The 72,089-nt window shown below is 39.9% G+C and overlaps 4 protein-coding genes across 4 annotated transcripts in view; all 4 read left to right on the plus strand.

Annotated features, from left to right (window-relative positions):
• The first annotated feature begins 8,455 nt into the window (after positions 1 to 8,455).
• On the plus strand, positions 8,456 to 13,328 carry LOC129727218 (uncharacterized). The gene is made up of 2 exons (XM_055684803.1): positions 8,456 to 10,487; positions 13,096 to 13,328. The coding sequence occupies exon 1, from the start codon at positions 8,466 to 8,468 to the stop codon at positions 9,666 to 9,668; it is 1,203 nt and encodes a 400-aa protein (XP_055540778.1). The 5' UTR covers positions 8,456 to 8,465; the 3' UTR covers positions 9,669 to 10,487; positions 13,096 to 13,328.
• A 448-nt stretch (positions 13,329 to 13,776) lies between these two features.
• LOC129728966 (uncharacterized) lies at positions 13,777 to 33,367 on the plus strand. The gene is made up of 15 exons (XM_055687441.1): positions 13,777 to 14,257; positions 14,312 to 14,564; positions 14,702 to 14,831; positions 14,904 to 15,092; positions 15,157 to 15,580; positions 15,641 to 15,812; positions 24,372 to 24,533; positions 27,667 to 27,965; positions 28,025 to 28,277; positions 28,330 to 28,456; positions 28,510 to 28,701; positions 28,756 to 29,176; positions 29,241 to 29,398; positions 33,063 to 33,163; positions 33,238 to 33,367. Exons 1-15 carry the CDS (start codon positions 13,906 to 13,908, stop codon positions 33,365 to 33,367), a joined length of 3,363 nt encoding a protein of 1,120 aa, XP_055543416.1. The 5' UTR covers positions 13,777 to 13,905.
• A 4,164-nt stretch (positions 33,368 to 37,531) lies between these two features.
• On the plus strand, positions 37,532 to 40,891 carry LOC129728967 (cytochrome P450 4c21-like). The gene is made up of 7 exons (XM_055687442.1): positions 37,532 to 37,774; positions 38,147 to 38,674; positions 38,731 to 38,983; positions 39,045 to 39,171; positions 39,992 to 40,189; positions 40,244 to 40,664; positions 40,728 to 40,891. The coding sequence occupies exons 2-7, from the start codon at positions 38,323 to 38,325 to the stop codon at positions 40,889 to 40,891; spliced, it is 1,515 nt and encodes a 504-aa protein (XP_055543417.1). The 5' UTR covers positions 37,532 to 37,774; positions 38,147 to 38,322.
• A 21,007-nt stretch (positions 40,892 to 61,898) lies between these two features.
• The window catches only part of LOC129727217 (probable cytochrome P450 313a4), a 16,716-nt gene continuing 6,525 nt past the window's right edge, over positions 61,899 to 72,089 (plus strand). Inside the window, exons 1-7 of the mRNA XM_055684800.1 lie at positions 61,899 to 62,279; positions 62,336 to 62,588; positions 62,650 to 62,776; positions 63,237 to 63,431; positions 63,486 to 63,906; positions 63,970 to 64,132; positions 64,255 to 64,280. Coding sequence (XP_055540775.1) covers positions 61,928 to 62,279; positions 62,336 to 62,588; positions 62,650 to 62,776; positions 63,237 to 63,431; positions 63,486 to 63,906; positions 63,970 to 64,132; positions 64,255 to 64,258 — 1,515 coding nt within the window. The 5' untranslated portion in view covers positions 61,899 to 61,927 and the 3' untranslated portion in view covers positions 64,259 to 64,280. The remainder of the gene's footprint in view (positions 62,280 to 62,335; positions 62,589 to 62,649; positions 62,777 to 63,236; positions 63,432 to 63,485; positions 63,907 to 63,969; positions 64,133 to 64,254; positions 64,281 to 72,089) is intronic.

Here is a 72,089-nt window from a genome sequence, read left to right on the forward strand (position 1 = left end):
ATTGACTTAAATAAATTAAAACGCAGTTCATGTTTGCAAGGTATAATGAAAAATAAGCTAGAGACATTAAAACTGAATAAAACTTATGTGTATTTCCGAAGAAAATCGAAAGTTAAAGTGAAGTTTTTTCCGGAAATGTTTCTTAGCTTCTGGGATGGGTAGAAAAAAGTGTTCAGGAGTGTGGCCTTACGGTCTGTATCAACTTCTTGTGGACTCTTAACAAATTTCTTTGTAGACTCTATCTCGAACGAGTTTTCGTCTATCAGCTGTTAGTAGTTGCTCTTTGGTAAATAACATGCACCGGTTCATTAAAACCGAATAGCTATATTAAATTCTATGTTAGATTAAAACAAACTGTTCACATGGCCGACTCACCAAGAAATAATTATAAATGCCTTGGCCGTCTTAGAATGCGTGGAGACAGATATGCTTTTATTTTTCGTACACAGAGAAAAAATTAAGGCAAACGAGTCCCATCATTTATTTCCAGGCCTGGAATTAACGCGAAAGTTCTTAGAACTCAAATCATAGTTATTTGCTATAAATTCAAGATTAGAACTTCATTTGCAATTTTCTCAACTGTGAGCATTTCCATATGGGACTCTTATGCTTTTATGGGCAGTGTAGTCCAGGACAGAAAAAGGGTGGTACAGTGCGGCGAGTGAAAACAAAAACAGCTACAGGGTAGAATTGTAATTCTGGTGTAACTACACCGCAAAAACGAATTCTATATAAGGAGAAGAGTTGTATTGTATCAAAGGAGATAAATCTACCAAACTACCCTGATATTCGCCCTATCTAAAATCTCTGTGCTTTGACTAAGGCGAAGCTAAGCAAACATATGAAACCAGCGGACAATGTTGAAAAATTCAGGAAAGTTTGGCTGAAAGTGGTAAAAATAGTCGGAAAAAGCATTATATAGGAGCTTACGGGTGGTGCTATGAAAAAAATTAGAGAACTCGCGTATCCTACAAAAAAAAAATGTTCCATTATTCTTCTCAGCCTATATATTCATCTCATACAACATGGAAACTCAATTGAAAAAACGCTTATTTTCTAACTAAATCAATCTACTAACCCATGGAATGGATTCTTCTTAGTCTAATTACAATTTCTGATTAAGTCAAATTCTCAAAAACTTACCTAAAAGCTCCAAATTTGTTATAATAGTCGTGATCTACAGTCAAAAACTTATTTATTTCAATCACCTACCTCAAAATACAAATTCAACGTATAGCTAGCCAACCGAAGTGTTTTTTTATTGTTAGTGGAACCATCTTTCATATTAATCACTTAACATTATCACTCATACACTAAAAACAATTTTATCTCTAAAATGTTCACCTCAAATTTTCAAAAACAAGCTTCAAATAGTAGAAATATATGAGATGATTTTTTCACAAATCTTGAATTTTGACTGTATGTATCTTTCATTTTTTAACTGCGTTGAAGATAATCAAAAGTTGCCAAATCAGTTTTTGTTAATATAAAAAAATCATACTGGAAATGTTGAACTATTCCGACATAAATGACGATTTATCGACAGCACTGCAGTTATCACCTCGGTTACCGAATTCGCGCGTAAATGACTACAGCAGATTCCTAGGTATCGTACTACGACGGTATGCAGCTATGTTCATTCATGGAAGTGATTAACAGTGTCATGAATGTGGGGGCGTCATGAGATGAATAATTAAGCAGTCTATATTTAAGTTTTGAGATGAAAATGGAAGCGTTGTGAAAATGGTTTGTTTTACAAAATTCAGGATAAATCTAGCTAAGTTTACTAAATATTATTTACTGGGCGATTCAATAAGAGCATATAAGTGTATTTTGTTTATTTATTCAATTATTGCGTGAAAATTGATGTTTAATCCGTGCATTCTTCGTGAACATCGGCTTAACGAGATAAATAGTGGAACAAATCCTAAATTAAAGTTCAAATTAAAAAGAAAACATCATTATTAAGCATACTTGAGAATAAATTGATAAGAAACTCCTATATATTATGCTTAATTTGAAAATGTATATGGGTCATTCCATACGAAGTGACCACGAAAAAGCACAAATCTGGACATGACCATCACAGATTTTGTTCAAAGTTGGGAGAATTATTCATCTACTGTCACTTTGCAAAAATCCAAAAGTTGGTGTCGATTGGAATACCCCCCGCTCTGTGAAAAATTGTTTTGAATTTCGTAATTAATTTTTCGTAAAAATGTTATATCTCAAATTCGCTCATATTACCACGAGGTGGTAAATGCTTCTTACGTGAAATTTCCCGAGAAAAACGATGGAACCATCAAATTTAAAATAAAATTAGCCGCATTGGCCGAAAAATGCAAATTTAATTTTAAAATACAAAAATAATCTAACTGGCAACACTTCCGGTCAAAAATAATATTTTTTTCTGGATTCCTTGGTTTATTTTCTGCAGAATTCACCTATCACTTTCTTTCGGGTGTCTTACGTTTATAAATTATAAAATAAAATAATTACAAAATTCACAACTATTTTCGTAAAAATGTTATATCTCGAGATTGGCTCATATTACCTCGGGATGATAGGTTTTTCTTACGTAAAATTTTCCAAGGAACACGACGAAATTATCAAATTTAAAATAAAAATGGCTGCATTTACCGAAAAATGTGAATTAATTTTCAAACACAAAAATAATTTATCTGGCAACATTTCCGGTCAAAACTTATATTTTTTCTAGATTCCTTGGTTTATTTTTTTCAAAAATCATCTATCAGTACTTTTCGGACATCTAACGTCTATGAATTGTCCTACATCTAACGTCTATGAGGGGGGTCCTACAAAACAGGGGGTATTCCAATCGACACCAAAATTGGATTTTTTCCAAAGAGACAGTAGATGAATAATTCCCCCAACTTTGAGCAAAATCTATGGTGGTCATGTCCAAGTGGCATGTACACTTCGTATAGAATGACCCATTTATAATTTTCGGAACAGTCTATATTGATTTCACTAAGCAGCTTGCTCTTCACAAGTAAAGTGAATTTATGCCATGCTTGCACAAAGAATAACCTCTTCGGAGCTGAGAGGATCATCTATAACAGTAAGAGCTACGAAAGGATGTCCTCAAGGTAGAGTACGTTTACCACTGCTGTGATCTTCAGTTGTGAATGACTCTGACGCTTAGAAGATGAAGGTTTTGAAGTTGTTGGCTTCGCAGACGACATTGTCATTATGATAAGTGGAAAGTTTGACAATGTAGTTTCGAAAATAATGCAATTTATTTCAAACGTATCACATCTCTGGTGTAAAAAAGAGGTTCTCAACATTAACCCGGCAAAAGTTACAGTAGTACCTTTCACTAAAAGGAGAAAACTTAACCTAATGCCTCTTAAGCTTGAGGAAAGTTCTAACCAGTTTAGTTAAAGGGACTAAATTTCTAGGATTAACTCTAGATGCGAAACTTAACTGAAACAACTATTTTCGTGACGATTTGGAGCGTCATTTTAGATTTTCGTTTTACACACCAGAATGTTGGCGTTAGACGTAATTCTACATTAAAAAGCAGCTCACATCCTAATATGCGATTCGTTTTTCATGCGAAAATGTAATTAAACTCCACTTCAATTGGATTTTTGATAATTTCGAAGCAAACCTCTTAGAACTACATTTCAAACCCTTGAGATAGGTATTTGATTTTGGGAAAAAAACATTTTTTTTTTCAACAAAAAATTATCAAAATAAATACATTTATGATTTGAATGAAACTTTAAACACGAATTTGACAGAGCACACTGAGTATTTTTTTGCGGATGAAGTAATTTGCTATACGCATTATTAACAAGCTAATAGGGCATAGAAAGCTCTAAATTTTAAATTAAAAAATTACGGTTGTCCACAATAAAATGAAAATAGTTCCAATACTTTTTTAAGAGAATAATAACATTTGCAGAAAAATATCACCTTAGGTGAATCGATCCGCACTCCCTTTGAAAATTATCACACACTTTATATCGCTCTAACATGTTCAGTCAAGTCCAAAATGCCATTGCTTATTCGGCAGCCGAACAGATAAGTCGAGATTTCTGTTTGCTCTGCTTTTTACTGTAATAAATTCCCGCTTTATTTTAGCGTTCGCGACGCAGTGCAGTGTTGTGGTGGTGATACGCTGTAGGTGCTAACGAGTGCGCTACGATCAGCGTTTGTGGTAATTTCCCCCCTCTAGCAGCTGAGGAGTGCTGTAGTGGTGTTGCGCGTGTGCTGATACGTGTCGTGCCGGTCCGAGTGTGGATATTCCGTCTCGCAGCAGTGAAGGTCAACTCGATTGGTGGTGGATCCCCACAGGGGAAAAAGCAAGCGGTTTCGCTGCTTTGCTGTTGGAGCGACAGCGTAACCGGTGCTGGTTCACATCTACATATAAAAGATAAGTGTCAACCATTCTTTTCTCTGTTCCTTTCCTATATATATATACATACATATTTCGGTTTTGGATTCGCTTAGTCATTTTTTCTTCTTATATATAGTCGCTTTCTTTACATTTAAGAATATAAGTATTCAACTGCATATATCTAATAGCTCTTAACGACAGATAGTTCACAGCCGCTCCATGGCGGCGGGTGGATTGTCTATCCCTCCGGACCTTTTATCCGGTTCAGGGGGTGAAGAATCCGAAATGGATTTCTCTGACATCCCGAAAAACGATGTAGATGGCTTCTTTGACGTTATAAAAAAACGAAAAAGAGCGCGCAAAACTGTCTCGCCTGTGCCACCCACTAATGATGTAACAGTTCGGGTGAAGAAATATAAGGAAGACCAACCTGGACTTCGTTGGGTAGTTTTCTTCCGGCCCAGAAACAAACCCCTAAAGGTCGTTCAGATCTGTAAACTTCTGCGAAAAAGATATACCAGCTTGGTAGAGGTTTGTAAAGTTAAAGCCGATAAACTGAAGGCCACATTTTCTGATCTTCAACACGCAAATACAGTTGTTGAAGATCAAAATTTTACGATCGAGTACCGGGTGTATATTCCGGCTCGAGCAACTGAGATCGAGGGCGTCATAACGGAACCCGATCTCACAGAGAAAGAAGTTATGGAAGGAGCGGGTCGTTTCAAAAACCCAAACCTCCCAGAAATTAAAGTCTTAGAGTGCCGGAGAATGTACTCTAAGGACAACACGGGTAGCTACTCTCCGAACGATTCGTTTCGAGTCACCTTCGAAGGGAAAGTGCTCCCAGATTTCTTCGAGCTGTACAAGCTCAGACTACCGGTACGACTTTTTATCCCAAAAGTCATGTCGTGTACAAATTGTCTGCAGCTAGGGCACACGAAAACCTACTGCAGCAATAAAACCAAATGCTGCAAGTGTGGGGAAATCATGGAGAGTAACCATGCTTGTAGTGAACAGGAAGCAAAATGCTCCCTATGTGGTGGTAGCCCACACAAAGTCGAGACGTGCGAAAAATATAAGCTACGGTTTGACGCACTGAAAAAATCGACAAAACAACGTAGTAAGCAGTCTTTCGCACAGATGCTAAAGACTGCTCTACAGCAGGAAGAAAATCGTTACTCCAGTTTGGAGAACGATGATTCGAATGATGACGAGGAGGATTATCAACCACTCCCGTCAACCGGAGCTGTGCGAAAACGGCCAAGTGCATCTTCTCCTAAACTCCCCAGAAAGGAGCAGAAGAAGACGCCAACTGATACTCCACAAGGTTCCGCTCCAAAGCAAAATGCTAAAGCGACTCCTCCTGGTTTCAGAGTTAACTATGATCAGGAGTTTCCTAAACTTCCAGGGAAACAATCTGCTACCACCCCTAAACTGTCAACGGAGTCTGAAATACCGTCTACTGATGGGCGTATTTCATTCAAAATGATCGTTGAATGGATATTCACCACTTTTGGTTTATCCGATGCTCTTAAAAGTATGATTTCGGCTTGGCTTCCAACAATTTGCATGTTGGGTAAGCAATTAAGCACCAAATGGCCCCTCCTCGCGTTCGTATCCTTCGATGTCTAAATCAGACAGCCGAAGTGACGAATCGACAACAAGGATCATACAATGGAACTGTAGAAGCTTAATCCCCAAATTAGATAAATTTAAACTCCTGCTTCACGATAGCAAATGCGATATTTTCGCGCTATCTGAAACATGGTTATCAACTGATACGACACTAGCCGTTCAAGACTTCAATATCATCCGTTTAGACCGAGGAAACTCTTATGGCGGAGTGCTCCTTGGTATAAAAAAATGCTACCCATTCTTCCGAATTCCTCTCCCAGCAATTGATGGCATAGAAATTGTTGCTTGCCATATAACAGTTGCTGGTGAGAGCCTTACGGTCGCATCAGTCTACATTCCACCTAGAGCTATTATAAACCGGTTGCAGCTAACACAAATAACGGAACTGCTGCCGACTCCACGCCTTATCCTGGGAGATTTCAATTCTCACGGTATAGCGTGGGGAGCACCTGGAGATGATAACCGGGCTATTCTTATTGAAAGCTTACTAGACGAGTTCGATATGACCCTATTGAACATACCTGGGTTAGCTACAAGAATAGCAAGGCCTCCAGTACGAGAGAGCACTTTAGATTTATCTATGTGTTCCTCCTCAATAGCTTTGGATTGTAAATGGGAGATTATTCAAGATCCCCATGGTAGTGATCATTTGCCAATAAGTATTTCGATTATGAGCAGACTCCAGTCTGTTACCACAGTCGAAGTAGAGTATGATCTCACCCGGAATATTGATTGGGAAAAATTCTCGAACATGATATACCAGGAGCTCGAAACAACCGACGAGCTTTCTCCATCAGACGAATACAACTTCCTTGCGACATTAGTTTTAGATAGCGCGTTGCAATCTCAGACGAGGCCCGCCCCTGAGAACAAGTTGAAAATTCGTCCTAACAAACAATGGTGGGACAAAGAATGCACCGAGATGAAAAAAACTCTGAAAAGAGCATACCTAGCATTCAGGAATGATCATTCCATTCAACTTTTTGATCAGTTTAGAGAGCTGGAACTAGAACAGGCTAAACTGCACAAACTGAAAAAAAGATCATACTGGCAAAGTTTCATAAGCACGTTACCCAGAGATGCTTCTATGAGCTATCTCTGGAATACGGCTCGAAAAATGCGCAATAGGTCCGACAGTAATGAGGCAAATGAATACTCTGAACGTTGGATCTATGATTTCGCAAAAAAGGTATGCCCAGACGCTGTCCCATCACAGCAAAAATTCAGCGATACAACGGCTTTTGAAGAACCAGAATTTACCATGTTGGAGTTTTCAATTGCCCTCGCGTCTTGCAAGAACAAGGCTCCAGGACCGGACAGGATCAAATTTAATTTGATGAAAAACCTGCCGGACTCGGCCAAGATACGATTTCTTAAACTGTTTAATAAGCTTATCAGGAACAATATGATCCCGAAAGCTTGGAGACAGGTTAAGATTATCGCAATCAAAAAGCCAGATAAACCTGCCGCAGATCACCGCTCGTATAGGCCGATTGCGATGCTCTCATGCATACGCAAATTGCTTGAAAAAATGATCCTTCGTAGACTTGACAACTGGGCAGAGTCAACTAACCAACTATCAGAGACCCAGTTCGGCTTTCGTAGGGGCAAGGGCCCTAACGATTGCCTGGCATTGCTAGCCACAGAAGCGGAAATGGCTCTTGGTAGCAAACAACAAATGACCTCGGTTTTCCTGGATATCACAGGCGCATTTGATTCAGTTTCAATCGAAATTCTCTCCGAGAAACTGCATCAAAGAGGATTCTCCCCTATATTGACAAATTTTTTGGTCAACCTGCTGTCTGAAAAGCATTTACTTTTCAACCACGGTTCTTCAACAATAACACGAACAAGCTACATGGGTCTCCCCCAAGGCTCTTGTCTGAGTCCGCTGTTGTACAACTTCTACATCAGTGACATCGACACATGCTTGACGGACGGCTGCACGATGCGCCAGTTAGCTGACGACTGTGTAGTTTCAGCCACGGCGTCTCTAGCCGCAGACATGAAGAACAGCCTGCAAAACACGCTCGACAATCTGACCGGTTGGGCCAGTTGTCTTGGAATCGAGTTCTCGCTTGAAAAAACGGAGATGGTAGTCTTTTCAAAAAAGCGACCACCACCTCGTTTTGAGCTAGTTCTGTCCGGAAGACCCATCACTCAGTCACCTAGCTTCAAATATCTCGGAGTATGGTATGACTCTAAGTGCACATGGGAAAAACATGTCAATTACCTGAAGCAAAGATGCCAACCAAGGATCAATTTCCTTCGAATGGTAACAGGAACATCATGGGGAGCCCATCCAGAGGATTTGATACGACTCTATCAAACCACGATTCTGCCCGTAATAGAATACGGCAGCATATGCTTCAGAGGTGTCGCAGCTTCACACATGCTGAAACTCGAGAGGATACAATACCGTTGTTTGCGTATCGCTCTAGGCTACATGCAGTCGACACATACCATGTCCCTAGAGGTCATAGCTGGAATACTACCACTCAAAGAGAGGCTGTTTGAGTTGGCTTTTCGTTTCCTCATTAGATCGGAAATAGCAAATCCAATGCTTATTGCGAACTATGAGAAATGTTTGGAAGTTGTTCAGAAACCCTGTATGTCAGTATACCAGCGGTTCATGACCATGGAGATAAACCCTTCGGTTGTTGCTCCATCCCGTGAGATTTCAACATCGCTCAACAATTCTTCTGTTGTATTTGATTTGACGATGAAACAAGAAATCCATGGAATTCCCGATCACCTCAAACCAACAGTTGTGCCATCAATATTTTCGGCAAAATTTGGCCACCTCCCAAAACAGAATTCCTTTTTCACGGACGGATCTGTGATGGATGGACAATCCGGATATGGCGTTTTCAACACAGATCATCGCATATCTCGCAAACTGGCACAGCCCTGCTCCATATACGTAGCTGAATTAGCTGCCATACACAATTCACTGCGAATTATCGAGCTCAAGACACCAGACAATTACTTCATCTTCTCGGACAGCCTCAGTTCTATCGAAGCTCTCCGATCGATTAAACCGGTCAAGCACCCGTCCTATTTCCTTCCGGAAATTAGACGGATATTAGAAGTGCTGGTTGATCGGTCTTTCATTATCTGCTTTGTGTGGGTCCCCTCTCATTGGTCAATCCCAGGCAATGAAGAAGCTGATTTATTAGCAAAAAGGGGTGCCATAGAAGGAGATATATTTGATAGACCGATCACCTATACCGAGTATTTTCATCTGCCCCGACAACTGGCTCTGGAAAACTGGCAGGAAAAGTGGGATAAAGACGACCTTGGGCGATGGATGCACTCGATCTCGCCCAAAGTGTCTACAAAAGCTTGGTTCAAAGGGTTAGATTTAACTCGTGATTTCATTCGAGTTATTTCGCGCCTAATGTCCAATCACTATGTTGCAAACGCACACCTCTATCGAATAAACTTAGTCGATAGTAATCTGTGCGAATGTGGAGGGTACGAAGATATTGACCACATAGTCTTCGTATGCCCTAAGTACCACAGAGCAAGGGCCAAGCTTATAGATTCTCTCCGGAAACAGAAAGAGACGTTTACAATGCAAGTACGGGATGTGCTTGCTAGCCGCAACCCCGCGCTTGTAATACCCATTTACGACTTTTTAAGAGATATCGAGTATCGAATTTGATTATCTCTATGCTTTCTCTCCTAATTTCTCCCAACACAACAATCATAAAAAGTTTCACACTAATTCTGTTTTTTTTTTTTTTTTTTTTTTTTTTTTTTTCTTCTTTCTTTCGTTCATTTTTTTTTTATAGAAACATGAATCATCGCTTCTTTTTGAGAGACAGGATCCACCGATCTTAGATATAAGTTTTGATTTCAAAGAGATAAGGAACCATCACCCTCAACGAATAGTAGTAAGGATTAGTATTTAGTTATAAAGAGAAAAACTTTGATGTTAATGTTAGTCGTAGGCTTAAATGACATGTATTTTTAAATTGTATTTGTTAAAGAGAAAAGATGAGAGGGTTTTTATGCCTGTTTGAGGAGGAGCAGTCGGGATACAGGCTCTACTCAAGCTGGCTTTTCCCTACTCCAAAAGATATTCGGCCCCGTTATGCTTCGCGGTTGGGCCTAAATAAATATTAGAGTTTAAAAAAAAAAGTCCAAAATGCCGTCGAAACAACAGGAACTGCGTACCCGCATTGTACAATCCACTGCATTACGTATCCTGGAGTCCATGCAGTATTTCGGAAAAGAGGTAGCGGTTGTCTAATGGAAATAATGAATAAGAAACGATCCGCTTCCTACACAACATGTTCGACAAGAAGGAGTCGGTAAGTTAGCGGTAAGCAGCCAGAAAGTTTCACTGTTGTTCGAAGTCATACATCTACAAGGCTTCAATGAAGGAGGAAATAGTGTATAGAAAAAAAAACAGATCCCCAAAGTACACTGATGATCAAATTCAAACCGTGAGATCCTAATGCCGTTGGACGACTCGCAGGTACGACGAAAATTCTTTTATTCTGAATGATTTAAATTTAAGTTTAATTGCCCGGAAACGTCCGATTATATATTTACTAAAGACAAATCAACTGCTCCTTCCAAAATTGATGATTATGTTGTACATCGCAATATCCGATAAGGGAGTTCCGAAAGCGTGGCGTGGTTTGGTTATGAGGGCAGTGTAACAGAAAGAGTGTTGCAGAAAATACTGATTCCATTCATTCGAAAACATTACTCGAACAGGTAATACGTGTTTTGGTCGGACAAAGTATCATCACACTATGTCAAAAAACGGCAATGTTCCTGACGAGCCAGATTATACCATATGTGCCAAAGACTGAAACCCGTCATTCTTGCCGCAGTGTCGTCCTATCATTTTTTTTTTTGGTTTATTGAGCTCCATGGTGTACATTGGAGGCCAAGAACACAGAGCAACTCATCAATAAAATCAAAAGCTGCATCTGGAAAATCAATGTGGCTTCCGTCCAACTTCATGACTAAGCTGCGGGTTTGTCACAAAATATCAAAATATCGGTTGTAGTGACGAAAATACCCAACACGGGAAAAAAAAGCGGCGGGTTACGGACCGTAAGTCAGTGTTTCTCTGACCGCCTTGGGGAGATTGAAAATAATCCTGCTTCGTAAATGAATCTGTTTGAAACTGTTCTTCTCTTGCCCCTTTTTTCTCTTTCTCATTTTCGTTAGAGTTGAATTTTTTAGTTATTTTTTGATTCAAGTTTTGTAAAATCAATTTTGATGTAACTCGATAGCGGATGCGTTTGGAAAGGGTTTTTCAAGAGCTGCAGGATTAAAAAATTTTGCTTGAAACAAATTATCAATGATAATTCTGGAAAATATTGAAATCGAAAAATGCTTTACAAAAATAATTTCAATTAACGTCTTGCGTGTTTCTGTCTCAAACTCTTTACAAATTTTTTGAAGTAGAATACTTCTCTCAGGAAGTTCGGCTACATAGGGATGTGATGATAATCTAAAACTGAAAAAAGTGAGAAATATGTCCAATTTCAAATGCTAATAAATCGGTTAGTTTTCGATGGATTTCCTTCGTTTTTGCAGCAATCGATTAGAAAATTTTCTTAGATTCCTACCAAATGCATGAAATTGCAATTTTATTATTCGAACTATTGTACTATTGAAAATTCTTAAGCCTTGTCGAAACACAAAATTCGACCTTTGATTGGTCATTATACGATTGCTTTCCCAAGCACGGTCGGCAGAGTGATGGACCTAGTAAATTGGGAATGCATCATTTGACCTATATAAGAGCTTCATCAGATAATAAACAGACATTTAATCGGATATTAAATTGAACAACTGAAATTTGAAGAACACAAATGAATATTTGAAGAGTTAATATTTTCTCGTTTTGCGCTATAATCCAAAGATAATAATCTTCATCTACTTACATACTCTGACTATTATTACGTGTTTGCGTCGCTTAGTGTTTGGCTACGGTTATGCAGAACGCAAATAACGGCGCGATGCGGTTCGGCAAGACGAAATGTGTTGAAATGTATAGCTCTACTTCGCCCTTAAAAGAGCTGTACATTTCACCACGGTAAGGCGAATCGCATCGCGCCGTCATTCGCGTTCTGCATAACCGTAGCCTTTGTTCCGTTCCCGTTTAATGATGTCGTATTGAATGTGCATATTACAATTCGGCAGCACTTCAACTTCTCATTTGCACAAAATTTAAAAATATTCAATGAACTTCATTCAAAATATCAAACAAAAAGAAATTAAAATACTACCAATGAACGGTCAACGTTTATTTACTAGAAAAAATTACTGACACGCAAGCAGCCGGGTTATCTTTTTTGTAAAAGTATTCTATTTCAACCTTGCGGTCGTGGCTTTGCATACAACCTTCCGGTGATTTTTTTATTAACTTCAAGTTTATACCACCGTATGTTGTAGTACACATGCCCTTTTAAAAATTACTTCCGAGTCTAAAAAAAAATAAAAAAGTGGTCAGTTAAATTTTTGTGTATTTTTTAGATCACAAATTGTTCCGAAAAAAATTGTTATAAAGCGAGTTATTAGAAAAATATTGTATTATTTTATTCTCGCTTATTTTCCGTCGGTCTAGTTCCGCCACTGTTATTGTGCCAATCACCGACGCCCGAGAAGGCGACTCAACCCAGGACCCCAACTAACGAGCCGTTGATTAACGGACCGGCGCCAACGGCTTTACTTCCTCATGCGATGGAAGCCGTGATCCCGGAGATTTTTCGCCTCAGAAAACCTTCCGGTGTCGGCTGAGATTAATTCTAGACCAGTTGGGTTGATTGTGACACCTGTGTCACACCTATGTCGGCGGAGGGATTCGAACCCAGGCCACCAGCGTTGTTGATGAGTATGTTACCAACTACGCTAGGTTCCCGCCTTTAAAAAAATATGGTAGAAAGTGATCAATTTCTCCCCACTCCATCGTACTACGTATTGTTTTTTTGATTAAATTAGTTACTGCATTTGATTTGTTTTTTTTTTTAAATTAGTTACTGCAAATCCCCAACTTACAACTACTTCAATATGTTTAACAGCTATTGATAATTTACCACGTGTTTCATTTGATTTTCCAACAGATTAAATCAGCTAGAATTCCATTTCCCTCGCGTGATCGCTATACACGACTTTTCTGAACACGAACGTGATTCATTCGCACTTTCCACTGAACAGTCATCGATTAGTCTGTGAATTGAGCTTGGAGCAATTACAGTCAGAGTCATTTATTTGCATCGATCAATCCATCACAGAGCAATGAAATGTGTTACGTGACGATACGAAGAATATGCGTGAGCCGTTATTATCGACAGAATAATTACAAATACCGATGATAATACAAGAGGAAATATGCAGCCAAGCCAGCTAAACCCGCTTGGCTTACCACGGCGGCTTCTGTTTAGCATTAGAAACATATAATTATCTATGGTAATTTTTTCTTGCGAATTTTAATTAACAACTATTTGAAGCTGAAGGCTATTGCAATCTTCTTTGATGATGTTAATTTCGTTAAAACAGTAACACGAAATACAACAATCACATGACAAAGTGTATGTACACTTAGTCTTGGGCACAGGGAAATATATAGTGCGAAGAGCTTTTCCGTCCATTCAGTTGCAAGAATGTAGTAATTTGTTGCAAATATGTAGTTGTAAACAGAATGTTTCCTTTCTACACGTGTAGCAGTCATTTTCAAGCCGATGAATATTGCGTACTAGTGTTGTCTAGATCAAAGGTTGGCCTAACTGCCAATCACATCCATCCGGGATTTACATTAATCCCTTCTTTGCAGTGTGCGCTGGGGGTTCATTTATCTGCGCAGCTAGATTCTAAATCATACATTTCCCGGGTGACTTTCGAAGGTGTTGCAAGTGTTGTAGCCAGCGTCGATAATGGTGGTTCTCGTGCTCATCGCATTGGTGCTGGCCTTGGCCATTGTGCAGTTCATCAAGTATAAGAAAAGTATGCTGTTTACCAAAAACATACCGTCGGTTGAACCCTGCCTTCCGGTCGTCGGCAATGGAATGCTGTTTCTCGGCAAAAGTGAAGAAGAACAATTCACCAATCTGGCTAACGCTTTAAGTCATCCAGCGAAACTGTTTATTCTGTGGTTCGGGACAGTTCCAATGGTATCCACCAACGACCCGCATGTGATTCAAAAGATTTGCACTCAACCGGAGTTTTTGGAAAGATCCTATTTCTACGAGTTCTTCAAACTAGACTATGGAATTTTTTCGGCTAAATGTAAGCGTTGTGTTAAAAGTTTTTAGTAAGAAATAAAATATCGTAGCTTTTCAGATCATATCTGGAAAAATCAACGGAAGGCGCTGAATCCGACGTTCAACAAAAAAATTTTGGACAGTTACATCCCACAGTTCGACAGGTGCGCTCAAAATTTGGTCCGAAAGCTGTCGGTCCATGCGGACAAAGAACCAGTACAGCTGACGTCATTCATGCTTCGATGTACACTGGAAATGGTTTGTGCTACCACCCTCGGGGTGGATATCAACCAGAATCCGGGCGTGGACAAACTTGTTAGTTTGATTATGACGTAAGTTTGAATCAAGTGGCTTGTTGCAGAAGTGTTTGCTACAAAGTGAATACTCTCTTCACAATGTTTGTTAGCAATGATTTAATTAAAAAATCATTCAATATGATATTGATTTTTTTTTCTTTCAATGCAAACAGACTAGTACATTTGTGCTCGAAGAGAATTGTTCGAATTCATCACCATTCGGAAACGATTTACCGATTATCATCAAAAGAATACAAAGAGGATACCAAGCTCAGGAAAGAAGCTTACCGAATAGGAAATGAAGTAATTTCAAGGAAAACTTAAAACATAAACTTACTAACTAACCACCTTTTACATTACTTTCAATGAATCCAGCTTTTACAAGCCGCAATCGATCGAAAAACTGCCGAGGAAGCTCAACGATCTACGGCTGAAGACAGTGCCAAAGATGATGATGGCTTCCGCAAATCACAGAATTTTGTTGACCAACTATTAGATGAGCGTGAAGGTAGTAAATTGGAAGTTATCGAAATTCTTCATAACGTGTATACGATAATAGTGGCGGTAGGATTTAAAGTTGATAATGAATTGCTATCAATGTTTTTGACGTGATATTCGATTTCACCAGGGAAGCGATACGTCTGGAACCGAATTGGGCATAATATCGTTGATGCTAGCGACACATCCCGAAATGCAGGAGAAAGTTTACGAAGAAATCATGACGGTTTACCCGGCAGATGTTGATTTGGATCTCAATCCGGAAACGTTGCGCCAGTTGGTGTACACTGAAATGTTTCTAAAAGAGTGTCTGCGGCACTTTCCAGTGGCCCCACATATCTTCCGAACACCAATGAAGGACGTTGAGCTCGAAGGTGTACGTATACCGAAAGGTACCATGTTGTGCATTAGTATTTACAACACCCACCGGCGTCAGGATCTTTGGGGTCCAAATGCTGAAAAGTTTGATCCGGAAATGTTTTCCCCAGAACAAAGTGAAGGACGGCATCCGTTCGCATTCATGCCCTTCAGTGCAGGTGCTCGCAATTGTCTTGGTAAATTTCCGGTGATTCATATTTGCAACTTGCATTTTTACTTTTTTTACTTTTTCTCAGGTTACCGCTACGCTATGATTAGTCTGAAAGTCGTTCTAGTCCATTTAGTGAGGAATTTTAGACTGAAAACACACTTGAAATACGAAGATGTGTGCTTTAAATTTGATTGCCTTCTAAAACTTTCGAACGAACCGGCAATCAATTTGGAGCGAAGATTCAACGTTAAAAACAAGTCAGGATAAAGTACAATATAAACCAAATAATAATATACTATAGGAAAGTTGTGATTGTACGGCAGAAGTTAATTATTCAAACTTAATTCGTGGATGAAGTCATACATTTTTGTACTACCTTTCACTGTACTAGCAACCATAATAATTATTTGATCGCGCATGATAATTTTTTACAGTCCTTACATTGTTTACACCAATATGATTGCCGGAAAGTCAAAGCAATTATTCCGAAAGTAGTTAATAAATCAAAATTTTCAGTGATGCCATTTTGGGCCAGTCGTGCCGTTTGTCACCCAAATTGCTTAAAATGCAAAGTGTTGACAAACTTTTTGATCACTCGGAAGCTTTATTGAATGTTCAATATTAAACCTAGTAAACACCGAAATCCAGCCTACAGTGCGCATGGAACCGAAAATGGTAGCCCAACAATATTCTCGCGTTACGAGCAAGCACACTGAAAATATTTTTTCGTTATTCTCTGCACGCACATTTCGTAAACATGAAATTCGTAGATTGTACAGCACTTTTGCTGGATCTATAGAACATTCGTACTGCAAGTTATCGAATAGAATTGCAACTTTACGCATAATTTGTACAATTCACGAATGTACTTTCATACGAACGTAGATAACAACGAGCAAAAAAGAACAGAAGCACGAGTATTTACTTGAACGAAATTTTTGTGTTCTGTTATTTTTGATTTCGTATAATGTACATGTTATTTCGTAAGCTTACTAATTTTTCGTACTATTTACATTATGCAGTGTTTGTTTGTACGATTGATTGCGTTCATTTCTTGAACCTTTCGTTACGTATACAAATAGAGATCTGCAACCATTTTGACAGTTCTGACGAAAGTACCTTCATATATAATACTCATTGTTATTCCACTCACGCACATTTCGTAAAGGTGTTCTGTTATTTTTGATTTCGTATAAACAGAGCTGGTAGCCACATGGTTACAGAGTCCGCTTTGATAAGCAGATGGTCGTGAGTTCCACTCCTTCACTTGGCCCGAATCCGTTGCTTTCCCACGATGAGGTAGAGAACATTTATACGCTTCTGGAACAAACATCACTCTCGCATCGATAGAACCGCCGCGACACATATACCCTTCGCTCAGGTTTCGTATTGAAATAACTTTCATGAACATTTGTACGTCTCTGGGGTTAAGTTGGGAAGGCGCGCGACGTCGCTCTCTCGCAATCGATAGAACTAGAATCGCGTTGTGGCAAACCGGTGATGATCAATCAAACTCTCTCTTTCTCTTTTATTTTTGATTTCGTATAATGTATACATTATTGCGTGAGCTTACTAATTTTTCGTACTATTTACATTAGGCAGCGTTCTGTGTACGAATTATTTGCGTGAGCTTACTAATTTTTCGTACTATTTACATAATGCGGCGTTCTTTGTACGAATTACTTGCGTGAGCTTACTAAATTTTCGTACTATTTACATTATGCAGCGTTCTTTGTACGACTTATTTGCGTGAGCTTACTAATTTTTCGTACTATTTACATTACGCAGCCTTTGTTTGTATACGAATATAAATCTGTAACAGTTTTGACAGTTCTGACGAAAGTATCTTCATATTTATTACGCATTGGTTTCGTTGCAGAAAACAACAAAAGGATTTGTTTATAAAACATACGTTTTCGCGGAATAAACTAAAATATATTTTCAGTGCAAGTAAAAATAAAATTACAAGAGTTGTGTGCGAAGCCACGACCGCAAAGTTGACGCAGAACTGCATACAGCTGTTTATAACATTACTTGCATTTCCGGTCATTTATAGCTGTTTTACAGATAGGAAGTTGCCACCTTGAATTTCAAAAAGACAGCTCCAGACGATTTTCGGCTTCTGGGCATCCACCAATTTCCGAAAATAGCCATATTTAGCAGTATTGGGCTTTTTTTGGCAATTTTTCTTGGAGCTGGAAGTCAACATCTTGAATTTTTAAATGGCCATAAATCAACCTCAGATGCCATTTTGAGTCTGTTCAGTGTTTCCACATTATTTTCAGAATTATTTTATTAGTGTTGGGTAAAAGGTATTGTTATTGATCAAACGCAAGTAATGTAACAAACAGCCTTATGCAGTTTTACGTCAACTTGCGGTCGTGGCTTTGCACACAACCCCTCTGTTATTTACCAAAGGCAGTGTGCGCCACTGACCTAGTAGCTACCACAACTACCGCTACTGGTATCCGCTGTAGCTGCCGATGCTGGATTCCGATAATATTAACTTTTCAATTTAGTATTTGATTTGTCTTCAAAAGGACAATTTATTGTTCAACTCAACTAATATCGGATTTTCACATTGCTTATTCGGCAGCCGAAGAGAAAAGTTCATTTTCTTGTGTGCTCCGCAGTTCGCTTAAATTAATTTACCGTTTTTTCTAGCGCTCGCTGGTGAAGAACAGTGTGTGGTAGTGGTGAAGTGCTTGCTTTTGGCGCGTGTGCTGGAAGGTGCGGCGCTTGTTTTTTGGTTTGCTTCTTCTCCCAGAAGAACAGGGCGATTCGATCGAAGCTCCGGCGAGGTGTAGGAGGCGGTGACACCGTTTCTCAGACGGTGCAACATCGCAACTGTGCTGGAAGGTGCCGTGCTAGTTTTTGGCGCGTACGCTGACAGAGGAAAAAATCGGCGGCGCCGTTTTGCAGTCGATGCAACTCGAACCGCTAGTGCTGATTACAACTACATACAAAGATAAGTGACACTTTTTATTTATTCTCTCTCCCACTTGTGTATATACATAACTGATCCATCTTTCATTCTTTTTATACATACATATATTCACTTTTTTTTTGTACCTTGTTAGCATTAGTATATTATATATCCTTATATTTGATACATTGCGCAGCCGTTGAATGGCGGTTGGGGGTCTGGCTACCCCACCGGACCTTTCATCCTCCTCAGAGGGTGAAGAGTCCGGCATGGACTTTGCCGAGATTCCCATAAATGACAACAACGCTTTCTTGACGTAGTAAAGAAGCGTAAAAGGCCCCGTAAAACTGCCCCGATTGTCCCATCCACTGATGATGTGCCAATACGGGTCAAAAAGTACCAGGTGAACCAACCCGGTCTTCGTTGGGTCGTGTTTTTCCGACCCAAAAATAAACCTCTCAGAGTTATGCAGATATGCAAAACTCTGAAGAAAGATTACACCAGCTTGACTGAGATTTTTAAAGTCAAAACGGACAAGCTGAAGGCAACTTTTTCCGATCCTCGACAAGCAAATGCTGTCGTCCAGGATCCAAATTTCAACATCGAGTACCGCGTTTATATACCGGCACGCGTTGTTGAAATAGAAGGGGTTATTACCGAGGCTGACCTCACTGAAGAAGATGTCATGAAAGGTGTTGGATGTTTTAAAAATCCATCCTTTCCTGAAATAAAGATCCTTGAATGCAGGAGAATGTATTCCAAGGATAATACGGGCAAATATTCCCCAAATGACTCGTTTAGAGTCACTTTTGAGGGAAAAGTACTCCCGGATTTTGTCGAGCTCCACAAGCTTCGACTACCCGTAAGACTTTTTTTTCCGAAAGTCATGACGTGTACGAACTGTTTGCAGCTAGGGCACACGAAAACCCACTGCAAAAAGAAATCTAAGTGCTCCAAGTGTGGTGAAATCTCCGAGATTAACCACACTTGTAGCGAACGGGACGTAAAATGCTGTCTATGTGGAGGTGAACCATATAAAACAGAAGCGTGCCCAACATATAAATCACGCTCACAAGCGTTGAAAAAAGCGACCAAGCAACGCTGTAAGCAGTCATTTGCACATACTCCAGCTTGGAAAATGACGAATCCAATGATGATGAAGAGACATATCAACCGCTTCCGTCAAGCGGAGCAGTGCGAAAACGGCCCAACGCGTCCTCTCCTAAACTTCCTAGAAAGGAGCAGAAAAAGACGCTTACAGACACTCCAAGAGGAACCCACCCTAAGCAAAACAACGCAAAATCGTCACCTCCAGGATTCAAACTTAATGCTGAGGCTAACAATTTCGATAAAGAGTTTCCCAAATTACCAGGAAAACAATCCGTTCCGCCAAAACACAGTCATCGGAATCTGAAATACCGACCACTGATGGACGTATCTCATTCAAAATGATCGTTGAATGGATATTTACCACTTTTGGTCTATCTGATTCCCTCAAGAGTATGATTTCGGCTTGGCTTCCAACAATTTGCATGTTGGGTAAGCAACTAAGCACCAAATGGCCCCTCCTCACGTTCGTATCCTTCGATGTCTAATTCAGACAGCCGAAGTGACGAATCGACAACAAGGATCATACAATGGAACTGTAGAAGTTTGATCCCCAAATTAGATAAATTTAAACTCCTACTTCACGATAGCAAATGCGATATTTTCGCGCTATCTGGAACATGGTTGTCAACTGATACGACACTAGCCGTTCAAGACTTCAATATAATCCGTTTAGACCGAGGAAACTCTTATGGCGGAGTGCTCCTTGGTATCAAAAAATGCTACCCATTCTTCCGTATTCCTCTCCCAGCAATTGATGCAATAGAAATTGTTGCTTGCCATATAACAATTGCTGGGGAGGGCCTCACTGTCGCATCAGTCTACATTCCGCCTAGAGCGGTTATTAACCGGTTGCAGCTGTCGCAAATAACGGAACTTCTTCCGACTCCACGCCTCATCCTGGGAGATTTCAATTCTCACGGTACGGCGTGGGGCGCATCCAGGGATGATAGCCGTGCTGTTCTTATTGAAAGCTTTCTCGATGACTTCGATATGACCTTATTGAACATACCTGGGTTAGCTACGAGAATTGCAAGGCCTCCAGTACGAGAGAGCACATTAGACTTGTCGATGTGTTCCTCCTCAATGGCTTTGGACTGCAAATGGGAGATTATTCATGATCCCCACGGTAGCGACCATTTGCCAATCAGTATTTCGATTATGAGCAGGCTCCATTCTGCTACCACAGTCGCAGTAGAGTATGATCTCACCCGGAATATTGATTGGGAAAAATTCTCGTACACAATATCCCAGGGTCTCGAAACAACGGATGAGCTTTCTCCATCCGACGAATACAACTTCCTTGCAACATTAGTGCTAGATAGCGCGTTGCAATCTCAGAAGAGACCTGCCCCTGAGAACAAGTTGAAAATTCGTCCCAACAAGCAATGGTGGGACAAAGAATGCACCGAGATGAAAAAAGCTCTAAAAGCATCATACATAGCATTCAGGGATGGTGGTTCATTTGAGCTTTATGATCAGTTTAGGGAGCTGGAAATAAAACAGTCTAAGCTGCACAAACTGAAAAAAAGATCATACTGGCAAAGTTTCATAAGCACGTTACCCAGAGATGCTTCTATGAGCTATCTCTGGAATACAGCTCGAAAAATGCGCAATAGGTCCGACAGTAATGAGGCAAATGAATACTCTGAACGTTGGATCTATGATTTCGCAAAAAAGGTATGCCCAGACGCTGTCCCATCACAGCAAAAATTCAGCGATACAACGGCTTTTGAAGAACCAGAATTTACCATGTTGGAGTTTTCAATTGCCCTCGCGTCTTGCAAGAACAAGGCTCCAGGACCGGACAGGATCAAATTTAATTTGATGAAAAACCTGCCGGACTCGGCCAAGATACGATTTCTTAAACTGTTTAATAAGCTTATCAGGAACAATATGATCCCGAAAGCTTGGAGACAGGTTAAGATTATCGCAATCAAAAAGCCAGATAAAGCTGCCGCAGATCACCGCTCGTATAGGCCGATTGCGATGCTCTCATGCATACGCAAATTGCTTGAAAAAATCATCCTGCGTAGACTTGACAACTGGGCAGAGTCAACTAACCAACTATCAGAGACCCAGTTCGGCTTTCGTAGGGGCAAGGGCCCTAACGATTGCCTGGCATTGCTAGCCACAGAAGCGGAAATGGCTCTTGGTAGCAAACAACAAATGACCTCGGTTTTCCTGGATATCACAGGCGCATTTGATTCAGTTTCAATCGAAATTCTCTCCGAGAAACTGCATCAAAGAGGATTCTCCCTATATTGACAAATTTTTTGATCAACCTGCTGTCTGAAAAGCATTTACTTTTCAACCACGGTTCTTCAACAATAACACGAACAAGCTACATGGGTCTCCCCCAAGGCTCTTGTCTGAGTCCGCTGTTGTACAACTTCTACATCAGTGACATCGACACATGCTTGACGGACGGCTGCACGATGCGCCAGTTAGCTGACGACTGTGTAGTTTCAGTCACGGCGTCTCTAGCCGCAGACATGAAGAACAGCCTGCAAAACACGCTCGACAATCTGACCGTTTGGGCCAGTTGTCTTGGAATCGAGCTCTCGCTTGAAAAAACGGAGATGGTAGTCTTTTCAAAAAAGCGACCACCACCTCGTTTTGAGCTAGTTCTGTTCGGAAGACCCATCACTCAGTCACCTAGCTTCAAATATCTCGGAGTATGGTATGACTCTAAGTGCACATGGGAAAAACATGTCAATTACCTGAAGCAAAGATGCCAACCAAGGATCAATTTCCTTCGAATGGTAACATGAACATCATGGGGAGCCCATCCAGAGGATTTGATACGACTCTATCAAACCACGATTCTGCCCGTAATAGAATACGGCAGCATATGCTTCAGAGGTGTCGCAGCTTCACACATGCTGAAACTCGAGAGGATACAATACCGTTGTTTGCGTATCGCTCTAGGCTGCATGCAGTCGACACATACCATGTCCCTAGAGGTCATAGCTGGAATACTACCACTCAAAGAGAGGCTGTTTGAGTTGGCTTTTCGTTTCCTCATTAGATCGGAAATAGCAAATCCAATGCTTATTGCGAACTATGAGAAATGTTTGGAAGTTGTTCAGAAACCCTGTATGTCAGTATACCAGCGGTTCATGTCCATGGAGATAAACCCTTCGGTTGTTGCTCCATCCCATGAGATTTCAACATCGCTCAACAATTCTTCTGTTGTATTTGATTTGACGATGAAACAAGAAATCCATGGAATTCCCGATCACCTCAAACCAACAGTTGTGCCATCAATATTTTCGGCAAAATTTGGCCACCTCCCAAAACAGAATTCCTTTTTCACGGACGGATCTGTGATGGATGGACAATCCGGATATGGCGTTTTCAACACAGATCTTCGCATATCTCGCAAACTGGCACAGCCCTGCTTCATATACGTAGCTGAATTAGCTGCCATACACAATTCGCTGCGAACTATCGAGCTCAAGACACCAGACAATTACTTCATCTTCTCGGACAGCCTCAGTTCTATCGAAGCTCTCCGATCGATTAAACCGGTCAAGCACCCGTCCTATTTCCTTCCGGAAATTAGACGGATATTAGAAGTGCTGGTTGATCGGTCTTTCGTTATCTGCTTTGTGTGGGTCCCCTCTCATTGCTCAATCCCAGGCAATGAAGAAACTTAATTTTTAGCAAAAAGGGGTGCCATAGAAGGAGAGATATTTGATAGACCGATCACCTATACCGAGTATTTTCATCTGCCCCGACAACTGGCTCTGGAAAACTGGCAGGAAAAGTGGGATAAAGACGACCTTGGGCGATGGATGCACTCGATCTCGCCCAAAGTGTCTACAAAAGCTTGGTTCAAAGGGTTAGATTTAACTCGTGATTTCATTCGAGTTATTTCGCGCCTAATGTCCAATCACTATGTTGCAAACGCACACCTCTATCGAATAAACTTAGTCGATAGTAATCTGTGCGAATGTGGAGGGTACGAAGATATTGACCACATAGTCTTCGTATGCCCTAAGTACCACAGAGCAAGGGCCAAGCTTATAGATTCTCTCCGGAAACAGAAAGTGACGTTTACAATGCAAGTACGGGATGTGCTTGCTAGCCGCAACCCCGCGCTTGTAATACCCATTTACGACTTTTTAAGAGATATCAAGTATCGAATTTGATTATCTCTATGCTTTCTCCTCTAATTTCTCCCAACACAACAATCTTAAAAAGTTTCACACTAATTCTGTTTTTTTTCTTCTTTCTTTCGTTCATCTTTTTTATAGAAACATGAATCATCGCTTCTTTTTGAGAGACATGATCCACCGAACTTAGATATAAGTTTTGTTTTCAAAGAGATAAGGAACCATCACCCTCAAAGAATAGTAGTAAGGATTAGTATTTAGTTATAAAGAGAAAAACTTTGATGTTAATGTTAGTCGTAGGCTTAAATGACATGTATTTTTAAATTGTATTTTTGAAAGAGAAAAGATGAGAGGGTTTTTATGCCTGTTTGAGGAGGAGCAGTCGGGATACAGGCTCTACTCAAGCTGGCTTTTCCCTACTCCAAAAGATATTCGGCCCCGTTATGCTTCGCGGTTGGGCCTAAATAAATATTAGTTTAAAAAATAAAAAAAAAAAATATCGGATTTGATGCTGATCGCATCTCTGTACTATCCTAGACAGTGGGAAAAAAGCACTCTTCTGATAACACAGTGCAAAGCTGTTCCCACGCAGAAACTTTTATGGCTGACAGGCTTTGATGCCAGCATCCCAAAAACGATTGCCTATTGTTAAAACACGGCAGAGCTTTTGGCTGGAGAAAGTTACTGGTGCACCTATCGTCGAAGGTTTCGCTACCGTACAGTGGCAACTTTTTACTAGAGAAAGAAGTAGTGCCGCTGCACCTGCCATTGACACTGCTACCACTACCGCTGCTGCTATCCGCTGCCACTGCGGCTGCTGCTAAGTAAGGACTGTCCTTGTCGCTATCCAGAACTAATAAAACTGGTTTAGGCAGAAGTATGCTCCTATGTAGGCCAAATAGTATCTTCCCGGTTTAATAGATATATAATTCTGTCGACCGTGTTAGGGAAAACAAGCATTAAGTGATCAATCAGAGTTCGAAATCTGCGTTTCAACAAGGTTTAACAATTTTCAATACCTAGTACAACAGTTCGAATAATCATCTGAAGTAGGTGATATGATTAACGCAATCGATAAAATTAATTTAAGAACATTGAAATTCTCCCCATAAATTGTTTAAGAAAATTTGCTGGTAAATTCTCAACTGGTACACAAAGCCACGACCTGAAAGTTGACGTAGAACTACTTAAGGGCGTTTTTCTGTATAATTTGCATTGTTGCATTTACAATTACACCAGTTCTATGCCTCTATAGCCAAGTAGGATCAATGCCATACAGTTGTCTAAGCTCAAAAAATCATGCTCGTTTTAGATTTGACTGTGAAATATTGATTTTCTGTACCCAGTGTCTTCAGCAAGTTTATTCCATATAACAAGGCCTTTCTTCTGGCGTTTTCGGTTTTTTGATCAATTGCCCTAGTAGTTAGATATAAAAACTATTTATTTCTAATTTTCAAAATAGCAGATAGCTTTCTTCAGCAAAGTTGTAGGAAAATCTAAAAGAAAAAGAATTGCTGAATACTGTAATCTTCTATCTGTACGTCTGATATGACGAAAAAGAGTTTTACGAGAACACTCCCCAAAATCAGTTTTTCGTCCATAACTTTTTCTGTAATCGTCCAAACAATTCAAGATGTTTTAAAATTTTTTTTCATTCTGCTAAACGTCGGAATTTTGTAGAATATACTGGTTTGATATTTCTATTTGTTGTAAAGATGTTTCTAGTTTTTTGCTGAAAATAGCCATATTTTGAGTCCATATTCCTCCGAAGATTGCAGATTAATTGCCTACATATATAATCCGGTATTTTTTCCACAGGACTTGATATAAATGTACTGAAGCGTTGTGGAGCCATCTTTCAAGCTGTTGCTTCTGGTAGAAAGTTGAACACAAAAAAATTTGATAGATATTGCATCGACACGGCGCGAAAATTAGCAGACGATTTTCGACGATTACAGAAAAAGTTATGGACAAAAACTAATTTTGAGGGGTGTTTCGCTTTCATTCAGTACTCGATTGGATACAACTAAAAACAGTTGAACTATTTTGAGTAATGCAGTTCTTTTAACAAACTTTTAAACGCATACAGTCTGGTTTGCTACTATCTGCAACCTTCGGAGAAATATCGACTCAAAATATGGTTATTTTCAGCAAAAAAATTTAAATATCTTTACAACAAATTAAAATATCAAACCAATATATTCTACAAAAATGCGATGAACAAGCAGAATGAACACAATCTTAAAACATCTTGAATTGTTTCGACGATTACAGAAAAAGTTATGGACGAAAAACTAATTTTGAGGAGTGTTCCTCGTAAAACTCTTTTTCGTCATATCAGACGTACACGTGAAAATGGCTGGTGCGAAACCAGTACAAAATTGTGCGTTTTTAGCGCAATTGTTGATGTAGTTTGGAACCAGTACAATGATTGCGTGTTGGGCATAACGCAATTAATGCTCTAGCGTTTTTTCAATTTATTTGGCAGCTCCAAACTACACTTGAACAATTTGAACTGGTATCAAGCAGAATTGCAAAGCGAGCGAGAAGAAAAACTTTCTCCTTCTTTCAGCTTGAGAACGAGAGATATGCTACGCTTCTCAAGTCTTTTGCACACACGCTTTCGTGATACTCTTTCTTCCCCTGAGTAGCACATACCGATAGTATGAGTGAGACTAACAACACTAGTATCAAGTATGTACAGCACGGTTGTCTCGCTCATTTCGTAAAGTGACGAGACTTCGCTATGTGCGTCGCAATATATCCGAACCGAAAGAGAAGCGAAAGAGCAACCTACAGATTGTATGTGACGTGTCTAGTCTCGTTACACGTACATGGAAATTCTACGAGCGAGAGAGAAATTTCTCTTGTCGCTTGAGAAAAAAGCGCGTGCATAGGATGACAAATGATGATTATTCACATTCTACAAGTGTTGCCATAAAAATCAGCAACACTTTTGTGGCTTTGTGGAATGGAGCGTTTTCAGTGAAGCTGGCGTTGATTACAAAATGTTGTGAACAGAGTTTTGTTTCGTTATTTTTTGCAAATCATTCAATGGTACTTCTAAATAACCAAATCCATCGAGATATATCGATCGAGTATTATAGCCAAAAAAAACCAAGTGAGTTCACAGGTTGTTGATCGCTGTCCCTTGATCATTAGGAGCTTTATGTATTATCAGTTGAGCAGTTTTTATCTGAAACTAGGCCTATAGGTGCACAAGGTCTTTAAAATTTAATGAAAATCCACATAAAGCAAAGTAAAGCCTTAGTGCTACACAGAAATAAAAAATAGAGAAAAAAAATATAATGCCATTTTTGTTTGATAAAATTTGTAGACTCCTTGGTCACCAAGAGATGTAATAGTTTTCAGAAAAGTTGAAATTTTAGCTATTCATGATTAACGGTATCGACTTCAATTGATGCAATTAAGCTATACTCTTCGCGAGAAACAGCGAGGCACGAAAAAGTGTGTTTTCTGCATGACAATACTTGGTCTTATACTGCCAAAATCGTTTAAACCTAAATAGAAACGTTCAAATGAAAAGTCTTATCTAACACTTTATCACAACGGTGTTCGAGCTCTGCCAGTAAGATGGAACAAAGTTTTTACTTTGGCAACTATGTTTTCAAAATAGAGTTTGAAAATATAACGAGAGTTTGATTGCGCACGTAATGATAAAACCCAGGAACTCAGATTTTGAATTTTCAATAAGATAAGATCTTAACTATTTATTACTTATTCATTTCGAAAAGATCGTTTTGAAGGACAAAATAGCAACTCTGTAAACAGCGAGATAGTATCGATTTTGTCACGTCAAATTTAAAGTTATAGACCACAGTGCACGAGATGATAAATTTCAATTATAGCATCAATTAGCAGCAACTGTGGACCAGTCCAAGAGATTAGGCAACGTCTCAGTTGCGACCTAGGACAAACTTAGTCATTCGGTGACAGTGAGCGAGCAATGTGGCTTCTCCTGGTTTCGGTGGTCTTTTTCCTCGGCGTTGTGATTACCATTATCGGTAGTAAATATTTCTTGTTGTATGGTAAAAATGAAGTTCAACGTTTCGGCCTGATGGTTGGACTGTTCCGCAATTGCAAACGGTTGTTCCGGGTGCGCTTTGGACCTTTAACCATTTTATGTACGAACCATCCGGAGGTGATTCAACAGATTCTACCGGATTTGGACTGTGTGGAGAAGCCGTTATTTTATCGATTTACTGGTTTGGAAAATGGATTACTGAGTGCTAAGCGTGGGTGTAACTAAAACTAAGTAAAAATTCCTTGATGAAAATAACCATCATTTTTCTAGATCACATATGGAAAAGTCAAAGAAAAGTTTTGAACTCTACGTTCAACTTGAAGATACTCAATAATTTTATTCCCATATTTGAGTCGTGTTGCTATAAAATGGTGCAGGAAATAAACAAACTAGAAGACGGCTCAACGATAAACATTTTAAATTACGCTTCGAAATGTACTCTAGAGATGGTTTTTGGCACTACAATCGGAATGGATGAGCTAGAAAAAAGCAACCAAGAAGTTTTCTTGGGTTATATTGAACGGTAAGTTTTTAACCTTTCTTTCAATAAGTTTTAAACCTTGAATGCGTTTCAGCCTATTCAACTTAGTTTCTGAAAGAATGTTAACTTTGCATTTACATTTTAATTGGATCTATCGTTTCACCAACAATTACCGGGAAGATCGAAAGCTCAGATCAATTTGCATGGAGAGTGCTAACCAGGTACAAATTTGTGTTAACTCATAATTTCAATTATTCTATCTTATTTGTTTTAGTTGATAACCGACAAGAAGCTGCATATCGCTAGCAAGCCAAAAAATCACAAAAACATTACCGACAATCCCTGTCTAGAGGATAAACTCAAAATACCAAAAATATTCATCGAACAGCTGTTGGAAAATTCTATCGATGGCAGAGTTTTTACCAGCGAAGAAATCTATCATAACGCGTACACAGTTATTTTGGCGGTAAATAGCATTAGTTTTCTGGTTGCAAAACATGATAAAAGTTTACATCTCTAGGGTAATGACACGTCAGCGCTATCACTAGCATACACTTGCCTTTTCTTGGCCATGTATCCACACATTCAGAATAAGGTTTATGCCGAAATTCAGCACAACCTGCCGGACAAGGGCTGGCCCATAACTCTCGAAAGTCTAAAACAGTTGGAATTCATGGACATGTGCATCAAGGAAACATTGCGTCTGTGTCCGGTAGTTCCAAACATTGCCAGACAAACCATAAAGAATATTTCAATCGATGGCCAAGCTGTTCCGAAAGACAGTATTATTATTTTGTCCCTGTACACGCTGCATCGACGTGTGGATTTTTGGGGCCCAAATGCGAGTCAATTCAATCCGGAAAATTTTCATCCTGACCGAGCGAAACAACGTCATCCGTATGCTTATCTACCGTTCAGTGGAGGTCCTCGAAATTGTATAGGTATACAAATTTTGACAGATGCTGAGTATTTTGGGAATACAAATGAAAGTTCTTCTAATTTAAGGTTGGCGATACGCAATGTTAAGCATAAAAGTGATGCTTGTTCATTTGTTGCGAAATTTCAAACTTCACACTAGCATAAAGCAATCGGACTTGCGCTTCAAGTTTGATCTAACCCTTAAGTTGGCATTTGACCACCAAATACAACTTGAAAAACGTCGAGTTAGTGGCGAAAATTATTAAAATGTAAAAATAAGTGTACTCTATTATTTGGCAAAACCACTTCCTTTCGTATTAAAAACACTTATAAAAATATCAATTACTACTGCATTTTGTAATGTGAAAATACGCCTAAAATAAATTCGAATCTGCAATTGATATTAACTAATCAGTTTGGATTCTATAGTTAAGAGGCGCTATTTACCTATAATTGGAAGCATCGTTTGTACAAGTTAAGGTAAACTCCATGAATGCCTTCATATTCAGTATAATCGCTGACATTTCTACACCTTCAGACTCATTGATACAATGCCTCGACGGTAAAAAATTGAACAGATTTTCGAATACATATAAACATGGAGGATTTTGACAGCGCTGAATAATGACGAATACAAACTGCACACCAATTTAAGTTTTTGGGTTTTCACGAGAAGTTACTACCCTTTTTGTTTAATTAAACGCAGCATAATATAACTGAAAGAAATCACCTATCCACTTCTTACTTACTTCACTTACTACTACGGCGACAGACCGATTATCGACGGTAAAATAAAAATAAAATGTAAAATAAGTGCTACAGATAACCAGCAGCGCAACGACAAGCCTCAGGCTGTCGTTTGTAGTAGAGTGAAGGCTTTCCCTACCAATCATGGGGCGGAAAAAAGTACCCCTGCCCGACCTGCGCATTTGCATCCCCGATGACGATCTTGATGTCGTGTCCTGGGCACTCATTATACGTCTTTTCCAGGATCTCATAGAATTCCTTCTTCCTTCCATCGGGTTTATCGTTGGTCGGTACACATTTATACACATTACACAGTACACATTTGCCCTTAATTCTCAACACACATGTACGGTCACTGATCGGCCTCCATCTGATGACACGCTTCACCTGTTTCCCTTTGACCGCATTTACGATGTTTACTTACTTACTTTACTTTTATGGCTACAGATCGTTTATCCAGTCTTTCCTCACACTCCCCTTACAACCAGCGCGTGCGAGATCTGCCTCGAAGACGTCGGCCTCTATCCGGTTCTCTGCTAAATATTATCTTTGCCGGTCGCTCATCCGCCATCCGTGCTACATGATTCGTGATTCATGCGCCTGCGCCACACCCCATTATCTAGTTTGCCTCCAGGTATTGATCGCAAGTTTTTACGCTTGAAGACCCTAAGCGCTCGTCGATCGGCCTCCTTCTATGTCCACGATTCATGTCCGTAGAGCGCCACCGGGAATATTAGAGCCCTATAGAGTGCAAATTTTGTACGGATCTGTAGGCTACAGAACCTAAGCTGGCTACGCAATCCGTAATAAGCCCTATTCGCCACCGCAATCCGCCTCTTCACCTCGCGGCTCACCTCGTTGCCACATGTCACATGAGTGCCAAGATAAACAAACAAATTGCACTACACAGCTGTTCGCTCCCAACTTTGAAAAGTTCGGCCGGTAAGCCGTCCTTTTCAGCGGCTTTGTGGTTCTTTAGCTCTTTGCAAGCATTCTTCACCTCGTTCAATGTTGGTGGGTCCGCAGCTTGTCCATTAGACTGGGACACGGTTATATGGGAAAAAAGCGATGGTGTTAGTTTTTCGCTCCCATGCACTTTTCGTGTTCCTTAGGGCAACTTCAGCGGTGGTCTAAATCGTTGTTTTGTTCTATTTTTTTGGAACAAACCCAAACTCACTGCTGCATAGGTGTTGTAAATTTTGTTTTATACCAGATCTAAACTTAAAAATTTTGAAGCTGGTATACGTTTTGATCTATTTTTTCACTTTTTGGAACAAGAAATAGATCGTTCTAAAACACGTTGCACGCTACCAATTGGTAGGTAAAATGTCATATTTTAATTGAATACCTCATTTTTAGGTATTTCCATATAAGCTTTGCGGGCGCTGTGGGATAAACAAAACAAAGATTTTTCACATCGATTTCACAATTCATTTTTGTGGCTTTTCCGAAGAAAAAAATGAACAGTTTTGTCGTTCTTGGCTGAAAATAACTAAAGATTCCATCAAGGAAACCAACTAGCAAAAGGGAGAATTCTGAAAAGCCGTAAAGGATCACGCCCAGGTTCAACTATTTTGTTTGCAATCATCAACCATCAGGAAGGCAAATAGGTTGGCTATCTAGCCTTCGTTAACTACCTTAATTATAGTGGTACTAACAACATCGATCAGTTTCAACTTGCAGCAGTAATTTTTCGATCATAGGTACCAATCCTTCCTGAAAAATGTCACTGACGTTAAACTCAAACCGTAAAATCCATAGTCTTGTGGATATAAAGTGTCTTGCCAAAGTAATCGTTTAATGTGCGTAAAAATTATCGAATTCCCGTTTGTTGAATATTGAGCGCTCCGCGGAGCGCTCTATATTATAACGAGTCTCATGGAAAACTGATAGCATGGGGTGTTAATTGTTGACGGGTGACAGATGTCAGTGGTTTAAAACATCAAGATATACATCACCGGTGCGAGAAACGCGAAGTTGGTCTAAATTAGCTAGTTCTATTCAGGTTTTACTGGTGTAAATCTAGTATTAAATTATTCCAAAAATAGACCACCGCTGAAGATGCCCTTATGGGTCCTATAACAACTGTGTAGCCTTTCAGATCGATCGGGGATACGCCCGATTTGCGCCCGATTTTTAAAGCTTCCAAACGATTTTATTTGGGAAAAAACACTTTCTCAAAACTTTTTCTATAGAGATGTCCTGTTGGCTCCTAAAAAAATATCAATACATGATATTTATAGAAAATTTTCCTGGGAAAAACAGCAATAACAACTTGAAAATAACCTGTTTTGAACGTTTTCTCACCGTATTGGTACTCGAGATGTATTTTGCAGCTTCAGTCTAACAAGTTGGCTTGCTTTCATGAAGTTATCTATTACCTCATATAGCACCAGTACTTGTTATTGTAGCCTTCAATTTTTTCACTTTTCTAGTGATAAAGATATCATGGAAAAGGCAATCTCAACTGAAATCTATAACTGAAGGTTGTGTTAGAGGAGTTATCTCAACTGTTCTATAACAACGTGTTACTTGGCCCAAACTTTAAGGATGAGCCGATGGATTGCACGCAACAACTGCTCATTTTTGGCTTTGAAAAGTTCGGTTGGGACGTCGTCACTTCCACCTGTTTTATGTTTTTTAGCTCTCTACAAACTTCCCTGATCTCGTCTAAGCTTAGCAGATCCACAGTTTGTCCATCCTCTTTTATTTCTCTCCTCCTCCTGTCGACGGCTCTATCATCTTCGCCGTTCAACAACATCTCAAAATATTATTTCGCATGGCCACCAGTGTTTATCGGTTATCAGGTTCCCTTCACAGTTTTTCACATGGAACTGCAAGTGGCACGCACTTGGTCCTTCGGTATTTCATCCCAAATCCTGCCAACGAGCTTCCTAAATTTATACATACTTCTCACTTTATGTTCGGTCTACTTAGCCAGCATGTACGTACCATGTACCATTCATAAAATTCAAAGAAATTTAGGTTCGGGGAACTGGGAGGTCCAAAAATCTTATCGGTAAAATTAGTCAAATTCACCCTACACCACGTTTGGACGATATTATATATCCCGAAGTGCCGGGACCGCAACCTTCTCCAGAACCTCGATCTCTTAGTACGTGGCGTTGAATGTCACGGTTTTGTTTTTTTAATAAACACCAGTGGGAGCTTCCTACGTCTGGATACGGCCCCCCAAACCATCACCGACGCGGCACTCTAGAACTAACCCCAAACCTCCAGGAGATTGAGGAGGAAATCAGCAGGTTGAAAAACAACAAAACAGCTGGCAGTAACCAATTGCCACGCTAACTTCTAAAACTCGGTGGTGAAACGCTAGCTTGAGCGCTGCACAGGGTGATTATCAGGATCTGGGAGGATGGGACGTTACCGGAGGAATAGATGTAAGCAATCGTGTCTCCCATCTACAAGACAAGCTGGATTGTGGCAACTATCGCGTACTCTCCTAGTATCTATGCCGCTTATAGCAAAAGATTTCGTGGGGCAATACTAGCCGGGATTCATGGAGGCTCGCGTCACCACGGACCAAATATTTGCACTGCGGCAAGTACTACAGAAATGCTGCGAGTATAACGTTACCACGCACCACCTATTAATCGACTTCGGAGCGACGTAAGACACAATCGAAATTATGGCAAATTATTCACAAACGCGGGTTCCCGGAAAATTACGCGATTAGTCAGAGCGACGATGGATAGAGTGATGTGTACAGCATGCTTGTCATTCTCCTCAGTATGTGAAAGGAGAGGAGAAAAAAATTCACCGCGCACTTCCCTCCAGTATGCGCCTGCGTGTAGCAAATGCTTTCACCACACTGCTTCTTTCTACACTCCAAAGTGTCTCAACCAGCTCACAGAGAGACAAACACACTTCCAGCTCACCCCACATCTGATAGAAACAAGAGGGGTAAATCACTCTACAGAGAAAACGCAAAAGTACACAACAGTGTTCACTGGCGAGTAGTCCGGAAGGTGAAAAAAAAACCTACTGGGCAAAAGTGTAGTCCTTGTGTAGCTTCACTGCGAAAACGAATTCCACCAGAGTAAATTAGACCGGCACGAGCAACGCAGTCCATTTTTTCTCCAATCACTTTTCCTCTTCTGCCATGCTCAAGAAACCAACTGTGAAACGCACCGCAGATAGCTCAGCAGTGTAATTATTGTGCGTGATGTCCACACGTGTGAGAAAGTACACCATAGTTCATTGTCTCGCAAGAGAGAAATTTCAGATTTCACCGCAGTGCTTTCAGGAAGCTCAGCAGATAAAAATCGTTTGTTGCTCTCTTCTAACATGAGCGTTGATTTGCTCTTTAGTGTTAGAGCAGTTGTTTTCGCAGTGCAAGCTGTTCTCCTGCACTCTAGAGGTTTTATGAGGAGAAAAGACAAGCATGGTGTACAGTACGAGTTTCGGAGACGCTTTCGAGTCCTTTCGAATCTCGGAGAGGGTTGTGGCAGGGTGGTGGACTTTCATAACTGCTTTTTAACATTACCATGAACGGGGATAGACAAGAGTGGTATACTCTTCAGGAAGTCCGGTCAGTTACTTGGCTTTGCCTACGACATTGAGATTATGGCACTAAACTTTGATACGTTGACGGAAACGTACAGCAACTTAAGGCAGAGGCCAAACGGGTCGGACTAGTCATAAAAACGTCGAAGACAAAACACATGAGAAGTAGAGCCTCTAAAGAAACTGTGTTAGCCTCCCACCACGGATTCTAATTGACAGTGACAAAATCGAGGTGGTAGATGAGTTTGTGTATTTGGGCTTACTAGTGACCGCCGACAATAACACTAGCAGAGAGGCGGCGAGAAGGGGGCGCAATATCATGAAATCTGAATTTTTCGCGACTTTGCAAAGCTTGGCATACTGACGTTTTTTTGACATTTTTTTTCTAAAAGAAGTACATTACTTTGAAACGCTCTGTAGCTTCAATGATAGCTTCAAAACAATATTGAAAACATTCAGCCCTTTTCAATTTATGATCATGAAATTCGCTAAACTGATTGAAGTGTCAAATCCTAGGAGCAATTTCATACCATTTCATTACCATTTCAATACCATCCGGCTAACAAAAGTCCGTTTGCAGATTACTTTTACTTCGCACGCGTTTGCATACAAAAGTAAAGTACACAGTTTGCTATATGAGAAAAAACTAAGAACATTCGTCGCCTTCCGCATCTTGTCGATTTCATTTAGAACGTTGTGTGATTCCAGTGCCTTGGTTTTCTAATTCAAAAATTCGGTAAATTTTATAATGGAGTTTTCAACTTCAGCAGCACCACCTAATTCAATGTCTAGTAAGTTGTCAATTCATGTTTTTATACATGTATTCGAATGTCCCGGATTAGAAAGATAACATATGTATGAAACAATAAAACATCGCAAATCTCTTGAAGAAATGAAAATAGCAGCGAAAGAAATTTTTCCTACTGATAATTATAATGAATTTCAAATTTTTTGAAAACAATTCAACAGGAGATTTCAGCAATCACAGCGGAAGATGATGATGATTATGATTTTTTTCAATTTCTAATTAGTTTGTATTACTAATGTTGTTAAAATTATTAAAAAAAAATTATATATATTTAGTCAAAATTTGTTTGGGTCATCCATAAATTACGTAATTTTTTTCAATGAGGAGGGCGCCTAGTGGCAGTACTTGCGGTCAAAGATCATAAAATTCTATAAAAAAATATCTAAGGGAAAAAGTGCCAAAAAACATTGAAAACTGAATTTCGTGCTTTATGGACGGCCCCAAACAAAAAATGGATGCCAGATTCGTGGTTAGCGCCCCAAAATTATGTAAATACCAAGTTTTTGTCGCATTTATCGAAACTTTTTTAGCTTGGCCAGCCTTTGTATGAAGTCGCCCCACTGTGCTTTGGTTCAATATGGCTACGTGTGCCCGTTCGGGTAGTGTTCCATAATTCCAAGCACCGAGTTTTCAGTCATTGTCCCTTATCACTCGTCTGGAATGATACCGATTGTTTAGATTCGTGTCAATTTCTGGACTGTCCATAGTACAGTACCTTCGGGGGACCGCGAGGCCTAGACTAGGCCGCAGTATTGGATATTGCTGGCGAGACAACGCATTTCATTGATTTGTGACCCAGTCCGGATCAGATGGAGGTCTGTTCTATGAAACCCTTCTCACGTAGCATACGACCAAAATACTCACGGAGTTGGGACCCGATCTTCGCTAAGGTTACCTGTATCCTACTTAGCATCACTTGAAAGTTGAGATAGGTACGTTCTCGGTAGAGGTCGCAGCAAGATCTGATAGCGTTTACCAAAATCTACTGATCAATTCATTTTCTTCATTTTCTAATATCACTAAAGATAATATGATTTTCATTGTTAAAGTTAACGAAAAATATTTACATCATTCGTATCAAAAAATAGCATTTATTTTTGCAATGTAGCTTGAATGATGATACAGGTCGGAGTGCGAGAGAGTTTATAGATCTGCTTGTTTATATTATCTATTCCTATCCTTCGTTTGTATAAGTTCTGAAAATAACTTAATTTTTATGATATGCATCCTTCTAAGAACTCTAGTACTTTTTATTGCAAAACATGGTCTAAGACGGCTTGTAGAAGACGAACATAGCTTTTTCCATAAATACGAACAGGAAAAAGTTATTTCATGTATCTTTTAACTTGAGGGAAGAGGTGAACAATTGACTTAAACGTAACCCCGTGGTTCATGAACAATCCCTTGTTAAAAAATAACAGTTTTGTATGATAAAACACACCTGTAAAAGAATCTTAACAGCTGAGAGAAATATTAGTCGTTTTTGAGGTCCACAAGCCGCTATCTACTGATTGGTTGGCGCATACTGGTATCCAGTTTAGCTATTGATAGCCTATTGCGGTATTCACAGACAATTGGAGTGGCCAAATGGATGCATATATTTGAACTGTAGCTGGGATAAAAATAGCTAACCGTAACTTGCCTCTTCGAAATATAAGCTGAAAGAAACTTCATCAAACTGCAACTCTTTTGTATGTGTTGTTTGAGTGATTATCAAGATTCTTGGCTTTAGCGTCAGATCAGTTCTAATTATGGAAGACAAACTTATGGGTTAAAGTCAGTCACATTTAGTTAATTTAATATAAATAACCTGTTGGGGTGAAGCTTCAAAATTAGCTGGTCAATTGGAAGCCGTTTCGTTCTCGTTTATTCATTTATTTATTTATAGATTATTATCTGCTTAACATCCGAAATTTATTATCACCTCATTTGATGTCACGTTGTGATGTGACACAACACCGATGCGCGCAAACCTATACGGTTGGCACGGAGGAGACAATTAAGAATAAGGATTTGAATGCAAATTTTTAATAATGACAAACCATTTGTTTTGTATGAGCATCATAGCATAATAAATATTTGCAAACAAAACAACGAACAATTTTGTTTTGTGACGTTTTCCGAATATTTATACGTGAAGCAGTGCAATGTGCATTATTCGCATGAAATGTGCATTATTCGCATCAATTCCTTCGGTACATTTATATCACACCTTCATAGTGTTTCCGGTAAAACACGTGGGGGCACTCATTATCGAATCAATCGTGAGCTTAGTTACACCACCACCGCCGCGCGTGTTCAATGTGAGTGGGATGTTGCATTTTTTTTTCGTCGGTGGCAAAGCGCAGTTATTACATACCGCCGGAGTTCACACACTGCTACCGATTTTATTTCTAAAGTACATCTTTGTCGCTGTCTTACCAAATGTGACCTCAAGCCAATACCGAACTCAACCACCGGAACTGAATAGACCTCGGCTCGGTCAACTTCGAGTTTCATATTAGGTGAACTGAGGCGCATTAGTAAATCATATGCGAAGGTTAGCGATAGTGTTAAATAGCTTTTCTAATTGAGCATCGTTGTTTAAAAAAACTCAGAGTGTTACTCAACCCTTTCTTGGAAAGGAAATTATCTTCTTGCAATAAATATTGTTCTTGTACTAGAATTCTCAAAGCATTGAGACTAAAAATACATGAAACGTTAGTTCAGGTTTCAAATGCAGCTTCCAACGTTAGAAATGCAAAAATGAAAGCCTTCTGTTCTAAACATAACCGGAGTTTCGTACAAAAAAACAAAATTTATAAATGTTGCAAATTGATGTCCACTATATTCAAAAGAGAAAAAAGTCATAAAAGTCTCAACAACTTAACCATCGTAGCTCTTTATCGATAAATACTTTTTTTTACTACAGCTGCATGCTCACAACAGCATCTGACCTTCAATTTCCACTTCAGTCGGATTCATCCACTGGAACTAGATACACAGACCATTTTTTGACTCACAAAACTTATCGTCTAATGCCCGATGGCAGTTAGTTCGACGGAGACACGCGACCAAATCGCATTCGCCGCGCAAAGATAGTGAACAATGTTTTTCCTTCTTTTACTGTTGAGTCTCTTCTTGGGGGCCTTACTAATTCGGGAATATCTAAGAAGAAAATATGCATTCGCCAAAGACCTACCAGTTGCAGAACGGACCAAGGAAATTTTTGGCATCGAATATGGGCTGGTCGGAATGACGGACGAACAGCGGTTCGATATAGTGAATAAAGTGTTTAGGGATAACGATCGGCTCTTCCAGATTTGGGTTGGCCCGGTTGTACTACTGGGAGTTAGTCATCCAGATTTGATACAAAAAGTTTTAGCGCATACGGATTGTTTGCAAAAACCATTCTTTTACGATTTCGTTGGATTTGAACATGGTATTTTCTCTGCGAAGTGTACGTTAAACTGATGTTTGCAAAAAAAAACGATAACTTAAGTGATTATATTTTAGATGACTTGTGGAAAGGGCAGAGGAAGGCACTTAACCCGACATTCAATCTGAGAATTTTGAACAGCTTCGTGCCAATTTTTGTGACATGCTGCCGAAAACTAGTGGATGAGATGCATCAGGTGAAAGAAGGAGAGACGATTGACATGTTCAAGTACACCTCAAAATGTGCATTAGAGATGATCTGTGGAACTACACTTGGTAGCGATGCGTTAAATCGCGATGGCAAGGATGCCTTTTTAAGTCATCTCGAGGAGTAAGTGACGCTTGAACAATAGCACGTATAAAATAGAATGTTTTACACCTCCTCATTGCAGAATCTTTGGATACATATCAAGAAGAATGCTAGGTATGCATCTGCACTTAGATGTAATATACAAGCTAACACCATCTTATCGAAAAGAAATGCATGCACGGAAAGAGAGCGTTATTTTTGCGTCAAAGGTAAATGAATATTCTAGTGATGATTATTAGTGCAACTTTTGATTAAGTGTGTAATCTTGATAGCAAATGTGTCCAAACAATGACGCATCTTTCGTATAGACATATAACCCCGAAAAGATAATCTGCGTAAATTTGATGCCTCACTTTTAACAATTTTTTTTCTTTGCGCGAATCCATTCTCGTTTATTTGTTGACAAATAAGAAAAATTTCAATGCTCTGCTGTTTGCCATACATCGATTCATGAACACCGTTGCGACCATTCATTAATAGTTTATAAACAAAAACATGCAGTTTCAATTATTTGAAAATCGTGCGTCACATTTACGCTTGATCGTCTTTCACATACATCAAAATACGATTATCCAAGTATAGTCATGCTTTTCTTGTGTTTTGATCGACAAAAATAACAAAAAAAAAACAAATGTTCACCGAAACTAGAATCGTCTAGCAGGTTTTTACATGTATTGGTGAAAAATTAAAAAAAAAACTATATAATCAATTTTAAGATAGTTAACTGTATCCGCCGGTTAACCATTGCGTCATGCCTTTCGCACTCAGCCACTTGTACATATTGGAAGAACACAATAATTACTCAGGCTTGAACTTTTACGTGCGCAAGAGAATGCTACAACCATATTACCTCTGGTGAAGGCATTTTTGTTTTGATCGCGTCATGGAACGTCATAGAAACTTAAATCAAAGTATTTGATTAGCATTTTAATGAGTCACTTCAAAAACCATCTATAAATAAGTAGCGTTTCTTTTTCGTTAGCGTTACTGAACACGTGTGAAATTGTTTAATAAAAATTCTCTATTTAGATTGTCCAAGAGAAGAAAGAGGCTTTTCGACTTGCACAACAAACTAAAACCACTCCAGTCAGCAACGATTCGGATCCGGAAGCAGAAGACTACAAAAAACCTCAAATTTTCATTGATCAACTGCTGTCCATGAGCGATAACAGTCGTGCATTCACTGATGAGGAAATTCTCCATAATGTTTTCGTAATGCTGGTTGCCGTAAGTTCATGACACCAAATCAGTAAGACTATATAATTGAACGATATTTTGTAGGGCAATGATACTTCCGGATTAGCAGTGGCTCACGCGTCACTGTTCCTAGCTATGTACCAAAACATTCAGGAAAAAGTTTATACTGAAATCATTGAGCACTTTCCTACCGAAGATGTACCTGTTACTGCAGAGTCCCTGAAATTACTAGTGTATACCGAAATGTTTATCAAAGAAGTGCTAAGACATTGTCCGGTGGCTCCGAATATCGCCCGCCAAAATATGAAACCTATAGAATTGGATGGTATCAATATTCCGGCTGGCAATGTATTTATTTTTACCTTTTGGACGCTGCACAGAAGAAAGGACATTTGGGGTCCCAACGCATACGAATTTGACCCAGACAATTTTCTACCAGAGCGATGTCGTGACCGTAATCCAAATGCTTACATGCCATTCAGCACTGGAGCTCGGAATTGTTTAGGTGAGAATTTAAGCCAGATAAAAATGCATATAATTTAAATCGTTTTGTTTTGTTCATTTACAGGTGCACGCTACGCAATGATAAGCGTAAAAGTTATGCTCATATATATCTTGAGAAACTTTCGGTTACACACTGAAATTAGACATGAGGATATCAAATATAAATTCGGCATGACATTGAAAATGAACATCCACCACTCAATTCAACTGGAAAAACGAAAATCGTGAAGGCTGAATTGAATCGTATAACATTTTTACTAATACCGTGTTTTAATACTAAAACAAACCGACAGTTCTATTTTTCCATTCATTATACGCGCTTTATTTTTATGTGAAGTAGTGTATCTTTGAGTAGTGAAAAGTAGTGGAGCTCAAAAAAAAAATTGCGACTGGAGGGAGGAATTGGATTGCGGAGGGAGGAATTGGATTGAAATCGACGTAGCTTTTTTTTGGAACACCAATTTTTTGCAGTAAAAATGTACACTAGAACATTGAACAAAGCTTTGTAGGGAGAGCTGTCGAAATCGTTTTATTTATGGCATTCAACAATCTTTTGAAAGCTCTTTTAGAAGTGTCCCTTGCTGTTCGAAGAAGTCATCTTCGTTCAATTCGGTCCATGGCTGCAGCTCGCCAGGCATGTCGTCTGCAGAGGCCCCGCAGGTCGTCTTCCACTTGATCGTGCCACCTTGCTCGCTGCGCGCCCCGTCGCACAGTGCGTTGAATGAATGACGGGACAAAAATCAAAAATACACGATTTTGTCGATAAAACATGTTGATGTAACAAGGAAAGTTGTTCGTTATCTTCAGAGCTACTAAATGCATAAAGGTCTTATGTGATACACTAAATCACAAAACTGTCCCAAACGCCAACGCACTCATCCTATACCAGAAACCGTTAATCTCTTTGTAAAAGTTGTACATTTTAACGAAAACTGCGGTTTCTATGTTTTACTTACTTTTACATAATTGCCAAAGTGACCTATGCGCAATTATAACGAAAAAAAAAAATAAAATATTTTTTCAGGTATTCTTTTACGTATTATTTTTTATATATTTAGTTACCAGAGTAACAAACAATTTCAAATTCTTCATGATGCATATTATATTATAAAGTCAAGTTTTGGGTCAACTTCAGACGAATTGGAATAGTTGTTCGAAACGGTAGCAGCAAATACTAGTTCTTTTGGGGAGTTATTTTCAACGAGCTCTGCAACTCGCCGTTTTTCAATTCTCCTTGAGCAGCTTTCAGAAAGTTTCTGAGGACGCTCAGGAGTAGAAATGTGGTTGTATTCATAATTATTATTCTCACCGAATCGAGGAAGAGCAAGTGGTTACTCCAACCAAATTTCATGCTTTTTCATAAAATACCTTTTTATTCTATTGCATTTCACCCATTTCGAGTTCAATTTCGGACAACATACAGCAGAAAACTTGTGCAAATCTTCATTAACATGCTCGACTGTGTCTTCTGGTAGAGACAATATCGAAATACACATGATGTTCTTTTGCTTGCATTGCAGTTAAACCACTTTTCAAATATCTGCCGCTTCACGAGCGATCGGTATTGACATACGAAAAATAAAAAATCTCTCAGAGTTGCAGGAAGTTGCAGCTAATTTTTATATATTTTGTAGAGGACACTTTAAGCAAACTTTTGATGTATGTTTTAGAGAGGAACTCGGTGGAACTTTCTTTAAAACGCTAACGAAAGTTTGAGTTCGTGTTTTTTTAAGGATTAATACCTTCACCAACTCATCAAACCGATTAATCATACACGTAATCGAAACCAAGTCTCTCTATCAATGAAATATATTGCACTAACCTTGATTGTTATTTTCCATTCTGTTGTATTGGAATACACGAAGTAATTAAGTTTTACCAACGTTTAGAAAATGCGCGACAATTTAGCACGAAATGTGAAACTAATGATTGCTCTGGACGCTGACGCTTGCTATGCTTGTATTACAATTTGCGATGCTTCCCAAAGCCCACCAATACTTGTTCACAACCCAGGAGATATCTGTGAACATTTCTGGGTACTTGGTGCATCCAAATAAAAAAGAAAGAAAACCGATTTTTGTCTATGGCTCAACGCACTGTGCGTCGCCTCGATCCAGTCGGGTCGTTATCAAGAACTAGTTTCATCGGGTTGTCGTCCGACATCCTAACGACATGCCCAGCCCACCGTAGTCCCCCGATTTTCGCAGTGGTTCTCCCAGCAACTCGTGCTTCATCCACCTCCGCCATGATCAATCTTTCATCTGCACTCTAGCACAGATGGTACGCAGCACCTTCCGTTCGAAAACCCCAAGGGCGCGTTGATCTTCCAAGAGCATGGTCAAGGTTTCATGGCCATAGAAGACTACCGGTCTAATCAGTGTTTTGTAGATGGTCAACTTCGTGCGGCGGGGAATTTTATTCGAGCGGAGCGTCCTCCGGAGTCCAAAGTAGGCAAGATTACCTGGTATAAGGCGTAGACTAGTTTCTCTGCTGGTGTCGTTGTCAGCAGTCACCAGTGAGCCCAGGTACACGAACTCATCTATCACTTCGATTTCATCACCGACAGTATGAATTCGTGGCGGGAGATTTATACTGTCTTCTCTGGAACCTTTTCCTCTCATGTACTCAGTCTTCGATGCGTTTATAGCCAGTCCAATTCGTCCGGCTTCAGCCTTCAGTCTGATGTACGTCTCCGTCATCTTCTCAAGAGATCGTGCTGCAATATCAATGCCATCGGCGAAGCCTAAGAGCTAAACAGACCTGCCACTCGTTTCGATACCAGCCCCAAGTAACACACCTTCCAGAGCGATGCTGAATAGCAAGCACGATAATCCATCACCTTGTCGTAACCCTCTTCGAGATTCTAAGGGACTCGAGAGTGTCCCCGAAACTCGAACTACGCACATCACCCGATCCATCGTCGACTTGACCAACCGTGTCAGATTATTCGGCAAATGATGTGTGGGTACGTTATATTCACGGCACTTCTGTAGTACCTGCCGTACCGCGAATATTTGGTCCGTGGTGGCGCGGACACGATTGATATTGCTCTACGAATTTCTTCGCAAACGATGATAGTCGGCGGCACAAAATTTGGAAGAGTGCCTTGTAGGCGTCGTTCAGCAGCGCGATTGCTCGATACTTGCGGCTTAATTTACTTGATTTACCACCGTGTTTCAACAGCTTGCTGGGGTCAGCTCCAGCGGCTTTTCTGTTTTTCAGCCGGCCGATCCCCTCTTTAACCTCCTGTAACGGGGTTACAAAAATACATCTATGCTTAAGAATATGGCAGGAAAGACCCAAAAAAATTAAGTCGGTACAAACGGTTATTTTTAAATTCAAATTGTCGGAGTAAATGGTTAATACCCCTTAAGCTCTCTAGGGTGACAAAACGCAGTCGCTCGATAAAAGATTTTATTCAGCAACGCATGAAATGTTCTCGACCAATCAACAACGGACACGAGTTGCGTGGATAAAAGCTAAAAAGCTATGTAAAAAAAATAAAAGCTTATTGTGAGACATTTCCGTTTGAGTCGCACGTTAAAACGGTTGACAGTCCGATCCTGTAAAACGGACAGAGTACCAGAAAAATTAATGTAACATAGAAGATTGAGAGTGCTGAAAAACATCACAAAAAAAAGCAGTTAGAGAAGAAGAGAAAAAAAATCGAAAAGCGTGAAGAATTTGTTAACGGGGAAAAGATCTCGAATAGTCCAGGTATCCTTCGAACGAAGGATTCGGTTGGGGCTTACAAAATCACGGCAGCCGCCCGCTCCCTTCACGTGCAATTCGTGTTCCTAACCTCGCAATCTGGTTAGATCGGAAGAACTACCGGGTGACGTGTAGTTGACAAGATCTTGGAGACGGAATAAAGCAAAATTGTCAAACCCGGGCTGTTCAGTAACAAAAAATCAACCAACGTGACGACCAGTGTCGTGGGAAGCTATACTACGGGTACTGCCAGCCTCCCGTCCGCAGCCAGATATAGATTGTCGCATCTGTGCGCCCCCCGACCGCATCAAGTAGTTTCATCGACCACCCACGGCTGTACCTACGCGCATCGCCAACATCGTTCACCCGAATCCCGCTAGCGTGGATGAACCAGCATCACCCCACGGCGAAACGAAGACCGAGGTGAGAAAAACACGAAAAAGTTCAGGTCCAAGAAAACCACCAAAAGTAGAACTTTAGGCGTATAGGTCAATGGAGCGTTGATTAAAAATGGGAAATTATCATGTATAAGTTTTTATTTGATTTCGGTGCGCGTACCTTAGAATGGAGTAACTTTCAGTAGGTCTGTTGTTAGTTGGTTAGTCAGATGAGTGCCGTTCGGAATAAACAACCCTAGAGTCTCACCGGGCTTTTAACCATTGCGGCTTCGCGGCAGTTTTTCCTGCCTGGCGCATAAGCGAAGTCTGTTGCTACCCTCCCACGCACGTTACATTTGGCGCCCAACAAATGGGTTTACGCGAAAGCTTGATATATTTTTGGAACGTCTAACATTTATCTTGATTCATTCGGCGTATTTCGAATTAAGAAAGGTTGGAACCAGTTATTATATATGTAGGAGTATTTCATGAAATTTACATTGGTAAAACATCGTGTATATGAATTTGGAGATGTGGAGATGAATTTAGTTTTTTTCCCTTTGCGAGTTTCTATAAATAAGCTTAAACACTACATAAAAATTTAAATTAACATAGAGTATAAGTAGAATACACAACTAGTGGAACTAATTAGATGAAATGGCACAAATTGATGAAAATGTACACTTTATATGGGTAAACCCAACACATTTGACCCCTGATGAATTGGAGTATGAGCTAAAAATTAGATGTCTGAATTCGTCAGGAATGGCAATCGAAGCACTTCAACATACATTTTACAGAGAAAAAAAAGAGAAGAACGAATACCAAGACAGTTAGTATCAAAGAAAACGATACTACAGGAGGTGAATTTGATCCAGGCAAAGTTAATGATAATTAGACAGGGACTAGAGGTGACATATGACGAACAGTTAATTAGCAGATTAAAACATCTATACTTACGCGCTCAAAGATCAGCAGCGTTAGACGCGTTACAAATTCAAATAAGAGAGGGAGTTTTAGACGAAATCGATATGCTAATAGATCTTTTTGGCAAGGAAACAGATACAATAAATCGAAGTGATACGGCAAGAAAGGAACGTAACAGGTCATTGAGAATATCGTATCAAGGACAAATACCTAATCTAGCTCCGGTGGACCGCATTGCAGCATACGAGTTCCCACCACCAATGCGAGTCCCAAGATCGACAGAAGTGATGATACAAGACCAAAGCAATACTTGGAATGTAGAAGCAACAGAATTTTTGCCCAGTAGAAACGATCAACCGGGAATAGCGCAGCAGAAGCAAACATCCGCTGGTCGAGAATCGCTAAACAACATGATCCAAGCGGGGCAGCAGGAAAACACTCAAATACGGGGAACATATGACGAGGCTCTAGAAACGCCGATAATGGATCCGGAGGAACCATTAGATGACAGTTCATCGACAAAAAGGGGATCTATTATGTCAGCACAGGCAACAAGAGAAATAGGAAGAATTGTTGAAGAGGTATTGTCAAGCAAGCTGGAAACTATGATGAACCAGCTATCTCAAAAACTCTCAAGACAGCAGCCATCAAATGAGCCCAGACAGACCACAGCTTTCCCTAGTCTTTTCCATAGCATTTCAGAAGTGGCCAACAAAAGAATGATGGTGAATAACTACGAGCAAGGTAACGTAAGGACACAAATGAACAATTCCGTAGGTTTCAATCCAGCTGTGGATTGCGAAGCTCTAATACAACAGCAGCCGATACCGAACACAACACAACGAAATAACCATTTAGGAGGACCCAGGGAACAGCCGTCACCACGTGCACCAGAGACTCACGGAAACAGAGACTCACGGTTCTCTAAAATATCGGTAGATAAGTGGCCGGTGAGATTCAGTGGCGAACCTAGAGGACCATCGGTAGAAGAGTTTCTTAAGAGAGTCGAAACATTAGCAAACAACAACAGAACAACAGAAGCCGAATTATTGGGGCAGGTGAATTTTTTACTGAAATCTGATTCTATAGCAGAGGAGTGGTACTACACCTACAGTAACAGATTCACATCATGGCAAATTTTCAAGTACATGCTAAAGTTGCGCTTCGGAGTACTAAACACGGACAGAGTAACGGATAAGCAGATTCGGGAGAGAAAGCAACAGCCAAACGAAACATTTATTGCGTTCGTTTCGGAAGTTGAGCGATTATGCCAAAAGTTGTCGAAACCAATGGACGAAAATCAGAAGCGCAACATTATTATGGAAAATATGAGAGATAGCTATCGTCCACACTTGGCGTTCATAAACATGGAACAATTGACGCTAGATGCTCTAACAAGCCTGTGCTTCGATTTAGACAAAGCATGCTACCATAATTATAGCCAGAACAGACGACCGTTCAACGTGTGCAATGTGGAAGAAAACAACGAGAACGATGAATACCTAGAACACAGCGAGGAAATTAATGCGGTTAGATCCTTTCGAAATCGATCACAAAAAGAATCCAAAAACGATCAGAAAGGAGGAATAGAGCAAAAAGAATTTCAGCAGAATAATATCCTTTGCTGGAATTGCCGCCAATTTGGGCACTTTTGGAGAGATTGCGCTAAACAGAAGCAAATTTTCTGCCACGTTTGCGGACATACTAAAGTTGTCATTAATACATGTCCTAACAACCATCGAATCCGACAGCCGGAAGAAAAAAACGACATAAGGGAAAGGTCATAGGGAGGGACACTTTCAGTCGAATAAACAGTCTCCCAATGAATTAGCTAGTACTGTAAGGTATAACGAGCTGCGCAACATAAATGGGCAAATGAAAGTCAATGTAAGATCGAACAAATGTCCCCATATTGTGATTACCATTTTAGGAACAGATATGATAGCGTTATTAGATTCAGGTGCGGCCATAAGCATAATAAGCGATGAGAGGATAATACGACAGCATAATTTTGTAACTAAACCAACGAATTTGAAAATTAGAACCGCTGATGAAACCGAACACACAGGAGTGGGCTTGCTCCACATACCGTACACTTTCGGAGGAGTAACGAAAATAGTCCCTACTCTGTACGTACCGCAAATAGCGAGACGATTAATCTTAGGTGTCGACTTCTGGAAAGCATTTGATATTGAGCCAGCAGTCAGAAACGGTACAAATTGGGTACCACTACCTCTCAACATAGATCGCATCGCTTTGAACATGGCTTCGGAATACTTTGCAGAAAGCGAAGAAGAGATAAACTTAATTTTAGAGCCCGCGGGAACAACACTCCTGGATGGTGTACAGAACGAGGACGAATCACTGGAAATACCATCGGTCGAGACTCCTGTAGAATGGAAAAATGAAGATATTCAAACCGAGCACCAGCTAACGGGCGAACAACGTGCTAAATTGCTTACGGCTTTAAAACTATTCAAAACATCAAAATTAGGTCGCACGAGTCTAATACGACATAAAATCGACTTGATAGAGGGTGTAACACCAAAAAGACCACCAAGGTATAGGACATCACCGGCTATGCAGAAAGAAATCCAGAAGGAAATCGACCGAATGCTAGAGCTAGATGTTATTGGGGAATCGTATTCGGACTGGTGCAATCCATTGCTGCCAGTTAAAAAACGATCTGGAGAATGGAGAATATGCTTGGATTGTCGTAGCATTAATAAGGCCACCAAAAATGAAGCATACCCGCTTCCGGACATACAGGCAATACTGGGTAGAATCCAAAAAGCAACGTTCTTCTCCGTTATAGACCTTTCAAAAGCCTACTGGCAGATCCCTTTGGAAGAAAACAGTCGCAACTACACATCGTTTCGATCAGGAAGGAAGTTGTACCGATTCAAGGTCATGCCCTTCGGGTTGAAGGTGCACCAATGACACAAACTAAACTTATGCACAAAGTTATCGGATTCGACTTAGAACCGTGGGTATTTGTATATATGGACGACATAGTCGTGATGTCGAATACACTGGAAGAGCACGTTCAATTAATCGAAAGAGTAGCGACACGCTTAGCGGAGGCGGAACTAACAATAAGCTTGGAGAAATCAAAAATATGCCAGAAGAAAGTGAACTACCTAGGCTATGTTCTATCAGAGGAAGGGCTATCCATTGACAGCGACAAACTAGAACCTTTACTAAGCTATCCCGTCCCTAAAACAGTTAGAGAAATTCGCAGTCTGATAGGAATGGTTGTTTTTTTTAAGCAGTTCATCCCAAACTATAGCGAGCTGCTATCACCGATCACAGATCTCCTGAAAAAGAAAAATACTAAAATAGTTTGGACACAAGAAGCGGACATCGCTTTCAACCGAATGAAAGAATTACTTACATCACCACCCATTCTTGCCCACCCGGATTTTTCTACTCAGTTTATAATTGAGTCTGATGCGTCTGCGCATGCAGTTGGTGCAGTACTGCTGCAAATCCAAGAAGAGGTTCGCAGACCCATTGCCTTCTATTCAAAAAAATTGTCAGCAGCTCAACAGAAATATTCAGCAACAGAACGGGAATGCCTTGGTGTCATACTGGCCATCGAACGCTTCCGTCAGTATGTGGAAGGATCAATATTTAAAGTAATTACAGACGCCCAATCCTTACGCTGGTTGAATTTAGTTAGTGTCGAGGGTAACTCGGCCAGATTAGTTCGCTGGGCAGTACGACTGCAACAATACGACTTTGAACTAGAATACAGAAAAGGACGATTGAATGTTGTGGCAGATGCATTGTCCAGAATCGAAACGATAGACCTGTTCAACGCGGATCTGGATTACGAAAAGCTGAAAAAGGACATCGAAAAACAACCAGAAAAATTCAAAGACTTCAAAGTGAAGAGCGGCCGGTATTCAAGTACCTGCCGGAGAAAGGAAGCGCAGACCCTAGGTTTGAATGGAAATACTATCTGCCAAAGCATGAAAGAATACAGGTTCTTGAATCAGAACACGAGGTGGCACACTTGGGTTCTGAGAAAACACTAAAAAAACTGCAGGAGAAATATTATTGGCCGAGAATGAGTACGGAAATTAAACGCTATTGTGCCGCATGCGAAATATGTAAAATGTCCAAACACCCAAACATAAACAAAACTCCTCTTATGGGTCGTCAAAAATTAGCTAGCATGCCATGGCAGGTTATATCAGTGGACTACGTCGGACCGTTTCCCAGAAGTAAGCAAGGCAATACCGTGCTTCTGGTCATCACTGACCTGTTTTCGAAATTTGTAGTAATACAGCCGATGCGGGAAACTAAAACTGTTTCACTAATAAAATTCATGGAAAACATGATATTCTTACAATTCAGCGTTCCCGAAATAATAATTTCGGATAACGGTCCTCAGTTTAAGTCAGCACTATTTGCCTCTCTTCTTAAGCGGTACAAGGTGACTCATTGGCGAAATGCAAATTATCATCCAGCGAACAATCCTACAGAGCGAGTGAATAGGGTAATAAACGCGGCTATCAGAGCACACTTGAAAGAAGACCAAACAGAGTGGGACGCAAGCATACACAAGATTGCTATGGGGATTCGAACAGCATGTCATGAGTCAACTGAATTCACCCCATACTTTGTAAACTACGGGCGAAACTACATTAGTAGCGGGGAAGAATACAAATATTTAAGGGATGCGGATCAAGAAATTGATTATGACCCAAAGGAATTAAACCAAGAACTAAAGACGATATTCACGAAGGTAAAAGAGAATTTAAAAAAAGCGTACCATCGTTATGAAAAATACTATAATTTAAAAGCTAAAACAAATCTGCCAGAAATTACAGTAGGTGAAACGGTATTAAAAAAAAGTCACTTCCAATCAAACAAACTAAAAAAGTTCAACGCGAAGCTAGGAAAAATATATTAACCTGCAAAAGTAGTTGCCAAAATAGTATCAAACTGTTACAAATTGGTAGACGATAAAGGAAATAATATAGGGGTTTACAAGCGCGCAGATCTAATAAAAAATTAGCACAAAAAAAAAAGTTTAACGAGCTATGGAAATGACCTAATGGCATTTCACGAATCAAACAAAACATAAAACAAAAATACGCTTGCGATTAATTTCACATTAGTAGAAGCTATCGGAGAATAATGATACAGCAACAGGATACATTAACCTCTAGAGCCAGGAAAGCCCTCTTTAAACATCCTAGAGTCCACGGCGGACAGAGAAGGGTCAGTACTATGAGTACTATAGAGAGCAGTGAGAATCTGAAAGAGCCCAAATGATGATCAGGCTATGGCTCGCAGGATTAGGTTGTGCGCACTGTCATTATTCACTGCGAGTAATCCTAACCACTAGCATAGTAGGAATAGTTAGAGTATTAAAAAAAAACCAATCGGCATTCGTTTACAGAAATACAGCTATGTCAACAAACAAAATCTGCAAAGAAAAAAAAACAATGAGCAACTCGGTTTGCGCAACAATAACACCACCTAGTTGGTTTAACGTTAGAAGATAGATATAATAGATTAGGATTTTATAGGAAAAATAGTATAGTAGAATGAAGAATAAAATGAGGATTCGTACAGTAGGAGAAGCAAGAAACATTACATTAGATATTCGATAGAACAGCGGGAAGTTTGTAGAATAAGCCTATTATCCAGACGAACAAATCACACTCCAATGATCCGGTATCAACAAACAATATACTTACTGCAGAAATAGAAAGAGCTGCTAAGTTTTAGGTTAAATAACGAAACATTGTAACACAAATTAATAGCCATGATCATCCAATAGTTCCATCCAGTTGCTCCATACAAAACTGTCAAAAGCCAAACAGAATACGGCACGCATGACTTTTCACAAAGTTCATTCGCGTTGCTGTCGAAATCAATAAAGCAAATGTTGAACCACCTGCGCATGCTGTCAGTTAAGAGTCGAGTCGGAGTAGAGATGAAATCAGTCGAAATATTTTGACATTTTTTTGTTTTTGCATTAGCGGAAAATAGTAAGTTGAGATATATTTTGATATCTGTCCCAGAAGTTTCGGGACGTATATAAGATGAAATTTGATGTCAGTCGAAAATTTATCTCTGACGTATACGGAAAAAGTAAGAGGTTAAGTTAGTAGTCAAGCCAGTGTTGACATTGAATTAAGCGCAGACTTTGCCAAGGTGGTCATAAATATCTCCTACTCCAAAACCATAAACACATAACTAGAAAAAAATAGTATTTAAAAATCAAATGGATAATAGGTAGTTCTGTAGAAAGAATAATTTGAAGTTAAAAAAAAAATATTTCCTTAGAACATGTTTTAAGAAAATATTTTTTTTTTTTGTTTGAGTTGAGGAAAGTGTAACGGGGTTACAAAAATACATCTATGCTTAAGAATATGGCAGGAAAGACCCAAAAAAATTAAGTCGGTACAAACGGTTATTTTTAAATTCAAATTGTCGGAGTAAATGGCTAATACCCCTTAAGCTCTCTAGGGTGACAAAACGCAGTCGCTCGATAAAAGATTTTATTCAGCAACGCATGAAATGTTCTCGACCAATCAACAACGGACACGATTTGCGTGGATAAAAGCTAAAAAGCTATGTAAAAAAAAATAAAAGCTTATTGTGAGACATTTCCGTTTGAGTCGCACGTTAAAACGGTCGACAGTCCGATCCTGTAAAACGGACAGAGTACCAGAAAAATTAATGTAACATAGAAGATTGAGAGTGCTGAAAAACATCACAAAAAAAAGCAGTTAGAGAAGAAGAGAAAAAAAAATCGAAAAGCGTGAAGAATATGCTAACGGGGAAAAGATCTCGAATAGTCCAGGTATCCTTCGAACGAAGGATTCGGTTGGGGCTTACAAAATCACGGCAGCCGCCCGCTCCCTTCACGTGCAATTCGTGTTCCTAACCTCGCAATCTGGTTAGATCGGAAGAACTACCGGGTGCATGTAGTTGACAAGATCTTGGAGACGGAATAAAGCAAAATTGTCAAACCCGGGCTGTTCAGTAACAAAAAATCAACCAACGTGACGACCAGTGTCGTGGGAAGCTATACTACGGGTACTGCCAGCCTCCCGCCCGCAGCCAGATATAGATTGTCGCATCTGTGCGCCCCCCGACCGCATCAAGTAGTTTCATCGACCACCCACGGCTGTACCTACGCGCATCGCCAACATCGTTCACCCGAATCCCGCTAGCGTGGATGAACCAGCATCACCCCACGGCGAAACGAAGACCGAGGTGAGAAAAACACGAAAAAGTTCAGGTCCAAGAAAACCACCAAAAGTAGAACTTTAGGCGTATAGGTCAATTGAGCGTTGATTAAAAATGGGAAATTATCATGTATAAGTTTTTATTTGATTTCGGTGCGCGTTCCTTAGAATGGAGTAACTTTCAGTAGGTCTGTTGTTAGTTGGTTAGTCAGATGAGTGCCGTTCGGAATAAACAACCCTAGAGTCTCACCGGGCTTTTAACCATTGCGGCTTCGCGGCAGTTTTCCCTGCCTGGCGCATAAGCGAAGTCTGTTGCTACCCTCCCACGCACGTTACACTCCTGGAGGTCAGGGGTTGGAATTCTGTCGTCATCTGCGCGTACACCGAGATCAACTACCACTCCGTCGTCGCCATTAAGGTGCTCGTCGTAGTACTGCTTCCACCTTTCAATCCTACTCAGCACTTTAAAGCCCGGCACAAGCTCGTTGGTGGTGACACAGCTCTGATAAAAGATAGCCCTCGATGTACGCTTTTCCATACCTTCTGTCGCGACCAGCGAAGTTCCTGCAGTGCTACGATTTCGAAGTTGCGTGAATTGAGTTCATCATATATAATCCTGTCGCAGCGTAAAAGCCTAACGATTCGTTCCATGTACCGAGTTTCCAATCGTAGTCTTTATTTTGTCGACTAGGTCTGTGCCGATTGCTCCGATCCGTATTAACTTCTTCGAAATTTGCAACGTTTAGAGTACCACGCTGACACCAGAACGTTGACCAGCCGCTCATAACATGGAGATCAGGAGGGCCGGCGTCACCTTATTTTCCCGAGTGGGTAGTAAGGAATAGGGAAGATTCACGGGTGACAAAGGCGTAGCCAGGGGTGCGACCTACTGATACCTGAACATAATTTTACGAAAAATCGAGAGTGCATCAACAATGGACTGCCAATGGAATGTTCAAGATAAATTGGATTTTCAAATTTTGTTCACTAGTAATGTTTGCATCAAAAAAAATTTAAAACAATTTCGGATGGTGATGGAAAAAAAACCAAGACAGATAATTGATTTTAAGGAATTTCCCATGGAAGGTTATTATATGGGCTCACTTGCAAAAGCAATTCCACGTCCTTGCGAGTGGCTTTCCGGGAGTTTACCGGAACATTCGCCATGGTGGACGAAAACATGCGTGTAGGCATGTTTTTGAATTTTTTCTGCATTTCCTCCTCAATTCAAAAAATCAAAATTGTTGGAGTAAGTCTAACGCTTCTGGTTTGCTCAGAAACTCTGGATGGGACGCAGCTGAGGAGCGTTGGATGGGTTGGCCGACCTGGGTACCGCATCGATTTTCAGCCGCTTCATCTCCTCCAACGATTGCATTGAGTAGTGGGCCGACTCCAGATCTGGCCAGAGCACCGCGTTTTCGCCTCTATGGTATTTTTCAATGTACGACGCAACTTCCGGCAGGCACTTCGTACTATAAACTTCCCCGTTCACGTCCAGTACGGAGCTTCTCGCTGATTGTCAGCAACAACAGCACCTTCTTTGGGAACTTGTTGTGTGAAATGAATTTCATCTCAAAGCTCACTTCCTTCGTGGGCGAAGTCGTTGCCATCCAGGGTGAGATAGATCTCGGCGTCCACCACTACCATCACGTCGCGATTCGCCGGAGAAATCGACTTGACCATCTTATTCAGCCGCTGACACTGCGTCATTGCCTGAAGCTCCGCTTTCTGATGTCCATGTTCGCCAGGTACTTTTCGATGCGGTGGGTTATTTGATCGCGCACACTTCTCAACGGATTAGCTTCACTGTTTTCATCATTACGGTTAGAGTTTGAGGCAATTTTTTCCTGCTGACTCATGAGTTGCTATGAATGATGCTGCATGGGTAGTTTTGTCAGTGCGTGTAAAGGTAAACCCATGAAAAATCGTCATTTCTTGAGCGTTTATTTGATGCAAATGTTAGGGCTCAACAATTTTGTCTTCTCTAAAAAAGTCTCCAATCAGAATTTGGGCTTAATCGGACTTCTAATGAGGTTTCACTTACAGTCGTGAAAGTCTTACTTTTTGACCAACCTAAAAATGCACAAGAGCAGTTCTTGAAGTTTCCGGAATCGATTTTTTTATAGGATAGCAAATCTCTTAGAAATGCATGAAATATTGAGATCTGATGTTGTTTCATAAAAAATTGTTTGAAAATAAAAAAAAAATCAGAGACATGGAAACTTTTGCGTTGGGAGACTCGAGCTATATCAGAACAAACACGAGATCAAAAAACTGTAACTTTGACCGCTTTGAGGCTCTACTTCTCGAAGTCTGTTTGAGCTTAAATGGCATGGGAAATTTTTACGAGAAAATCTTAAGAACTCTATCGTAAATGAAATTTAGAACTCTATCGTAAATAAAATTTTCTATCCTAAATGAAACAGTTGAAAAAATAATCCTTTTTCCTGAGAAACTTTACAATTGTACATAAATTCGTACATTTATAACCTCTCGCTCAACAATATCCACCGAAAAATCTGTCTCTCGCAACATTCCTTTTTTTTTGTTTTGTCCGATGGTTCCGTGAGGGTAAGTACCCACATGGATATTTTCCGAGTGGATACTACTACCCATACTACCCACATGAAACGCCGGCCCTGGAGATCAAACGCTGTTTTAAGCCGCACCACCAACAGACGCTCAGGTTGGCGAAGCATTTCCTCTACCGCCGAAAAATACCTTAGGGACAGAAAATGAACTAAGCATTGTTTCAATTGATTACTACTGAAAGTGTCTACGAACTCTTCAGATGAACAGTTCTTTCGAACTCATTGATACTGATTTTTAACCTGGACTAGTTTTGTTTAGCAATTCATTACTGAACTCATAGATATCCGGAAATTCACTGCATTTGAAAAAATAACACTAGAGGGAAGAGTTTCTACATATGGCTACCCTTACTAACACGCAGAGAATCCCGAGTAAGAATCCCCAGGATACCGGTGACGGAATCGTGAAAGGAATCGCAAACACGATCCGGAGGATTCCCACTCACGATTCTTATTCAAGAATCCTAGAGCCATATACAGGGCAGTCCTGAGGATTCTTTTTTCAGGAATCCTTTTCAAGGACGCTCAGGAATCCAATGTGAGGAATCCTAGAGAATCTATGTGAATCGTATGTGTTCGTCCGGGTACTACGTTGATTGCGCGAAATGCATTGATTATTTTAAAACATCTAAACGGAAAATTGGTTCAGTCGGTAGGTTAACATTGTTGCTCACCTGATTTTTTTCTTGCATCTTATAGCATTTCTTCTCAGCTTTCCAATGCTCAGATCAAAAATCGGTAGTTGCGAACATGGCCAAAATTGCATTTTTCTGATATAATCCAAGATAGCGGTCAAATTCAAGATGGCGGCCAAAATTATTATTGCTCCAAATGAAAGCCCTATTATTCCACTTTACAGAAAAGTTCTACTTGTAGTAGGTTCTATAACGAATTTCAGAGATATAGCTCAAATAAAACATCAAGAATTGTTAAAAGTTCCACTTTTCTAGAAACTATTTCACCCCTTGGTGACCGAGGGGTCAACAAATTCAATCAAACAAAAATGGCATAATCATTTCTTCTCTATTCCTAGCTAATATGTGCATTTATATCAAATTCGAAAGACCTTGTGCACCTAGTGGCCTGGTTTAAGCGAGGATTGCTCATCTACAAAGATAAAAAAGTTACTTTATTGCGTAAAAAACTTAGATCACCCTAATTTTTGATAATTCTTCAATAATCCTTTTATCATATGTTACAGTTTTTCTCTTTAATATTGCAATAGACTCAAATTTTCCCCTAAATTTGGTTTCTGGACCATTGTGCATTGTCGCTGTACAAGATTTTGGAAAATTACTTCCAGAGTCGAGTACTTGTTTACAACACGGAGGAGGACCAGAAGTGCGTCCTAATTACCGCAGGAGTTTTGCAAGGTTCTATCCTGGGCCCGGTGTTGTGGAATGTCATTTATGACGGGATGCTGAAGCTTAAGTTCCCTGTAACAGTTGTGATCGTCGGCTTTGCAGTCGACATAACGCTAGACGTCTACGGCAAGTCGGTCGAGAGGGTCGAATTGACGGCCGCGCACTATATACGCAAGATCGAAGACTGGATGCACTCCAGGAAACTAAAGTTAGCGCAGGTTGTTAAAAATCGCGAATCAGAGAAACAGGCGGTGGTCAGAGTCGTAAACTGTACCATTACCTCGAAGCGATCTCGATGTTCTTGGAGGTTATGGTTGATGATAACCTCACATTTAAGAGCCACGTCAACTATGTTTGCAAGAGAGCTTCAACGGCTATTGTAGCACTATGTCGAATGATGTCGAACTTCTCAGCGGTGGATGGCAGCAAGCGTGAACTTCTTGCCAGCGTGGTTTCATCCATACTTACAGTACTGGACAAAAAGAAGTACGCACCCACTATCCTAATGTTGAACTCCCTGTATCTTTTTTAATATTAGGTATATGAACTCGATGAATTCGGATAAGTTGTAGTATTTCTAATATACTACCGATTGGTATAATAATTTTGTCAAAGAATTGCAATTAAATTCACACTTCAGCATAATTGTACTTAAGCTCTATTTTCACTTGGTCAACATAAAGTACGCATTCTTTATATCATCATCAGTTTACTATTTCTCAGCTCAGATAATTTATTTTTTATTATGTCCTACTCCTCGTAAGTCCAATAAGATTCCTATTGCTGCAGAGAATCGTTGAAACAATGTGTTTGATTATTTGTTTATCATTATTAGTGCGCGGTACAATCGGATAAGATGGGGAAAAAGCAAATTTCCGTAGATATTCGTAAACTTATAGTTAACAACCGTCAGGAAGGTCTTTCTTATAGAGAAATTGCTCGAAAATACGGTTTAAGTGAAGCAGGAGCACGAAAAATATGCAAAAAGCATGGAGAACTGGGAAGCGTAGCCGATCGGACCAGTAGAGGAAGGAAGCGAAAAACTACAACTAGCTATGATCGCCGAATTTCTCGAGAAGTGGCAAAAAATTCTTTCGCTACCAGTCGAGTGATTCGTGAAAATGCTGATTTAAATGCCGACAACCGCGACAAACTGTTTGAAGCTTTGGAAAAAACTTGGACAAATATCGACTCCCAACATAATAAAAACCTCGTTGAAAGTATGCCTCGACGCCTGCAATCCGTAATTGAAGCTAAAGGTGGTCAAACTAAATACTAAAATGAAGAAAAATCAGTTTGAACGTTGAATCACTATAATGCGTACTTTATTTTGTCCACAACAAAAATGACAATTTCCAAATATAAGCTCTTTTTATGTTTATATGTCGTTCTCATGTCGCTTTATCTAACATTTTTCGAAAGTACACCTCCAATACTGTCTTTTGTTAGAACACTTTGATTATCCATCTGCCTTAGATTCTACCTAAATCAAGAAAGTTTGAACATATCACAGGTGCGTACTTTTTTTTGTCCAGTACTGTAGGTATGGGGCCCCAGTGTGGTCCAAAGCGCTAGGTACTAACAGTTATCGTGGCAAACTGGAAAGTACCTGCAGGCTCATGTGCCTGAGGGTTGCGAGGGCGATTCGTACAGCGTCGAACGTTGCGTCGTCCGGCACGTCCAGTCCGGCATGATGCCTAACACGTAGAACTGCTGACACACACACACAAACACACACACACGCGCTTGCAAAACAAACAAAACTGTTCTTAAACCGGTTAATGTTATTTTATTCATTTTGATTTATTTTTTTTATTCATAGATTTAATTCATTTCTCTGATTTAAATAAACCCTTTTCCTAGAGAAATGGCGACCATTTTGAAAAAGAATTCCCTTTTTTCCAGTTTTGGGTATTGCTTTAATGTTACAAAAACAGTAATTATTATAATTAGCGCCACGAACTCGACAAACAGTTACCCTGCGGCACTCTAGCGTACTTCTGCATACACTAGGGGCACCAAAATTCACAGGAATAATTAAAAAGCTCTTATTTTTTTTAAAAGCAACTGTGTTGAGCTTAGAGGCAGAGCATCTTTTTCGCTTTTTTGACTAGTGTTATCGTTCAAAGGCCTGGTACAATAAAACCAATGAATTTGCATGAGTTCGATCGTTTTAGTTGACCTGCTGAATCTCCACCGTAAACACTACAAGCCTATTAAAACAAGAGTTTCGGCGAAACGGCCACGACTCCACGATGAGCTCATGTTTCTAGAAACAAAAGCTTTCGTTTGTGTTGAAATACTGTACTATCAAAAAATTACAACTTAACTGTGATCAAAAAAATGCTAACACTGAGAAAATTCCATCCTTTTCTCATTTTTGTCGAGCAAAAGGGTATAAAAATCCTTAATAAAGTCTGAATTCGACCGTTCCCTACCGTTTGCTTATGCGCGACACGATCACATAGATTACATAGGATATACGTTCCATTATTCATCTTATTAAGCCGATATTCACAAAGAATGCACGGATTCAACACCTAATTTTCACGAAATCATTCACTTTCATGAATGAAGGTAACCACAAACCGTCGTAGTAGGATACTGAAGTGCTGTCGATTTATGGCAATTATGTCGGAATAATTCATCATTTTCAGTATGATTTTTTCGTTTTAACAGAAACTGATGTGGCAACTTTTGATAATCTTCAAAACAAACAATATCGCACGCTAGCCTGGGGGGCTAATGCGGTTTCGATCAACTAGATTAGTTGAGATAATTCGTTATCGATATTGTTTTCGGCACATTTTGCATGTTGTAGGATGAGTACAACGATACACCGTGCCCCAGTGCTGAGTCGAGAAAATTTCCAGCTCGAAAAGTTCCTCGACCTGATCGGGAATCGAACCCGATATCACAGCCGTGTGGAAGAGCTAGCCGACCGACATCGCTAACCACAGAACCACGGGGACCTGCAAATAATAATCAATGAATGCAATGATAATCTTCAACGCAGTGAAAATAGATGATACAGTTGAAATTTAAGATTTGTAAAAATTCTTCACATTTATTTCTGCTAATTAAAGCTTGTTTTTGGAAATTTGAGGTGAATATTTTAATGATCAAAGTATTCCTAGTGTACTAAGTGATTTTGTTTAGTGATTAAAAGAAAAAGTGGCCCGCTAGTGATGAAAAAAAACTTTGGTTCGCTGCTGAACGAGTCCCGTTGTAGTCGTATAGATCAATGCGCGGATTTTGTTTTCTGAGGTAGGTGATTGATATATATAAGTTTTCGAATGCAGATGCCCATCTATAATATCAAATTTAGAGCTTTTGAGTGAGTTTCTTCTTTATTGGAAATATAAATTAAACTTATAAAAATCCATTCCATACATTAGTAGATTGGTATAGTTAGAAAATATGCGTTTTATATAAGATGAATATAAGGGCTGGGATTAATGAAGGAACAGTTCCCCTACGGTAAGGTTAAAGTTATCAGATTATATCCATTATACTTCTATGGGCTTTTAGTTTCCGATAGCATAAATGAAGGCGATTCAATGACCAATGCGAGATGAATGTATGTGACGGGCACAGCTAAGAGATGAAGAAGTTTGTTGTCATTGATTACAGATAGCGCAAATGGAAGGATAGAAAAACCGTCTGAAATGTATGGAAACAAAATTGACCTTCGAATTTCGGCTTCACGAAAAAAGGCCTCATGCTTAATTTCAGCACAGTCAGGCTTCGGGAAGCGGTGCCTTAAAGCGGTCAAAGTTTCACTTTTTTGATTGACGAATAAAGCACGGTGCCTGTACAAGAGCGAGCTGTCATTTGAGACATTTCGAGCAGTTTTTATTCTTTATTTTGAAATTGAAAAAAAACGATAAACATTTTTGAAAAACCACGTTTTGCTCAGAAAATGTGGATTTTTCAAATGATGTACAAAAACTGCTATAGCTTAAGGACCCAATTCATGAAATTGTCGATATTGGTTTCATAAAGCATGCCACTACTTTTTTTCTTGTAAATTACCAGAATTTTTTTATTACTTATGTTTTCAAAATATCTAAAACAAGCTCAAAACTGTGATCAAAAACCCACGTTTACAGCATCTGCAAGTGTATTTTTGTCGTCTTTTCGAACGAATTTATTTTCTTATTTTTGCAATAATAATTCAATAAATTCTTGAAAGTCGAATAAAAAATAGCGTTATATTAGTTGTTGTTTAGTTATGAAAAAAAAGTTGCCCCTATTGTATTCCAGCATTTACTTTGATAACAATTTCTGCATCTCTTCGCTCACTTTGTCACATTTCGACAGTAAAGTTTTACTTAGAGTCATTATTAAATGACTCTAGTTTACATAAAATGAATAAAATAGTAGTACTAACCTTTTAAATTATCTGCAACATAGAATAAGCAGTATGCAGATATTACAAATCGTCCGAAATCCAGCAACTGCTAATGACTTCCTCTCAATTGTACATCTTTGTCATTGACTTACAAGACTTGTCCCCGAGCTTTCACCAGCGTCAACCACCGGAAATGAATAAAAAGTATGAAAATAATAAGTCATATAGTAAGGTTGGTGATAGTGTAAAGAAACTTTTCTAATTAGGCATAAGTTTAAAAAAAATAAAAATCAAGAGCGTTACGTAATATCTTCCTACAACTGATATTTTCTAAACGTTCTTAACACAATGGCATTCTATTGTACTGTTATGTTGAGATGAGTATGCTGACTAAATCATAAAAAAAAACATGAAACATCAATTCGATACTAGTAGTAGTCCTTCAGCTCTAACAGGTGGTGTTCTGTATCCAGAAATTTGTATGAGTGTGGCCAATTGTTGTTGAACTTGATCACCGTTTTTTGTACATCTATCATCAGCCCTCTACCGCGTCTGCATGCTCAAAAGTCACAACAGTATCTGACCTTCAAGTTTCGCTCCGAACGAATTCATCCACTGGAACTGAGTATACTGGCCGTTTTTTCGGCTCACGTTTAATGATCGATGGCAGTTAGTTCGACAGAGGCACGCGACCAGATAACATTTGCAGTGCAAGGATAGTGAAAAATGTTTTCCCTACTTCTTCTGATAAGTCTATTATTAGGGATCCTTTTAGTTCGGGAGTATTTGCGAAGGAGACATGCATTTGCCAAAGATCTACCGGTTGCAGCTCGCATTAAGGAGATTCTTGGCGTCGATTACGGGATGATCGGCCTGACAGACGAACAGCGGTTCGACATATTGAGTCGAATGTTTGGAAAGTACGATCGGTTTTTCCAGATTTGGGTAGGTCCAACAATAGTGCTAGGAGTAAGTCATCCAGATTTGATGCAAAAAGTTCTAGCGCATACGGATTGTTTGCAAAAAGCTTTCTTCTACGATTTCGTAGGATTTGAGCATGGTGTTTTCTCAGCGAAGTGTACTTGAAATTTATATTTGCAGATGAAAGTGATAACTTAAGTGATTATATTTTAGATGACTTGTGGAAAGGGCAAAGAAAGGCACTTAACCCGACATTCAATCTGAGGATTTTGAATAGTTTTGTGCCAATTTTTGTGACATGCTGTCAAAAACTAGTGGGTGAGATGCATCAGGTGAAAGAAGGGGATACGATTGACATGTTCAAGTACACTTCGAAATGCGCATTAGAGATGGTCTGTGGAACCACACTTGGTAGCGATGTGCTTAATCGGGACGGCAAGGATGCCTTCTTAAAGCATCTCGAAGAGTAAGTTGCGTTTGGGTGAAAACAAAAATTTGAAAAAAAAACTTAAGACTCTCTATTGCAGTATCTTTGGTTTTATTTCAAGAAGAATGCTAGGTATACATTTGTACTTTGATGCAGTTTATAAGTTAACACCATCTTATCGAAAAGAAATGTATGCGCGGAAAGAATGTGTTGTATTTGCATCAAAGGTAAGCAAATAACCCTTTGTGATGATAACTGAAAATTCAGTAACATATCGTCAGTTGAATTCAATATTGGCACAACTTAAAATTCATTCGAGAAAAACGCGTTTGAAAATTTTCGTCAAAAATTTCTTTTTTCATTTTCGTGTAAAATTTCAATTTTAAGACTTCCCATTTTTAGTGAACTTGTTTGGGTCTATCAGGTGCATGTTATAAGAATTGTAACCTCATTTTTCTGTCTTTTTAGGGATATTTTAGATTTATGCAATAAAGGCACATCTACTTATATTTCTAGAATTATTGTGAATTTAGAAACGGGTCTTTGTGAAATGAAACTTTATAGTATTTGGCATCGTTTGCCATCAATAACTCAAAACTGCAAAATTTTGAGTTGTGCCAGTATTGAATTCAACTGACGATATGATCTGTTGAGAAAGCATTCAATTCATTAAAATTTTCCATTCAGATAGTCCAAGAGAAAAAAGAGGCTTTTCGGCTTACACAGAAAACTGGAAGCACTCAAGTTAGCAACGATTCGGACGAAAGGTATGAATACAAAAAACCTCAAATTTTTATTGATCAACTGTTTTCAATGAGTGATAATAGTCGTGCATTCACTGATGAAGAAATTCTCCATAATGTGTTCGTAATGCTGGTCGCCGTATGTTTCTGTTATCAAATCAATAAGGCCATATAACTTACCTATATTTTGTAGGGCAATGATACTTCCGGACTTGCAGTGGCTCACGCGTCATTGTTCCTGGCTATGTACCAAGATATTCAGGAAAAAGTTTATCCAGAAATTATTGAACACTTTCCCACCGAAAATACACCTGTCACTGCAGAGTCCCTGAAACTACTAGTGTATACCGACATGTTTATAAAAGAAGTGCTGAGACACTGTCCGGTGGCTCCGAGTATCGCCCGTACGAATATAAAGGATATAGAGTTAGATGGCATCAACATTCCGGCTGGCAATATATTCACTTTTAACTTTTGGGTACTGCACAGAAGAAAAGACGTTTGGGGTCCAAAAGCGTACAAATTCGATCCAGACAATTTTTTACCAGAGCGATGCCGCGACCGTAATCCAAATGCTTACATGCCATTCAGCACTGGAGCTCGGAATTGTTTAGGTGAGAATTTGAGACAGATAAAAATGCATAAAATTTAAATCGTTTTATTTTGTTCATTTACAGGCGCACGCTACGCAATGATAAGCGTAAAAGTTATGCTCATATATATCTTGAGAAACTTTCGGTTACACACTGAAATTAAACATGAGGATATCAAATATAAATTTGGCATGACATTGAAAATGAGTACTCAGCATTCAATCCAACTTGAAAAACGTTGCAAATCGTAAAGGCCAAATGAGTTATTCTATTATATAATTCTTATTTCCTGATATCGATTTTAAATACTACAACAATCCGATAATTCTACCATTACCTAATTGTTTTTTTTTTTTTTTGTAATTTCAGTTAAAAACAATGCAAGTTCTACATAGGTAAGTAGTTCTACATAGGCTAGCTCTGACACATGTTCAACATAAGACCTTATACCATTCGCTTGAGACTATTTTCAAAACAAACACTTGATGAATGGCAGTCAAATAACTCCATCGCATTATTGAAGACGTCACAAACCGCCTTGACTGGTTTGTTTTGGTTATATTCGGTACATTCCAAATAAGGCACATTCACGCTAATTTCAGAAGAGATGTTTGGAGTGCCTCTTTTGTTAGTTGACAGCTGTAATACAATTAAACGCAAAAAAAATAATTGAGCGGGATGTTACATTTTTTCATTGCTAAACCGCAGAGTTCAAACTACTGTTAATGACTTTAACTCAAATGCTCATCTTTGTCGCTAACTTACTAAATATGACCTACCGCTAATACCGGAGTCATCCATTTGAACTGAATACGCAACTTCGGTCGGTCAACTTTGACTTTCATATTAGTTGAGCAGACACACATTAGTAAATCATATGAAATTGAATGACCAATTTCAGCAAACTATATAATAGCGTTATAGTGACCCCAAGGCCCAATCTTCCAATCAGATTAAAACGTTGTTTCGAGAGTATCTTGGATACAGCCACCAGTTAGAGTAGGTATACTAAGCAAATTATAAGTCATGAAGCGAGTACCATGCATCTTGATGAAAAACATAGAATCATATAGGGTGAGAAACTTATTTCAAGCATAAATATATCAATTTGCTCACTACCTTTTTCCCTGTCAACATTTATCTTCAGATTGTATCTATAGTTCAAATATAATTGACATTTTGAAATTCAAGATAGCGACTTCCAGTTTCAGAAAAGTCGCGACAGGTTGCGGCAGGGTGCTGGGCTTTCATATCTGCTTTTTTAACATTGCCATGAAAGGTGTTATTGGAAGAGCGGGGATAGACACGAGTGGGGCGATCTTCAGGAAATCCGGCCAGTTACTTGGGTTCGCTGACGACTTTGATATTATGACACGCAACTTTGGTACATTAACGGAAACGTACAGCAGGGTTGAGACAAAGACCAATCGTGTCGAACTAATCATTAACACGTCGAAGACAAAACACATGAGAACTAGAGGCTCGAGGGAAAACTCTATTAGACTCCCACCATGGATTCTAATTGACGGTAGATAGGAATCGAGGTGATAGATAAATTTGTGTATTTGGGCTCCCTAGTGACAGCCGACAATGATACTACCAGAGGAATAAAACGACGCATTGTGGCCGGAAATCGTGCTATTTTGGACTACAGAAAACTTTTCGATCGAACAAAATCAGCAGCCCACAAGGTTGACCATCTACAAAACGCTTATTAGACCAGTAGTCCTCTGCGGCCACGAAACATGGACCTTGCTCGTGGAGGACCAGCGTTCCCTTAGAGTTTTCGAATGAAAAGTGCTGCAGTGGCAGCATTCCTTCAGTAAAAAGCTCTGCCGTATTTTGGTAACACACGAAATGAGATGTTAGCAATCCAAAACTGTCGGCCGTCAAAAAATTTTCATACTGTACAGTCCACATGAGCACTTATAAAGGGTCCAAGTAGGCATCGAAATACGTATTTACATATCGCGAAAAGTATTAAGTGAAAGTAGATTAAAAGTGTATACATCCGTGAGATGAGAAAGTGACGTAAAGACCATTTATTCGAATATGAGTTTTTCATACCAATTTGTTCATTATTCGAAGACCTATCTTTTGGTATCTTCCTTTTCGTTGTTACTTATTCGTACGTTGTATAGAATCAAGAAAACAAAGTGACGTAGGCACCCAGTTCAATACAAAAGTGGCGAGAAATTCATTCGTTTTTGGGCCGTACTGAAAAACTAATCACTTGGATCTACGTCACAATGTCATATCACGGCAGTATAGTGATCCTCAAGTTGGTGGTGATGAAATCGAGGTGGTCGATGAGTTCGTGTATCTGGCAGGAAATCGTGCATACTTTGGTCTCCAGAGGACGCTCCGATCGAGAAGAATTCGTCGCCGCACCAAGTTAACCATCTACAAGACGCTGATCAGACCGGTAGTCCTCTACGGGCATGAGACATGGACTATGCTTGTTGAGGACCAACGCGCCCTTGTGGTCTTCGAGCGGAAGGTGTTACGTACCATCTTCGGTGGACTGCAGATGGAAAACGGAGTGTGGAGAAGGCGAATGAAGCACGAACTGCAGGAGCTGCTTGGGGAGCCATCTATTGTCCACACCGCTAAGATAGGCAGATTGCGGTGGGCTGGGAATGTTGTAAGGAAGTCGGACGATAGCCCGGTAAAGATGGTTCTTGAAACCAATCCGAGGTGCACAGCGGGCAAGGTAGATGGATCAGGTGGAAGACGACCTGCGGACTCTACGCAGACAAGATTGAAATGGAGACGACTCTTACGTGCAGCAAAGGCCACACCACGGCTTGGGTCTGTTTGATAAGTATAGTGATCCTATCAAAAGCTCGACAAAAATTAATAAATGTTAATATGCAACATCCAACAGCAGCGTAATAAAACGTTGCGTAGCAGAGTGCAGCATCTTATGTTTATCTGCTTCCAAGCGAAACTAAAACCGCGAAGCGAAACTAAACCCTTCAGTAAATATCAGGTGTAAACTTATATATACAGAAAAATGACTTCTTGACATTCCTGACTATTGCCCATTAACCCTGCAAGTTTGAACAACTTAATGTTCTGAAAAAGAAAAAATGTTCAAGGTATGGCGGTTTTTATTTATATTTGATATACCACATCGCACCGGTCACACGGTCAGAACTGCCTCGGTCCCTAGGGCCCAAGAAAGTGCCTTTATAAAGGCCCTGTATTCGCACATTGGCTTTACCGTCATTGTAGGCATCATTCTTGGTTCCGGCACCACCAGCTATACCTACCTGTTTTTGAGTATCAAATTTTGTTGCTCCAACCGCACCAGCTGAAACAAAACGAATAAAACATGCTTAGAGCGATCATCGAAGTCTACGATACTGGCACTTAGAATCAACACAGCAATTATTTTAATATCGATACCTCTCGACGGCAATTGGGTCCTAAAGTTATACCAGTTTTAATATATCATTTGAAAAAGCCGCGTTTTTTGAGCAAAAGGAGATTTTTAAAAAAATGTTTATCGTTTTCCTTCGATTTTTAAAAGAAGAATAGAAAACTGGTCGACATATCTTAATTGACTGTTCGCCCATGTACGGTGTATGGGAGCCAGGTATAAATGACAGTTCTAGTGAAAGGTATGCTACATTTTTATCTATCCACGCACACAAAAAAACCTCGTTATGAAAATTTTCGAGATTTTTGAGAATTTCTCGTTTTACATTGTTTTATATTTGATTTTTTTATGGAGAGTGAACAGTTGTTGAAGAGAGTTGAAACACACTGGAAATTGATATTCTTCGAGATTTAGTGTAAAGAATTGCGGCAATATGTCGAATTAAAATATATAAAAATGCTATATTTTTAATAGTTGTAGCACAGACTAACAGACATAACATGTCGAATAATTTTTCAATAAAATCATCGTTTGGATGATTCCAGTACTTTACGTTAGTATCACTAGCACCATCTGCTATCGTGTTCGCGCTGCGTAATGTATTTCGACATCAGCGCCAGCGTTACTGCATGTGTCAAATGGGGAACCACAAAATATGTATGAGATTGCATGACAGCGCCCTGAAATGAACGTTTTTTGTGGCGATGGAGCTAGGTTCTAGTGTTACGTCTGTTAGTCTGTGGTTGGAGCATAATCTTAGTCATTGTCCTAGCTCATGACTTCTGTTACTGTTAGAACATAAGCGGCTCTATTTAGATTACAAGAAGAAACGAAAAGTGCAAAAAGGCTACCGGCAAAAAGATGAAAAACAGCATATTTTACCTAAACCCCAGCATGTTCATATATTTCTCACAAATAAAACATGTTTCAACATCATTTCTATAATTTTTCAGGAAAGTATGTTTTATAAGTTTAGTTTAAAATAAACATTTTTTTTTCAAATCACGTTTTGCCCAGAAAATTGCCCACTGTAAGTTGATGTATGAAAATCAGAAAACCGTATAAAACTCTAGGACCCAATTAGAGGTGGTTGCTCTGCTTGGGGAATGTGTTATACCACAAAAGATCAAAATAATGGACGCAGTGGTCCGAATCTAACAAAAAAAAAAAAATAGGGAAGGTGGCGTATTGACTTACTAACACTCTTATGTAGTCAGAATGATACACCTCATATGTACATTTGCTTTGTAACGAATCAGTACAATAAATATCCAGTTAGTTCTAACGCAACAGCAACAGCACGCTTACAGGGAACATTTGTATATTACGTAGAGTGCTCAGGGCGAAGCGTTACACTAGCCTACATGCAAAATTGTGTTACATAGGGGTGGGGTGGGAAGTATTGAAACTAGGCAACTTCCGCGTTACGTAATATACGAATGTCAAAACAATCATGATAAAACAGTAGATCATTGCCTACAAAAAATATCCTCACTTTTTTGACATTTTCCACGGGTTTGTTCACCAGGTGTTAGATTTTTTTTCCATTCACCGTTCAGTGATAGGAGTGAAAATGAATGATACGAGTACGAAAAAGATAGGACAACTCTCCGCCTATGCGAATTCGTTACTACCAGGCAGTGAAGCAATTTTTAACAACACACTTCGAGCCGAAAGTCTATGTAAACAAACCCGCGACTACTGTCAAATCTCATTCTTTTTTTTTGTGATGTCACCGTGAAATGATCTATAAGCAGAGTACAACTGGAAATGATAAGAAGGAAAGATGAGCGGTGAGTTTGTTGTGAGCCAAATCTTAGGGGCGACAATTGGCTTTTTACTCTTGTTCATTTCTCACCTCGATGATTTCTGTTGTGTTTTCCGCAGTAATGCCATTCATACGATAAATACTTGCTATTAAAGACTTAATAACTTAATAACTGGTGAGTTGACAACCTGGAAGGAGCGTCAAACATAGCTTCGGCCCTCACAAGTTCCTATCTCACACCTCCACGAGTCATATGATTACACTAGACTGCCGGTTGAAACATGGATACAACTGGTTGGTGTTGCCTTTCGCAATGTTGTCATCCGACAATAGCTAAGTGAGAAGGTGCGACGCGATCATTGGCGCGTTAACCATATTCCGGTGGTGGAGGAGATGCTTCGCCAACCCGAGCGTCTGTTCACCAATATGGTGCGGCTCAAAACAGCGTCTGATCTCCATGTTAGGAGCGGCTGATCAACGTCCTGGTGGCAGCGTGGGACTCTAAACAGAGCTAACACGATGGTCCCCCGGCGAGACAGGGGGTTGGGAAAGGCCCAACGAGCCGCCCCGGAAAACAACATGTTACAAACAACGTAAGAGATAATACGGATCGGAACAATCGGCATGGACCTAGGCAACGAAATAAGGACTACGATTGGAAACTTGGGACATGGAACTGCAAATCGCTCTACTTTCCAGGATGCGACAGGATAATTTATGACGAGCTACATCCACGCAACTTCGAAGTCGTAGCGCTGCAGGAACTTTGTTGGACAGGACAGAAGGTATGGAAAAGCGGGCACCGGGCGGCTACTTTCTACCAGAGTTGTGGTACCACCAGCGAGCTGGGAACCGGCTTCATAGTACTGGGTAAGATGCGCCAACGCGTGATAGAGTGGCAGCCGATCAACGCAAGGATGTGCAAGTTGAAGATAAAGGGCCGGTTCTTCAACTACAGCATCATCAACGTGCACTGCCCACATGAAGGAAGACCCGACGACGAGAAGGAAGCGTTCTACGCGCAGCTGGAGCAGGTCTACGACAGCTGCAAGCGACGGGACGTGAAGATCGTTATTGGGGACTTGAATGCTAAGGTAGGACGGGAGATAATGTGCAGACCGGTAATCGGACCAGATAGCCTGCATGCCGTGTCTAACGATAACGGCCATCGGTGCGTAAACTTTGCGGCCTCCCGTGGTATGATAGTCCGAAGTACCTTCTTCCCCCGCAAAGGTATTTTCAAATCCACCTGGAGATCACCCAACCAACAGACAGAGAACCAAATCGACCACGTTTTAATCGACGGCAGGTTTTTCTCCGACATCATCAACGTTCGCACCTACCGCAGTGCGAATATAGATTCGGACCACAACCTAGTAGCTGTGTGCATGCGCTCAAAACTATCGACGGTGTATAACACACGCCGAAGTCGAACGCCGCGACCAAATATTGAGCAACCGCGGGACGCCGAGGCTGCACAGGAATACGCGCAGCAGCTGGAGGCAGTGCTACCTACGGAAGAGCAGCTTGGCGCAGCTACCCTTGAAGATGGCTGGAAAAGCATCCGATCCGCCATAGGTAACACTGCAGTAGCACTACTATGTACAAGGGCCCCGAATCATAGAAATGACTGGTTTGACGGCGAATGCAAACGGTTAGTCGAGGAGAAGAATGCAGCACAGGCGTGAATGCTGCAGCACCGTACGAGAGCGAACGTGGAACGATACCGACAGGCACGGAACAGCCAAACTCAGTCCTCCGAAGGAAGAAGCGCCAGCAAGAGGAACGAGATCGGGTAGCGATGGAAGAGCTGTACCAAGCTAACGACACTCGGAAGTTCTACGAGAAGCTGAACAGCTCCCGCAAAGGCTTTGTGCCGCAAGCCGATATGTGCAGGAGCTTGGACGGCAACCTCCTAACAGACGAGTGTGAGGTGATCGAAAGGTGGAGGCAGCACTTCGACGAGCATCTAAACGGCGATGCAGTAGAGCGCGAGGACGGTATGGCAATTGATATTGGTGCACGAGCAGAAGGCATCAGAATTCCAGCCCCCGATCTTCTGGAGGTGGAGGAGGAGATTGGTCCCCAAGTAACACACAAAACATGTTAGAAAATAAGTAAAAACAAAAGTAGTCATACAAGTGTACTACAAGCGAAATTGAAAACTTGTGTTATTATATTGTGTTTGAAGTTGTTTTTTATCAGTAATAAAACCGCATTTCGAAAACAAGCTCGTTTTTTCTGGTTTTGGAGATGTTTTTGATAACATGAGTTCAAGAATGACAATCACTATCACTTGGTCTTTTCGTAAGACATTACACCATCTAATAACAACACTACGTACCTGTAAAATACTTTTCCTCCGTACAATAGTCGTAGCATTCAACACCCAACTTAAAATTACTTGATCAAAATAATATTTGAATTATATGTACGATATCTATATTTATTCGAAGCGGGTCAAAACGCGCCATCAAAAGATAAACAAAACGCTTGCAGTGTAACCAATATCACTTCAGTTTTTTGTTATTGTATATCTAACAGCGTTTTCTAGTTTTTTTAGATTTTATATCCAGATAACGTTGCAACTATGCGAAAACAATTCCAATATTCAAGCGAAAGAAACAACTCTTTTTGAAAGATTGAATATTATTTTTTGTCATCATTTTATAATCAATTAAAACTGCCACTGATAAAAGCAATTCACGATCTAGTTGCACTGCGCAGACACAACACATTTGCGCATGCGCTGGTTAACAGTTGTCAGAGCAACAGATTTGCGCATTGCCGTATTGGTACTCGAGATGTATTTTGCCACTTAATTATATCAAGTTGGCTTGCTTTCATGCAGTTATCGGTACTTGTTCTACTAGCCTTCATGTTTTGCGCTTTTCTGGTGATATTGATGTCATGGAATAGATAACGTCAACTATTCTATACCAACGTGTGTTACCTGGGTCGGCTGAGAAACAATAAAGCTGCTGGAGTGGACCAACTTCCCAGAGAGCTACAGTCATGGAGAAAAAAATAAATACACTTGCAGTGTTGGAT

Source organism: Wyeomyia smithii, chromosome 3 (genome assembly GCF_029784165.1).
Source record: "Wyeomyia smithii strain HCP4-BCI-WySm-NY-G18 chromosome 3, ASM2978416v1, whole genome shotgun sequence".
NCBI classification, from domain to species: domain Eukaryota; kingdom Metazoa; phylum Arthropoda; class Insecta; order Diptera; family Culicidae; genus Wyeomyia; species Wyeomyia smithii.

Bases quoted from the DNA above. Each gene is read 5' to 3' on its own strand.
- LOC129727218 (XM_055684803.1), top strand. From the start codon at position 8,466: ATGTCCCTAGAGGTCATAGCTGGAATACTACCACTCAAAGAGAGGCTG.
- LOC129728967 (XM_055687442.1), top strand. From the start codon at position 38,323: ATGTTTTTCCTTCTTTTACTGTTGAGTCTCTTCTTGGGGGCCTTACTA. The intron at 38,675-38,730 runs GTACGTTAAACT...ATTATATTTTAG, and splicing joins TGGTATTTTCTCTGCGAAGT to ATGACTTGTGGAAAGGGCAG. The intron at 38,984-39,044 runs GTAAGTGACGCT...TCCTCATTGCAG, and splicing joins TTTTTAAGTCATCTCGAGGA to AATCTTTGGATACATATCAA.
- LOC129728966 (XM_055687441.1), top strand. From the start codon at position 13,906: ATGGTGGTTCTCGTGCTCATCGCATTGGTGCTGGCCTTGGCCATTGTG. The intron at 28,278-28,329 runs GTAAGTTTTTAA...AATGCGTTTCAG, and splicing joins TTCTTGGGTTATATTGAACG to CCTATTCAACTTAGTTTCTG. The intron at 33,164-33,237 runs GTTGAAAAACAA...GTGAAACGCTAG, and splicing joins ATTGAGGAGGAAATCAGCAG to CTTGAGCGCTGCACAGGGTG.